The following is a 69307-nucleotide window of genomic DNA, read 5'->3' as shown; positions in this document are numbered from 1 at the left end:
AAGTCTAGATGATCCAGGACTGTGAACCCACTTGAGCAGTAGCCTGAGGGACTTCATTGTACTGCATGGGCCACAGCAAGTGAAAAACTTCAGTTTCACAAAGACAATGAAAATAGAAGTTTCCATCCAACACATTACTGGCATGAAATCCCCAATGGTGACAAAGTGGTGAGGCCATGGCTTATGTACTCAAAAACCCAGAATGCTGCATACTGTTTTTGTTGCAAACTCTTCCAGACTAATGTTCCAGCCATATTGGGTTCTACAGAAACAAAGAACTGGAAAAATCTGGCTAGAAATCTGCCATACCATGAGAAGGCAGCAAATCACCAGAGAGCATTCCATAGGTGGAAAGAGCTTGAGATGAGACTAAGGTTAAAGGCCACCATAGAACTCCATAATAGGGACAGGGAACCACTTGCAGGCAGCCGAGCTACCTGAGGTGAATGTCTCCCAGGCCACAGACCTCAAAAGGTTTATGAATGACACGTTGCCAAGTGCAGCCCCTGGGAGGGTCCCAGGAGCAGCAGGATGGAGCAACATTGCGGGGAGGGGCATGTGAATCTCTCCTGCCTGCTCCACTCTGCCCCCCGGCCTGCAGCCACAAGGGCTGGATGAAAGAACTTTTTTTAAAGTTTCCTCAGGCCGCAGATGGCCCGCGGCCGGGACTTTGAGACCTCTGCTTTAGATTGTAGATGCTGTTGGGCAAAGGACTTTCTTACTATATCTATGTGCCTAGTACAGCGGAGCTCTGAGCTTAATCATGGCCTTTAGGTGCTATAGTATTAGACAATTCATCAAAAAAGATACATTAAAATGAAGCAATAACCCAGCTTGATGATAGGGGGCATTATGCTGATGGAGCTGCCATTTCTCCAAGGAGATGTAAAAAAATCGAGGTCCTCATTACTTGTTATTGGCTAGCCCGTGGCCCTTTCTTCAGAAGTAGAGGGGATAGCTTGGAAAAATTCTGGCTTGGGAAATTGTATTCTGCTTGCCAATGTTCTCTGGGCTGTGTACGTCAGGCAAAGCATTCCCTTTGTCACAGCCCAGCAACAGTTACACAACAGTCTCCTGCCACAGATGCATTTGTGTGTCATTTCTATATTGTGATTTTTTTCTTAGAGAAACTACTGTGTGGTACATCAGTGAGTTCTAGTCCCCAGAGTTTCCACCAGCTCACACGGCAAGCATACTAGTGGAGTTCTCCTGAAGGAGAGAGGCCTCTTCAGCTCTAATGAAGGTTAGCATGTTTCCTGTGTCTCTCAAAAGTGGAGAAGTTAGTTGGAAAAAGAGTGGCATTTACCTTAGAGAGAAGATAAGTAAGGGGACATGATAAAGGTACATGGAGAAGGTATATTGGGATGAAATTTAATAGTGAAAAGTGCAAGGTCATGCATTTAGGGATTAATAAACAAAAATTTTGTTATAAGCTGGGGATGCATCACTTGGAAGTAACAGAGGAGGAGAAGGACCTCAGAGTATTGATTGATCACAGGGTGACTATGAACCGCCAATGTGATTTGTCCGTGAAAGAAGCTAATGCGGTCTTGAGATGCATCAGGCGAGATATTTCCAGTAAAGATAAGGAGGTGTTAGTACCATTATACAAGGCACTAGTGAGACCTCATCTGGAATATTGTGTGCAGTTCTGGTCTGCCATGTTTAAGAAGGACGAATTCAAACTGGAACAGGTACAGAGAAGAGCTACTAGGATGATCTGAGGAATGGAAAACCTGTCTTATGAAAGGAGACTCAAAGAGCTCGGCTTGTTTAGCCTAAGCAAAAGAAGGCTGAGGGGAGATATGATTGCTCTCTATAAATATATCAGAGTGATAAATACCAGGGAGGGAGAGGAATTATTTAAGCTCAGTACCAACGTGGACACAAGAATAAATGGACATAAACTGGCCACCAGGAAGTTTAGTCTCGAAATTAGACAAAGGTTTCTAACCATCAGAGGAGTGAAGTTCTGGAACAGCCTTCCAAGGGGAGCAGTGGGGGCAAAAGACATATCTGGCTTCAAGATTAAGCCTGATAAATTTATGGAGGCGATGGTATGATGGGATAGCCTTATTTTCGCAATCCATTGATCTTTGACTATTAGCAGTAAATATGCCCAGTGGCCTGTGATGGGATGTTAGATGTGGTGGGATCTGAGTTACTACAGAGAATTCTTTCCTGGGTGTCTGGCTGGTGAATCTTGCCCACATGCTCAGGGTTTAGCTGATCGCCATATTTGGGGTCAGGAAGGAATTTTCCTCCAGGGCAGATTGGCAGAGGCCCTGCGGGGTTTTCACCTTCCTCTGCAGCGTGAGGCACGGGTCACTTGCTGGAGGACTCTCTGCACCTTGAAGTCTTTAAACCATGATTTGAGGACTTCAATACTTCAGACAGAGGTGAGAGGTTTATTGCAGGAATGGGTGGGTGAGATTCTGTGGCCTGCATTGCGCAGGAGGTCAGACTAGACTACCACAAGGTCTCTTCTGACCTTAAAGTCTATGATTCTATTCCACCTTCAATGCATGAACAAGGGGACAGTCAATGGAATTAAAAGACAGCAAGTTTAAAGCTACGAGAAGGAAGTCACTCCACCTCCCTCCAAAAATGCAGTTGGCCTGTGGAACTCATTGCCACAAGATATTATGGAGGCCAGGAGCTTAGCAGGATTGTAAAGGGGACTGAACAAGAACATCCAGAGTTACAACAGCAGTTGCAAAGAAGATCAGACGTGTTTCGGAAAGGTTGTACACCCTCAGAACTTCAGTGGCATTCAGATCTACAACCCAGAAGTCTCTATTTGCCGACCCCTGCCCTAACCACTAGACAACCAGATAGCATGCTAAGCCCATATGCAATGCCCTTGGTCTCAGTGCACTATGAGAGAAGAAGGTCCTGAATTCAGGAATATCTAGGACCTCAGTGAATTAAAAGGATGGTTTTAGTCCTGTTAGACTTTGACATATTTCAGTAAAGTGCTGGCACCAGACCGTGGATGTCAGTGTCTCCCTCCCCTCCCATGCAGTTGTATGGTAGCTTGGCCCCAAAGCAGTCTCAACATTAACAGAGTCTCTTCCCACCCCCAGCCTTCCCCATGAGGCAGGAATCAAGAGGCGAAGGAGCAAGGGGGTGAAAGATTATATTTGTGGCCTTCCTCATGGGCAGATTAATCCAGGAGAGTGCATCTCAGGGCTCACTGAGCCATGAGCAGACTAACTAATGTCCCTATGAAATGGACAGAAAATCATTCTGTTCAATGGTCCCACCTCAGGACACTAACTTTAGTGCTGATTGATCCAGCAAGAGCATGATGGGAATGCAAGAGCCAGCAACAGCAGCAAAGGAGTTAGTAGCACAGAAGAAGGTGAATGAATCTCACAGATGAGAGTCTGATCCTCCCCCATCCCCCACACTTGATTCAAACTGCATTCTGGCAGTTTAGTTTGCAGTATCTGGAAAGCAGCCTGTGTAGTCAGCTTGCAAGATTTTATCATAGGTCACAGAACATGAAGTACCATGAAAAGCCCAGTTTCTGAAGTCAACCGGTTATGGGAGAATCCTGCTTTAAAAAAAAATGTAAATAATTAGGTTTCCTGCCCTCAGGGGTGTATGGAAACATGAGCCCTAAAGATGCAAAAGCGAGAAAGCAAATAAAAAGAACCCAACAATTATTGTTTTATGATCTTGTGATCGTTTAAGCCAGTCACATGATTTCTGATTACTGGAGGTGGCAATACTGATTAGGTTAAAAATGGACAGCTGAGCATGGCCCTTTTGAACTGCCCTAATAGAAATAGATCTGTCTTTTTCTGCAGTGTAAGGGTATGTTTACACTATGCAATTAGGTCGAATTTAAAGAAGTTGGTTTTTTAGAAATGGTTTTTATATAGTTGATTGTGTGTGTCCTCACACAAAATGCTCTAAGTGCATTAAGTGCATTAACTCGGCGGAATGCTTCCACAGTACCGAGGCAAGCGTCGACTTCTGGAGTATTGCACTGTGGGTAGCTATCCCACAGTTCCGGCAGTCTCCGCCACCCATTGGAATTCTGGGTTGAGCTCCCAATGCCTAATGGGGCAAAAACATTGTCGCGGGTGATTCTGGGTACATGTCATCAGGCCCTCCCTCTGTGAAAGCAACGGCAGACAATTGTTTTGCACCTTTTTTCCCGGGTTACCTGTGCTGACGCCATACCACGGCAAGCATGGAACCCGCTCAGCTCACTGTCACCGTATGTCTCCTGGGTGCTGACAGACGCGGTACTGCATTGCTACACAGCAGCAGTTCATTGCCTTGTGGCAGCAGATGGTGCAATAGGCCTGATAACCATCATCATCATGTCCTAGGTGCTCTTGGCCGCCTCGGTAAGGTCAGTCAGGAGCGCCTGGGCAGACATGGGTGCAGGGGCTGAAATAGGAGTGACTCAGCCAGGTCATTCTCTTAAGTCCTGCCGGCAGTCGTATTGCACCATCTTCTGGCGAGCAGCCAGGAGATGAGGTTGGCTAGTAGTCCTATTGCACCGTTTTCTGCCAAGCAGCCAGGAGATGAGGATGGCTAGCAGTCCTATTGCACCGTCTGCTGCCAGCCAAAGATGTAAAAGATAGATGAAGTGGATCAAAACAAGAAATAGACCAGATTTGTTTTGTATTCATTTGCTCCCCCCTCCCTCCCTCCATGAAATCAACAGCTGACAATCATTTCAGTGAGGTCTGTCAGGGGCACCTTGAAAAGTTTAATGGAGATTCAGTCCTGCCTGGAATACCAGGGGGAGGGATAGCTCAGTGGGTTGAGCATCAGCGTGCTAAACCCAGGTTTTTGAGTTCAATCCTTGAGGGGGCCATTCTGTATGACAGTTCTTTTTGTTTCTCCTTGATGTAAAGCCACCCCCTTTGGTTGATTTTAATTCCCTGTAAGCTATGTCATCAGTCGCCTCTCCCTCCCTCAGAGCAACGGCAGACATTCATTCCGCGCCTTTTTTCTGTGCAGACGCCATACCACGGCAAGCATGGAGCCCACTCAGATCACTTTGGCAATTAGGAGCACGTTAAACACCACACACGTTATCCAGCAGTATATGCAGCACCAGAACCTGCCAAAGCGAAACCGGGCGAGTAGGCGACGTCAGCGTGGTGACGAGAGTGATGAGGACACGGACACAGACTTCTCTCAAAGCACGGGCCCTGGCAATGTGGGCATCATGGTGCTAATGTGGCAGGTTCATGCTGGGGAATGCCGATTCTGGGCCTGGGAAACAAGGACAGACTGGTGGGACCGCATAGTGTTGCAGGTCTGGGATGATTCCCAGTGGCTGCGAAACTTTCGCATGCGTAAGGGCACTTTCATGGAACTTTGTGACTTGCTTTCCCCTGCCCTGAAGCACCAGAATACCAAGATGAGAGCAGCCCTCACAGTTGAGAAGCGAGCGGAAATAGCCCTGTGGAAACTTGCAACACCAGACAGCTACTGGTCAGTCGGGAATCAAATCTACTGTGGGGGCTGCTGTGATGCAAGTAGCCAATGCAATCAAAGATCTGCTGATATCAAGGGTAATGACCCTGGGAAATGTGCAGGTCATAGTGGATGGCTTTGCTGCAATGGGATTCCCTAACTGTGGTGGGGCGATAGACGGAATGCATATCCCTATCTTGGCACCGGAGCACCGAGCTGGCGAGTACATAAACCACAAGGGGTACTTTTCAATAGTGCTGCAAGCACTGGTGGATCACAAGGGACGTTTCACCAACATCAACGTGGGATGGCTGGGAACAGTACATGGCACTCGCATCTTCAGGAACTCGGCTCTGTTTCAAAAGCTGGAGGAAGGGACTTTATTCCCAGCCCAAAAAATAACTGTTGGGGATGTTGAAATGTTTATAGTTATCCTTGGGGACCCAGCCTACCCCTTAATGCCATGGCTCATGAAGCCATACACAGGCAGCCTGGACAGTAGTCAGGAGCTGTTCAACTACAGGCTGAGCAAGTGCAGAATGGTGGTAGAATGTGCATTTGGACATTTAAAAGCGCACTGGCGCAGTTTACTGACATGCTTAGACCTCAGCGAAACCAATATTCCCACTGTTATTACTGCTTGCTGTGCACTCCACAATATCTGTGAGAGTAAGGGGGAGATGTTTATGGTGGGGTGGGAGGTTGAGGCAAATCGCCTGGCCGCTGGTTACGCACAGCCAGACACCAGGGCGGTTAGAAGAGCACAGGAGGGCACTGTGCGCATCAGAGAAGCTTTGAAAACCAGTTTCATGACTGACCAGGCTACAGTGTGAAAGTTCTGTTTGTTTCCCCTTGGTTCACTCTACTTCCATGTAAGCTAACCACTCTCCCCTCCCACCTTCGATCACCGCTTACAGAGGCAATAAAGTAATTGTTGCTTCACATTCATGCATTCTTTATTAATTCATCACACAAATAGGGGGATAACTGCCAAGGTAGCCTGGGAGGGGTGGTGGAGGAGGGAAGGATAAGGCCACACAGCACTTTAAAACTTATTAAATGCCAGCCTTCTGTTCCTTGGGCAATCCTCTGGGGTGGAGTGGCAAGGAGGCCGGTGGCCCCCCCACCGCGTTTTGGGTGTCTGGGTGAGGAGGCTATGGAACTTGGGGAGGAGAGCGGTTGGTTACACAGGGGCTATAGCGGTGGTCTGTGCTCCAGCTGCCTTTCCTGCAGCTCAACCATATGTTGGAGCATATTAGTTTGATCCTCCAGCAGCCTCAGCACTGAATCCTGCCTCCTCTCGTCATGCTGCCGCCACCTATCGTGTTCAGCCCACCACTTCTCCTCGCGTTCATTTTGTGCTTTCCTGCACTCTGACATTGTCTGCCTCCATGCATTCATCTGTGCTCTGTCAGTGTGGGAGGACAGCATGAGGTCAGAGAACATTTCATCGCGAGTGCATTTTTTTTCACCTTCTAATCTTCGCTAGCCTCTGGGAAGGGGAAGATCCCGTGATCCTTGAAACACATGCAGCTGGTGGAGGAAAAAAAATGGACAGTGGTATTTAAAAAGACACATTTTATAGAACAATGGGTACACTCTTTCATGGTAAACCTTGCTGTTAACATTACATGAAAGCACATGTGCTATATATTACAAGGTCGCATTTTGCCTCCCCCCACCCCGTGGCTAACCCCTCCCGCCTCACACCTCCCCCCCCACCCCATGGCTAACAGCAGGGAACATTTCTGTTCAGCTACAGGCAAACAGCCCCAGCAGGAATGGGCACCTCTGAATGTCCCCTTAAGAAAAGCACCCTATTTCAACCAGGTGACCATGAATGATATCACTCTCCTGAGGATAACACAGAGAGATAAAGAACAGATGTTGTTTGAACGCCAGCAAACATACACTGCAATGCTTTGTTCTGCAATGATTCCCGACTACGTGCTACTGGCCTGGAGTGGTAAAGTGTCCTACCATGGTGGACGGAATGAGGTTGCCCTCCCCAGAAACCTTTTGCAAAGGCTTTGGGAGTACATCCAGGAGAGCTTCATGGAGATGTCCCTGGAGGATTTCCGCTCCATCCCCAGACAGGTTAACAGACTTTTCCAGTAGCTGTACTGGCCGCGAATGCCAGGGCAAATCAATCATTAAACACGCTTGCTTTTAAACCATGCCTACTATTTTAAAAAGGTACACTCACCAGAGGTCCCTTCTCCACCTGGCGGGTCCGGGAGGCAGCCTTGGGTGGGTTCGGGGGGTACTGGCTCCAGGTCCAGGGTGAGAAACAGTTCCTGGCTGTTGGGAAAACCGGTTTCTCCGCTTGCTTGCTGTGAGCTATCTACAACCTCCTCCTCAAAACCTTCTTCCATGTTGCCTCCCTCTCCATTGATGGAGTCAAAGCACACGGTTGGGGTAGTGGTGGCTGAACCCCCTAAAATGGCATGCAGCTCATCATAGAAGCAGCATGTTTGGGGCTCTGACCCGGAGCGGCCGTTTGCCTCTCTGGTTTTCTGGTAGGCTTGCCTCAGCTCCTTAAGTTTCACGTGGCACTGCTTCAGGTCCCTGTTATGGCCTCTGTCCTTCATGCCCTGGGAGATTTTGACAAATGTTTTGGCATTTCGAAAACTGGAACGGAGTTCTGATAGCACGGATTCCTCTCCCTATACAGCGATCAGATCCCGTACCTTCCGTTCGGTCCATGCTGGAGCTCTTTTGCGATTCTGGGACTCCATCATGGTCACCTCTGCTGATGAGCTCTGCACTCACCTGCCATGCTGGCCAAACAGGAAATGAGATTCAAAAGTTCGTGGGCCTTTTCCTGTCTACCTGGCCAGAGCATCTGAGTTGAGAGTGCTGTCCAGGGCGGTCACAATGGAGCACTCCGGGATAGCTCCTGGAGGCTAATACCGTTGAATTGCATCCACACTACCCCAAATTCGACCAGGCAAGGCCGATTTCAGCACTAGTCCCCTTGTCGGGGGTGGAGTAAAGAAATCGATTTTAAGAGCCCTTTAAGTCAAAAAAAAAAAAAAAAAGGGGGCTTTGTCGTGTGGACGGGTGCAGGGTTAAATCAATTTAACGCTGCTAAATTCAACCTCAACTCCTAGTCTAGACCAGGGCTAAGATCTCACTTGCTGCTGGTTTGGTTGCAGGTGTTTTGGACTTCGGGCCTGCAAGTAGAGTGGAAACTGACCAAGTCTGGAAGGTAACAATAAATAGGAGGAAACTAGAGACAAATGCAACTTTTCTGGCAGGCGTCCAGAGCACCTCAAGCTGTGGTCTTGTGTTTAGAGACAAAGCTGAATTAGTGTTAGTACGTTTTAGGCAGACCAAGAACTGAGCATTCAATAGCCAGATCCCAGAGTTCTCTTGTTTGTTAGTTTTATTACCCATGTGCACTAACCTGGTAGAGGAACTAAAACCCCCAAGAACACCCATTCTCATGTGGTTAGAACATAAAGGACTTTCTGTAACTAGCATTGCATTAAAATGCAAGGAACATTTTGAACCTAAGCTACTTGAGTTACTGTTTTGAGATGCATTTGACAAGAGCTCAAGCACATTGGTATGGATCCCCTGGCCTAACCGTCCTGAGACTACATTTAACTTCCTCCCATCACACAGTAACTTAGAGAGGGGAAAACAAGGTGTAAGCACAGAGCTGGGAGCCAGGAACTCAAATGATTATTTTTAATAGCTCCTAAAATCATATGTTATGAGCTGGGTGAAACCTTGTTATGAGTGGAGTTAAAAACCTCTTTGACCTGACACAGGGAATTGAGTATCACATTTAAGTCAGTTGTAGGAGACAATTAAGGGGCCACACTTAAACCAAAGTGTAATAGAGTCTGCCCAGAAACTAGCACCAGGTGAGCAGAGTTGGGTATTGTGACCAGGTGTGGTGGGAGAGAACATGCTGAAAAAGATAGCGGAAAAGAGAGAAACACAGACAACCTGAAGAAGCCGCTGAAAGCAGAGTGGCTGAGTGGAAGAAACCTGTGAAGAGGTTTTGGGTCAGAGATGCAGGCTGAAGAAAACACTCCTCGTGCTGAGAGCGAAAAAAGCTGTTTCCTGCTATTGATTCCTTCTGTTCTCAGAGACACAGGGCTTTGTACATTCTTATGGTAATATGGACAGAGAGTGTTCAGCTGGTGTAACCTGCACTGGATGTGCCATCTTTGTCTTTCTTCCACAGGACAGAAGTGATTTTGTCTGTACAAAGTGCAAGCTGGTCTCCATATTGGAAGAGAAGGTTCAAGGTCTGGAGAAACAAGTATTGACCCTGCGTTGCATAAGAGAAACTGAAGATTTCCTGGACAGATGTCAGGATATGCTTCTACGGGACACAACATTCTGAAGATTCAGAGCAGGCTGCGCAGCGGGGACAGAAGGATGGTGAAGAAATTTGGCAGCATGTGACCTCCAGAAGAAGAAAGGGGAGCGTCCATGTACCAGCAATGCAGGTACAGGGAAGCAGCCGTTTTCATGTTCTCTCCACAGGTACTAATGCGGAGAGTGGACTAGATGATACATCTGAGGGAAGGGAACAGAAGAAGACTCTGCCGATTGGAAGGCATGAGATGCACTGTCCTAGGGATGGGGGTTCCACGACCACCGCTCCCAAGAGAAAGAGGTGGGTGGTGGTGGTCGGGGACTCTCTCCTCAGGGGGACTGAGTCATCTATCTGCCGCCCCGACAGGGAAAACTGAGAAGTCTGCTGCTTTCCAGGAGCTAGGATTCACGATGTGACGAAGAGACTGCCGAGACTCATCAAGCCCTCGGATCGCTACCCCTTCCTGCTTCTCCACGTGGGCACCAATGATACTGCCAAGAATGACCTTGAGTGGATCGCTGCAGACGACGTGGCTCTGGGAAGAAGGATAAAGGAATTTGAGGCGCAAGTGTTGTTCTCGTTCATCCTCCCCATGGAAGGAAAAGGCCTGGGTAGAGACTGTTGAATCGTGGAAGTCAATGAATGGCTACACAGGTGGTGTCGGAGAGAAGGCTTTGGATTCTTTGACCATGGGATGGTGTTCCAAGAAGGAGGAGTGCTAGGCAGAGACGAGCTCCACCTAACGAAGAGAGGGAAGAGCACCTTCGCAAGCAGGCTGGCTAACCTAGTGAGGAGGGCTTTAAACTAGGTTCACTGGGGGAAGGAGACCAAAGCCCTGAGGTAAGTGAGGACGTGGGATACTGGGAGGAAGCACGAGCAGGAGAGGGCTCCTGCCTCATACTGAGAAAGAGGCAGGATCAGCAAGTTATCTCAAGTGCCTATACACAAATGCAAGAAGCCTGGGAAACAAGCAGGGAGAACTGGAAGTCCTGGCACAGTCAAGGAATTATGATGTGATTGGAATAACAGAGACTTGGTGGGATAACTCACATGACTGGAGTACTGTCATGGATGGATATAAACTGTTCAGGAAGGATAGGCAGGGCAGAAAAGATAGGGGAGTTGCATTGTATGTAAGGGAGCGTATGACGGCTAGGAGCTCCAGTATGAAACTGCAGAAAAACCTGAGTGTCTCTGCATTAAGTTTAGAAGCGTGAGCAACAAGGGTGATGTCGTGGTGGGAGTCTTCTATTGACCACCGGATCAGGGGGATGAGGCTTTCTTCCGGCAACTAACGGAAGTTACTAGATCGCAGGCCCTGGCTCTCATGGGAGACTTCAATCACCCTGATAGCTGCTGGGAGAGCAATACAGCGGTGCACAGACAATCCAAGAAGTTTTTGGAAAGTGTAGGGGACAATTTCCTGGTGCAAGTGCTGGAGGAACCAACTAGGGTCAGAGCTCTTTTTGACCTGCTGCTCACAAACCGGGAAGAATTAGTAGGGGAAGCAAAAGTGGATGGGAACCTGGGAGGCAGTGACCATGAGATGGTCGAGTTCAGGATCCTGACGCAACGAAGAAAGGAGAGCAGCAAAATACAGACCCTGGACTTCAGAAAAGCAGACTTTGACTCCCTCAGGGAACTGATGGGCAGAATCCCCTGGGAGAATAACATGAGGAGGAAAGGAGTCCAGGAGAGCTGGCTGTATTTTAAAGAATCCTTATTGAGGTTACAGGGACAAACCATCCCTATGTGTAGAAAGAATATGGCAGGCGACCAGCTTGGCTTAACAGTGAAATCCTTGCTGATCTTAAATACAAAAAAGAAGCTTACGAGAAATGGAAGATTGGACAAATGACCAGGGAAGAGTATAAAAATATTGCTCGGGCATGCAGGAGTGAAATCAGAAGGCCAAATCACACCTGGAGTTGCAGCTAGCAAGAGATGTTAAGAATAACAGGAAGGGTTTCTTCAGGTATGTTAGCAACAAGAAGAAAGTCAAGGAAAAGTGTGGGCCCCTTACTGAATGAGGGAGGCAACCTAGTAAGAGAGGATGTGCAAAAAGCTAATGTACTCAATGTTTTTTTGCCTCTGTCTTCACTAACAAGGTCAGCTCCCAGACTACTGCACTGGGCAGCACAGCATGGGGAGGAGGTGACCAGCCCTCTGTGGCGAAAGAAGTGGTTCGGGACTATTTAGAAAAGCTGGATGAGCACAAGTCCATGGGGCCAGATGTGCTGCATCCGAGTGCGCTAAAGGAGTTGGCAGATGTGATTGCAGAGCCATTGGCCATTATCTTTGAAAACTCATGGCAATCGGGGGAAGTCCTGGACGACTGGAAAAAGGCTAATGTAGTGCCCATCTTTAAAAAAGGGAAGAAGGAGGATCCTGGGAACTACAGGCCAGTCAGCCTCACCTCAGTCCCTGGAAAAATCATGGAGCAGATCCTCAAGGAATCAATTCTGAAGCACTTAGAGGAGAGGAAAGTGATCAGGAACAGTCAGCATGGATTCACCAAGGGCAAGTCATGCCTGACTAATCTAATTGCCTTCTATGATGATATAACTGGCTCTATGGATGAGGGGAAAGCAGTGGATTTTTTGTTCCTTGACTTGAGCATAGCTTTTGAGGGGCGATTTGATAGCTGCTTTCAACTACCTGAAAGGGGGTTCCAAAGAGGATGGATCTAGAGTGTTCTCAGTGGTACCAGATGACAGAACAAGGAGTAATGGTCTCAAGTTGCAGTGGGGGAGGTTAGGTTGGATATTAGGAAAAACTTCTTCACTAGGAGGGTGGTGAAGCACTGGAATGTGTTACCTAGGGAGGTGATGGAATCTCCTTCCTTTGAAGTTTTTAAGATCAGGCTTGACAAAGCCCTGACTGGGATGATTTAGTTGGGGATTGGTCCTGCTTTGAGCAGGGGGTTGGACTAGGTGACCTCCTGAGGTCCCTTCCAACCCTGATATTCTATGATTCTTTGTCAATAAAGAAGATTGCATCAAAGAAACATCTATCACCAATTTCTACTCCCAGTTGGCACATCCACAGGGCCCCAAACTTGGACTAGCTGCTCAGGTCAAAAAAGAGGAACAGTTACTGGGGAGGAAGAGTTCAACTTTTCCTGTTAAGTCAAGAAGAATAGCCGCCACTTATCGAGGGCCAAGTTTAACCTACGATACTTTATTGTAAAGAGAGGATTTGACAAAATGCAGCAGCATAAGTGTCACTAGCAAACTGAAAGCTTTGTAATATTTAAAACCTGTTTGCCAGTCATTCCACACAAACAGACCAGAGCTGAGAGATAATACAATCACCAACATCTCTTGCCAGAGTCCTTGCATCCAGGGAAAGCAAATGGGCCTTGCAGGGTGTCAGGACTGTCAATTAATTAGGCCTATTTCAAACTGGGGGTGGGGGTGGGGAAGAATTCCAAAGCTGAAGGGCCCTCTTTGAGAACACCCTGCCAGCTGCTCCCTTTTTCTGGTAGGAGCAGCTGTACTAATAAATCATCCTTCTCCTGTGAAACTTGGTGTGATCATCTGATCACTGGTGCTGCCTGGACATGGAAGAGGCCTGCCTGCTTGGCTAAGCAAATGACTCAATTTAGCTTCCTCCTATGAACTTATCCCCTGGCCACTGATTTAAATGCCAGCAGAACTGGGCTTGGTGAGGGGGACTTAGTGCCCTGTCCCACTGGGGTCATAGGAGACCCTCTGCCGTGTCTAATGGGGGACGTGCTCAGGAAGTGGGGCTTGTTTTGCAGCAGAGCTCCGATTGAGGAAATGGGGCTTGCTTTCAATGGGAGTTACGTGCCTAAATGCCTTCCAAGGATCTGGATCTCTATGTTTGGCCCAATAAATCCCATAGATTTCAATAGGAGTTGAGGGTGCTCAGCAGCTTTGTGCCTCTGTTTAGAAGTTGCTGAGGACTCCTATGCGTGGCTTTAGGAGAGATTACCCCCTCCCCCCCAGAGGAAAGGATTTTACAATGGATTTGTTTTCTTGTTTTTTTAAAAAAAAAGTCTTGGATTCTCTCTGAACTGTACCTGAGGCCTCCCAGAATTTGCTGCCCTATCAATGTTCTATAACTCCTCTGGGCGCACAGGCCCAGTGATCCCTGCCACTCACATTGCATGTTGAGTAGAGTCTAGGCTATATTTCAGCCTTTTGTGTTCAGTCCTAGCCCTGTAGTGATGCTCTATGGTGCAGCCCGTAAACCTAACTCCTTCTATTTCCATTACCTTTTGTGGAATGCTTCTCAAGCTCTTGATCCATGAAGATCATCATCTTCTTCTGATTTACCACTTAATTCCTCCTCCTGGCCATGCTGGATACCTAGATCTTTGCAGTGCTTTGCCTTCTGGGTAGGAGTGGGAAAACGTAGGGCCCCAAGAAGGTGGCAGGAGCTTCACACCTGAAGTGTCCATATCCTTGGTGACCTCCAGGAAAAGCTGCCGCTCTTTCATAGACATGAGTTGATAGGTCCATCAATGGCTATTAATCAAGCTGATCAGGGACACAACACCATGCTCTGGGTGCGTGTCCTTAAGCCTCTCTTACTGCTCAAAGCTGGGAGTGGACAACAGGGGATGGATCACCTGATAAATTGCCCTGTTCTGTTCATTCCCTCTGAAGCACCTGGCATTTGCCATTGTCAGAAGACAGGACACTGGGCTGGATGGACCATTGTTCTGAACCAGTATGGCCATTCTTACGATCTGGGGCTCAGTCTTCAGTGCTATTGATCCAGCCTTTTGCCATTGCTGAGCTCACAAAGTACACTTTAAACATTCAGGGCCTGATTTTCAGAAGTGCAGAACCTGCCCCACTCCAGTGCACAGGCGCCAACTTTCCTTGGTGCCGGTGGATGCTTGTGCCCCCCCCACTCCCAGCCCCGCCCCGACTCCGCCCCCTCCCTGCCCCTATTGGACCCCTCCCCAAATCCCCACCCCGGCCCCACCTCTTCCCCAAGGGCACCGCTTTCCTCCTCCAACCCCCTCTCTCCCAGTGCTTGCCACACGAAACAGCTGTTTCGCAGCGTAAGCGCTGGGAGGGAGGGGGGAGAAGTAGGACACGGCAGCATGCTCAGGGGAGAAGGCAGAGGCGGGGGGAGCAGGTCGGGGAGCTGCCGGTGGGTGCAGAGCACCCACCAATTTTTCCCTGTGGATGCTCCAGCCCCGGAGCACCCATGGAGTTGGCACCTATGCTCCAGTGGAAGTCAATGGGAGTTGTGGATTCTCAGCGCCTCTGGCCGGCCATTCATTCATGACCATCTGTAAGCAACATGTTTCCAGCCTGGGGGTTTCTGAAGATCAGGTATTTGGAGATTAGATGGAACTAAGCTATGTTTTAGTCAGAAAACTGACACAGAGACTGTGGCTGTGCTGGAATGAAGAGGAAGAGTTTTCACAAGTCATATAACCCTTAGGAGCAGCAGACACAGACCCCTATGACCACTTTGCACCTGACCTCCAAGAAGGGTCATGGGTCAGGACCTCCTGCTGTACTAAGTAATGAGATAGGACAAGAACCCTTTTCAGAGCTGAATGGCAGGGATATTCTCTCTCCTTTTCCAGAGAGAGGAAATCTGACATCTGGCCTTCCCCTGGCTGCTCTAAAGATTTCACCATCCTTTTTTGCTGTCACAGAATGAAATAGTTGAGTCTTTACAACTGCTCTCAGCAGTTGCAAAAGATACTGACACCTTCCCCCTCTGCCAAGACAAACATTCACAGAAGGCACTTGTTTGAACTGTATGAGGACAGAACCCAACTTTAAGGCATCTGATGCCCTAATCAAGTCTTTCTTTTCCATGTGTAAAAGTCTCTTCCACCTGAGACTTTTACCGACTGCATTAATTCCACTACCACTCCCCCATTTTATAAATAGGCTTGGAAAGATTTTATTTTTTTCTCAGTAAATGTCACTGTCAATTTCACCATACACACACAAACAGACAAAAATATTTCCATTGATAATCAAAATTTACAGCTGTGTGAAGTAAGAAAAATGCTGCTTGAGAACTTATTAGAGTTTGATTTAAGGATATTGAGTTTGTATATTTTGACATGAGATGTTGCCAATTTGGGTTTTAATGGTTACAAAGCTTTAACTTATGGAATCTCAGTGTCTCTTGTCATTATTATTGTCTGACCCTTCCCCATAGTTCCTGTAATTGTGAGTTTTTACATCTATAAAAATAATTAAAAATAAACATCAAATAAGAAAATAAAAGTCACATTCAGCCTAGTTAAAAACTACTGATATATTCATACCACATATATTTTAAGTGGGTGGTTTTTTTGCTGGGGGTAGGTTGTTTATATTGTGCAGTACCCCATGTGCCTCAGCAGGGGGCTCTGTAGAAAAACAATTCTCCATAGAGAGTACACAACATGAGGATGTCCCTCTGGGTAGTGGGAATTAATAGCTACAGTCTGAAGGACTTTTATCCTTTTTTGAGTTTGCTGGGCTCTGCTCTTCTAGTGCCGGTTATTGGAAAGCAGTGCAGTTTTCCCTCAGCTGCAGAGGTGAGATGCTTCAGAGCAGAGCCCTGAAAAGAGAGAGGAGAGTTGTGTATATTCCTGGCTAGTGGAAAGAGTCTTTTATTCCAAATGCAGCAATTTACCTCCTCCAAGCCCCACAGCTACCTGTAGAGAAGTTACTAGAACTGGGATTTCCTTCTCACAGAAAATTTTGCATGTCTGAAAAAGAAAAATTCATCCTGAATGGAAACAAAAAACTTGAACTGGAAAATTTTCTGTGGGAAGCAGCAGGGGAGGTGGGAAGTTGTTTGTCCAGGAAGCCTGCCCACCCACCTGATGGGCAACTTGGGGAACCCACCAGCTGGGAAAGCCAGCTGCCCAGCTATTCCAAAGAGCCTGCAGAACCCACTGCCCACGTTGGCTGGGGAGCCAGCAAGCCTGCCCGCATGCTTTCCATTGCCAGGTCTGACGGACTAGACACACTCCTGTGAATGTGTCAATTCCATTGAATTATTATTTTCTGATGATAAAATGTCAGAAAATCTTCCACCAACTCAAGAAATTTCATGGTTCAGGAATACAGCTAGTGCTCTGCCCAGCCATTATAAAAATCACACTCCTTTCAGAAGGAGAAATGGCCCCCTTCCTTTATATAATGTCATCGCCACAGCGGCCTCCAAGTCAAATGATAGTCTCCAGGCAAAGTGAGAGGGCACCTTTTGTTCCATGTTCCTCCAGCAATGCACCCCGAGGGTGATCATCACTGGAACTCAGCAGCACCAGGCCAGGCTCATTCTATCCTTGGGTGGGTGCCAGCAGATAAACAGATGTAGAAACAAGCAACCTAACACACACCAGATCTGGCTACAAACAACCCATTAGCCTTCAAGTACTGGACAAGAAGGACATGTCTATGGGCTACTGCTCACAGCAGAAGACTGGAGTCAGGACAGCTGTATATGATTAACAACTCTTTTCCCCACAGCAAGTGAGGGCCAGAGCAAGACATTCTCTCCTGCTGCCCACCTAGAAAATGGGTTTCCTGATATCTACTGTGACAAAGTTCCTGCTCTACCTTAGTGGGTCTTGCGCATGTTGGCAGATATGCTCGCCTTGGAGCTTCACAGCAGCCCTCAGTTTGGCCATTTTCATGAGCCCGCAGTCAGGGGCAACTCCTCCTGTGTCTGACCAGGAGTTGGGAGGTTTGGGGGGAACCCAGGCCTGCCCTCTACTCCGGGTTCCAGCCCAGGGCCCTGTGGAATGCAGCTGTTTAGAGTGCCTCCTGGAACAGCTACGCGACAGCTACAACTCCCTGGGCTACTTCCCCATGGCCTCCTCCCAACACCTTCTTTATCCTCACCATAGGACCTTCCTTCTGGTGTCTGATGATGCTTGTACTCCTCAGTCCTCCAACAGTCCGCATTCTCACTCTCAGCTCCTAGTGACTCTTGCTCGCAGCTCCTCACACGCACACCACAAACTGAAGTGAGCTCCTTTTTAAAACCCAGGTGCCCTGATTAGCCTGCCTTAATTGATTCTAGCAGCTTCTTGATTGGCTGCAGGTGTTCTAATCAGCCTGTCTTAATTGTCTCCAGAAGGCTCCTGATTGTTCTGGAACCTTCCATTACCTTATCTAGGGAAAAGGAACCTACTTAGCCTGGGGCTAAAATATCTGCCTTCTATTACTCTCCTATAGCCATCTGGCCCCACCCTGTCACACTACCTAAGAGCTCGGGCTGAGGTGGGGCTTCAAGATTACTGCAAACTAATTTTTAGAAAGTGCCTCTTCCTACTGCATGAAGCCCTGAAAGGTGGGGAGCTGTGCTTGTTCATAGGGGTTTGTCTAGATGAACAGTGAGGTGCAAATCTGCCACACACTAACTGTCTGTGTGGATCCCACTACTGCACACTAAAAGGTCCCCTCGTGTACACTGTCCTACTCCTATCTCTAAGCGGTGTAGATCAAAGTGTGGAAGGGAACTCCTAGTGCACAGCAGCAGGGGCACAGGGACAGTCAGTGCGTGGCAGGCTGGTGCGGGGTAGATTTATATCCCAGCTTGCTGCACTGTCCATATAGACAAGCCCTTATAAGCAGTAGCATGGTCAAGGATAAACTAGGGTAAACTGAGTTTACTTCTCATTTGGGGAGTATGTAGGTTAGTTTACCCACTTTAAAATAAAACAACACCACACCACACCACAGCCTTATATTAAAAATCCAGACGGGGGCCAGGCTAGAAGAGCATGACTGGAGGGCTACTACAAGAGAGACAGAATCCGCAAGGGAGGGAAACCTGACTGATTACAAGTCTCTTCCCTCTCAGACTGTTCAAACTCATTGGACCATTTCCTCAGCAGGTGGTGAGTTAATGGAGCTACATTGATTTACAGCACTTGAGGATCTGGGCCTTTGAATTTGTTTTTAACACCAATTTAAATTCAATGACATTTTGGATAAAGGAGGTCTTGAACTTGCATTTGTATCAATAAAATAAATGCACACCCCTCCAATGAGGCACTCTTAATACTAACCATGAAAGCTCCCAGTAAAACCAAGACATAACGGAGGGTAAAAAAAATAGGGATGCTCCCACAGCAGTTGCCATGCAAGCGTAAAGCATTCTAGCACATGTGGACAATCATGAAATTAGTGGCAGGTTACCAGAAGCTGCATTTCAGCATCCCACTCCAATAGTATAGCTTAGTGATTAGTTTACTCATGACTAATGGAGTAGCATAGTAGGTGTATAGCAGAGATAACCAGGTCAGGACTCAACAAGGTAGGAAGCTAGTCCCATTGACTGAAGTATTCATGGCTCCTACCAAATGCCAGCTACTGAAAAAACTCCATCTGCTGACTCAGACCAAACTGAAAATACAGGAAGTAGGCGGTTCACAATTAGATCAGTCACACCACATAGTACCCACAAAGCTGTCTCCTGATTTAAAATTAAAGCTATGTTTTAGTCACGGGTATTTTAAGTAAAAGTCATGGACAGGTCACAGGCAGTAAACAAAAATTCCCGGCCCATGATCTATTCATGACTTGTACTATATACCCCTAACTAAAACTTGGGCCGAGGGTGCTCTGGGGGTGCCACAGGGGTGGCCCGGACCCCCGCTGGTGCTGGCAAGAAGGCGGGGGGGTGGGGGGGTGGCGGCGCACAGCCTGGGACTCCTGCTGGTGCTTGTGGGGGAGGGTTGGTGGGGCTGGCAGGCTCCCTACCAGGCGCTGTGTGTTCCTACAGCTCCTAGCGGGAGGGAAGGCCAGAGGGGCTCCCCGTGCTGCCCCCACCATGAGCTACAGGGACATGCCAGCCACTTCCGGGGAGTCCCCACACCCCACAGTAAGCACTGCCCACACCCAAACTGCCTCAGCATGGCTGGTGCTGCAGGCCCAAGGGCAGCCCCGGAGCCAGCTGCACCAGAAGTCTTGGAGATCACAGAAAGTCACGGAACCTGTGACCTCTGTGACAGACACGCAGCCTTATTTATAATTCCTCCATTAGAGACATGCAGGCACAAACTCATTCTCTGTTTTGAGAGGCTCTTGGGCTCAAAGGACAGACTAAGCAAAGTCTTGAAAGCTTTTGGAGGATGCTTATTGTGATTCTCCCTCCCTGAAATGCCAAGGCACTCAGCATGTCAAAACCACATCCATGAGGAATTATTTTCAACAAAGTAGCTGCTGTAAATTCCTGACAATTCCTAATCAAAGTTTTTTGCAGGCAAGTGAGTACAAACTAAATGCTAGATCATGGAGCAGGATATTAATAAAACATCTCCTACTTCATACCAGAGTGCTATGTATAGTTCTTCTGAAAAACAGACTTCATGCCTCACTAACCTTGTGTTTATCCAATCACAAGATGATTTGCCTCTTTTAAGCTTTCACAGGATTGTTTCTATTGATCTATACTATGATGGCAAATGGATCTCTCTGTTAAATCCTGTTTTTACAGGAGTTACTGTAGTAATTGTCTGACATTATAAAGACCACCCAATGCTTTTATCATGTCGTTTTTAAAAAGAAAAACATCAAAGCTTAAACCCCATTAAAATTAGATTCTAAAGCTGTGCTAGAAAGTCACCAAAACCAGACTTTTCTTTATAAAATAAACAATGCCATATCTAAACCTGAGTGGCTCAGCACTGTGGTTCCAGTCCCAACGTGCTCCCACCATTGTGAGGTATGTCTATGCTGGGGAAAGTTCTAAAACCAATTCACCTAAGCCAAAATTGAAACTGGTTAGAACCACAATGCAGACTGATGCAGGCAGTTTATTTATAGCACAGTAATGCCTACAATGCCTAGCAGCTCCAGTCACGGATTCCTATTTCACTAGGCGTTGTACAAATAGAAAAAGGTGGCCTGGGCCATTTTGATTAAACTGGCACAAGTAAAAAGTCAGGCTGTCTTCAACTGGGTCTATGCTGCAGTTCTAACAAATTTTAAAGTCAACTTATTTGAACTGAATTTAAAATAGATTAGAAATTTTCCTCAGCATAGATATGTCCTATATGGCTTCAGCCTATTGCCACTAGAGCATTGTTCAAATGCATTAGCCTCACTAATTACAGCAGTTGCTTTTAATTGTAAGAATATCTTTAACCTGTTTTTTTTTAAACTGACTACAGTTTAATTAATGGGTTGCCCAAAGTGACAAGATAAGTTATAGGCACGCTATAGAGCAGTGGTTCTCAAAGCCTGTCCGCCACTTGTTCAGGGAAAGCCCCTGGCGGGCCGGACCGGTTTGTTTACCTGCCGCGTCCGCAGGTTCGGCTGATCGCGGCTCCCACTGGCTGCGGTTCGCTGCTCCAGGCCAATGGGGGCTGCGGGAAGCAGCGCAGGCCAAGGGACATGCTGGCCATCCTTCCGACAGCCCCCATTGCCCTAGAGCGGCGAACCGCAGCCAGTGGGAGCCGCGATCAGCCAAACCTGCAGACGCGGCAGGTAAACAAACCGGTCCGGCCCGCCAGGGGCTTTCCCTGAACAAGCGGCGGACCGGCTTTGAGAACCACTGCTATAGAGTGCATTGGAGCACCTTATGCGTCAGGAGGGCCCGAGCATTATGTGCAGTTTATGTTTTTTGAAATGTGAATACCACTTTTTCTGAGCAGCTAATGGTTTCAGTTTAAAAACCACAAATACAAGGAGTTTAAACAGAAAGCTTTTAAATATGCAGTTTGTCTCCAAATCACTCTGGGATACGCAAGAGCCCTTGATACAGGCTTCCCCCTCAGTAGTGGTAGATATTTATGTGGCTGGTGGCGGATGGTAAACCCTGCTTGAAAACCCACTAAGGAGGAAAACGCAAAGGGTAATTTAAAGTTGAAATTGAAAATAACTGCAAACTACTGCAAACAAACCTTTGCAATGGAGCTCAGGACACAAGAAGAAGTTTTCATTATCTGTCACAGCTACTCTCCCCCCACATACTCCTCTCTGTAAAACAATGTCACCCATCCAGTCCAGTTCAGCAGTGGGAAGCAGCTCAGTGACCAGTGTACAACTATAGTGAGAGATCCTAAAGGAAACAGGAAACAGAACACTCAAACTGCAGCACTCGCACTGTGTTTGGTGCAGCTTCCAACTCAATTCCACTCTCAAACTGCCCTCACTTTGGGTTTCTTTATTTGGTTTGAAATACAGGAGGCATAAACCTTAAGCCCCCGTTCATCTTGGCCACATCTACCCCCACCCTAGCACATGTGCAAGAGTAGGCAATCAGTAATCCAGAAAGTTACTGGACATCAAGCCACTACCTGTCAACTGGAGCTACCAAAAGGACGCAAAATTGGCAATGTCAATGGCATAGCACCACCTCCCTCCCCCTTCTCTGACCATGACTAGTGAGTTGCTTCATTTATTTGCTACAACAGAGAAGTCATGATCACTGTAGAAGTGCAGCTGTTACCCCATCCATGATCCTCTGGTTCCAGGCTCCCAGCAATATATATAAAAGGGAAAAAGATTTGTGTTGAATAACAGGGGAGAAGGGAACCAAATAAATGTACTAGGTATCCCCCTCCTAGAGCTATGCTCTCTTCCCAAGAGCATGCTGCTGAATCACCCTGGTTAGGGTGGTGCTGGATTGCTCCTTTGTGCATTCAGAGAGTGGACTTTTCACACAGGCAGCACAAGGCTTTCCATCTAGTTGGAGACAGATATGAGCCCTTGGTTGTCTTGTGGAAGTGTTTTTGGAGCTGTCACATGAAGCGAGATGAGAGGAACAACTAGCATCTTCAAAGAAAGGCAAGACAGGCTACACGTCAGCCACATGTCACTCTTGTCCAATCCTATTGACTACTTTTTTTTTTTTTTTTTTTTTTTAAAAGGGTCTGGGGTTGCCTCTTCACTCCAGGGCAGCTAGTTCTTCCATGAGCTCCTCTTTCTCTCGCTGCAGTTCCTGCACCCGCTGTTTGTTCTGCTCCAGTCTGTCCTCCAGCCACTGCAGGAGGGGACCACTGATAGCAGACATTTGGCTGCAGAGATTCTTGGTGAACACTGGAAAATACACAAAACAACATGTCAGCGCAGGAGGAAGAAACTCTCACCCAGCTGCAGAACTGCAAAACTTAAGCAGAAAGGTTTCACAACAGTATTTCATGAGACATCATTGATCCTCACAGATAAGGGTTAAACAACAGCTACCAGTCCAAGGGGGAGGCGGGGAGAATACTTATAAAAACTATTTAACCCTGAGTTTTCGATGCCCTTTGGGCACATACAATAAAAAATGACATACAAACAGGCTTAGTGTAGACTGATTATTTTTCATAGTTAAGGCTGAGTTTGTCACAGAGGTCATGGAAGTCACATATTCTGTGACTTCTGTAGTGGCCACCGGCCCTCCCACCCCTCAACAACAGCAGGAGTTTTGGTGTGGGGCTCAGGGGTGGGATGCAGGAGGGGGTGAGGGTTCCGGGTGGCGCTTACTTCAGGGGTGCTCCCTGGAAGTGGCAACACCCCTTGGCTCCTAGAGTGGAGGGGGCTCTGCCTGTAGGCACCACCCCCGCAGCTCCCATTGGCCGTGGTTCCTGGCCAGTAGGAGCTGTGGAGCGGTGCTTGGGGAGGAGGCAGCATGCAGAGCTGCCTGGCCTCACCTCTGCCAGAGCTGAGGGATGTCGCTGCTTCTGGGGAGGCACGGAGCTGGGTACGGAGCCTACCAGCCCTGTCAACCACCCTCCCAGCACCAGCAGGATCCTGCCCCCGCAGCATCCGCAGTGCCCCTCCCAGGCTGCCGCTTCCCTCCCCGACACATGTGGCTCCCCCGCCCAGGAACCCCTTCCCCCCCAGGCCAACCCCCTCCCCAAGATTTAGTCAGGAGTATATAGTACAAATCATGGACAGGTCACAGGCCATGAATTTTTGTTTACTGCCTGTGACCTGTCCATGACTTTTACTACAAATACCTGTGACTAAAACGTGGCCTTATTCAGTCAATAGGGGAAAGAGAATCTTATATAATGAAGACATATTTTACACTGAAAGTTAGGCATGGCATTGGCCATTCTTCTGGTAGACCACCACTCCATCCTATGGAAATCAGAGTTAAATGCTATGGAACTAATGAGACCTACTTCCATTCAGTGATGTATGACCACACAGAAGCCTACATTGGTGTAACTCACATGCAGAAGCACCAGGTGTCCGCAGAAGAATGGATTAGCCCCCTTTACCCTGATTTCAATTCCGGACCAATACAGCTCTAAGATTACTCCTGAGGGAATTCTGCACAAAAAAAATTAAAATTCTGCACCCAGTATTTGAAAATTCTGCAAGATTTGTCAATAAATAAATGTGGAGGCTCCCCACTGCCATCCTGGAGCACAGACCACTGGCTACACAGAGGTGGGAGATCTCCTTGCAGCCCCTTTCCCTCCCCCCGACCAAGGGGTATGGACTCAGTGGTGAGGCTGCACGCAACCCTGACATACTGCAAGGTCTGGGCCTGACCCAGAAACATCCCAAGGTCCTGCCCCTCCACACCAGGCACATCAGGTGTGGGTAGGCAGGCTCAGTCATGAAGGGGCTTAGTGTGGGGTGATCAGGTTCTGTGTGGGGTAATCTGGGTGCGGGCAACTCAGTGGGGGGACCGGATGTGGGGAGGATCTGGATGCAAAAGGGTCAATGGGGGCCTCCGTGTACAAGAGCAATGGGACTCTGCAGGGAAGTCCAGGTGAAGGTGATTGGGGCTCAGTGGAAGGTTGGGGGGGTAGAGGACGGGGCCTGCGGCTCGGCAGTGATTTACCTCTCCACCAGCTGCTCCGGGCCCCTGAAACAATGTACCTGCCCTGTTGGAGAGGGCCTCATGACCGCTCTTGCTGCTTCCCTTTGCTTCCCCTTTTTATGTTCCCTGTCAAAAAGTCATTTTTCTGAGGGGAAGCAAATATATCTGCAGGGAGCATGAATTCCCCCAGGAGTAATCTTTAAGATGCATCCATACTACAATACCCTGTGCTGTTGTAACACCAAATCAAATTCTATCATGGTTTAAAACCAAATGGATAAACTGAAGGAGGCCACCCGGTTCATTCCATTTGTGATTTAGCCCACTTTAGAAGTCAGTTGCCCTCACCCTTCCAAACACCAGAAATGTTAATGAATAATTTGATTCACTGCTGAACTTCCCTAGCCCCCAATATAAGAATGGACAAGTTTGAATGTCAGCCAAGCTGTGGAGCAAGACATGAACTACTTGGCAAGATCAAAACATAGTGCTAAACTTGGGTGAAGTAATCTGTTCACAGGCTGGCTCAATGCCGAACATCTCCAAGTGGACACATGGTTACAATCCACGGTGATACACATTGTCATCTACTGACCTCTATAGACAGACCCAAAATGACCATTTTTCAAGACCACAAGATGACTCATAATTCAACTCTCAGTCCAGCATCCTTATTCCCTGAAGAGGAACCCTTACCTGAGCCATTGTGAATCTTGGTTACAGAGTCTAGATGGGTGAGGCTAAGGGAAAGAACAAAACATAGCTGGTGACAAGACAGCAATGAACTGAGTATTAAGGGTGAACCTGAATTACTGAAGACAGCCACCTACAAGAGTCTAAAACCACAGGCACTTTGGAACTACTCACCCTTACTTAATGGGAATTCCACTGCATTGATTACGCCACGTCAAACCATGTATTACAATGAGTATCACGCATTCTCCATGCTGAACTCCATAGACAGAGGCTTATGACAGGAGGGCGGTAATCCTACTAGCATTTGGTCTTATTTCTCACATACCTTCCCTTCTGATCAGCCATTTTCACTCCTATTACACTTTGATAACCAAGATCATGAGAGGATCATGCAGTTGCCTTAGTATCAGCATCACTGTCATATTATGCAGGCTCCTTACCCTTTTCTATGCCAGTAGAAAAGCTGCTAGCTGTAGCCTCTCTATCTCTGGGAGTGGGGCCTGAGATACATTCCACTAAGCAAGGAGTTGCAGTCTTATCAGCCTTACAGATGAAAGCTTTGGAAGAACTTTTTGAATCTAGTGCCCCTGCAGAGGCACCTCAGGGAGCAGGAGTCATTAGCCAGACATACAAACGCATATGGTAAAGAGCAGGACTTTAGGACTGAGAGCTAGCTTCAAGGTCCCTCATGATACTAGGTATAGCTAACCCTTTATTTCTTTCTACACTTGTGCTCTGCTCAGGACAAAGGACTATGAGGGGCAAGTATATTAACCTTAAAAGCTACTGTCATCAACTAGACCCTCTGGTGCTGTGGGAGGGAAGTGACCCTGACTCCCCCTACCTGTGAATTCTCCTGTATGCATCTTGCTCCTCCTGGCACAAGATCTTGGGCAGCTCCACCGCCGATTCCAGGCACACTTTGCCAATGGTGTCATGGGGAACAACATGAATAGGAATTTCAATCCTCTCATACCTGCACGGTGATCATGTACAAGTTACTGCCCCTACCCTTGTGGTCTGCTGCTTTAGCCAGTCAGATATTCCATACAGCAGTAACGGCTTGCCCAACAGTGACATAACCATAACTTTGCTGCTGGGCAGGCTTGCTCATGCTGACTGACAGACGAGAAGCAGTTTTCAATAGTACTCATTCCCCACTTTAGGAATGGGGAAAAAAAAAAAAAGAGTAGCTAGGAAGTCAGCACTGGCGACAGCCTCTGATAGGTGTATGAACACTAAGGCTCCTATGGCTTAGATTCCCCTTTACAAATTTGTCCACTTTCAAGCAGGAAATGAGATCTCCTTTAGGCATCCATAATTACTGGGATTAACGCAACATTTAGTTCTACGTTCAGATGATCAAACAGTAATAGTACTACTTATTTAAGTTAACCGAGGAAAGCTGACAATTAAAAGGAGACAGAAGAGACTGATCATTTCTCTCCTGAGAGACGAATGTTAAGAATATTTTCAGACAGTGCTTACTCTGAGCTCTTCTGAGCCTGAATTGACTGGAAACAGGTGTAGAGTATCCGGCCTGTCTAAAAGAATCAGCAGAGGTAAACATCAGACTATGGGCAATGAGAGCTCACCTGAAATCCAAACTTTCAAATAATACTTTCACTGATAGTTCAAATGTACCACTTTTGAGTGAGGGAGGAGGAGAGAAAAATTCTTAATAAGCAAATACTGAGACACTCACTACAGCAATGGTTCTCAAACTTTTGTACTGGTGACCCCTTTCACATAGCAAGCCGCTGAGTGTGACCCCTCCTTATAAATTAAAAACACTTTTTTATATATTTAACACCATTATAAATGCTGGAGGCAAAGCGGGATTTAGGGTGGAGGCTGACAGCTCACGACCCCCCATGTAATAACTTCATGACTTTCTGAGGAGTCCCGACCCCCGGTTTGAGAACCCCTGCACTATAGACTATATTAACTATCATATGAAAACTCTTAAATCAGAACCATCTGATTAAACCAAAAAAACCTGGAAAACCTGGTTAAAGGCAACATTTCATTCCCAGTTCATCCCAACGGTTAGCCTCTCACAGGGGACAATGATGTTTGACAAAATACTCTGAACTAGTTAGACACAACAGGCCTGAAAAACAGGACAAAAAAAGTCTATACTGACTGGAATGTGTTATTGTGATGCAGTAAGTTACCTTTTTTTGATGCACACACAAGCACACCATAACCATTCTGTCTGGTCCCAGAGCTCAAACACCAGCAGAGCTATGAAACAATCTACAGGCTGCAGAATTCTACTGGGGAAATTTTAAAATGCAACAACCCTGAAAACACAAACCTATTAACCTATCATTTCCCATCAAGTTTTCTTGCTACATTTGCCAATTATAAATTGGAGCTAAACACAAGTTTGCTTCCTCCAGAGCATCTTCTCTAACCACATTCAACTGTAGCATTGAATATATTTGTGACCAAACTAGCCTGGAGATTAATTCACATCTGTGCTGCATTTACATTGATTACATGCCAGCAGGCCCCTGACCCAGCTCCAGAGCGAACCCTTATTTCAGATACCATTCAGAGTTAAACATAAGACTTCAGCTCTGCATCAAAGCTGAAGCTTCAAACTGGCATATGAAGGGTTTCTCTCCATTTGCAAGTTGCCTACCTTTGTGTTCTTGTCCTCAATGAAACAGGAGAAGATGAGCCCCACAAAGCCCTGGTCCATCATCTGATACATGGCTTGAGTGCGAACATCTGCAGGTGTGAATGAAAACAAAATAAACAGGCTGCTGCTAAGCAGTGAAGGACTGTGCCAGTCACCTGAAGCACCAGGCAAAGATTTGCCACCTTTCCAGCTACTGCTTTTTATTTTCATTCTAGTCAAATGGATTTTTGGGGGGGGTTTTTTGGTTTAAAAGAATACCTCTCCAGGTCCAAAAAACAGCCAACTTTAAAGAAAAGGAGGACTTGTAGCACCTTAGAGACTAACCAATTTATTTGAACATAAGCTTTCGTGAGCTATCTTCACCGGATGCATTCGGTGGAAAATACAGTGGGGAGATTTATATACACAGAGAACATGAAACAATGGGTGTTACCATACACACTGTAATGAGAGTGATCAGGTAAGGTGAGCTATTACCAGCAGGAGAGCGGGGGTGGGGGGGGGACGGGGGACACCTTTTGTAGTGATAATCAAGGTGGGCCATTTCCAGAAATTGACAAGAATGTCTGAGGAACAGCGCGGGGGGGGGGGAATCTTGGGTAGCAGATAGAATACCCCTGGTCGGGGTTCCAGGGGTGTGTCTGTGCGGATTTGTTCTTGTGCTTTTTCAGGGAGTTTCTTGAGCAAATGCTGTAGTTTCTTTTCGTAACCCTCAGTGGGATCAGAGGATAAAGGCTTGTAGAAAGTGGTGTTGGAGAGCTGCCTAGCAACCTCTTGTTCATATTCCGACCTATTCATGATGATGACAGCACCTCCTTTGTCAGTCTTTTTGATTATGATGTCAGAGTTGTTTCTGAGGCTGTGGATAGCATTGTGTTCTGCACTGCATCACTGAGTTCTCCAACGCATCATCAAGGATCTACAACCTATCCTGAAGGACGACCCATCACTCTCATAGATCTTAGGAGACAGGCCAGTCCTTGCTTACAGACAGCCCCCCAACCTAAAGCAAATACTCACCAGCAACCACACACCACACAACAGAACCACTAACCCAGGAACCTATCCTTGCAACAAAGCCCGTTGCCAACTGTGTCCACATATCTATTCGGGGAACACCATCATAGGGCCTAATCACATCAGCCACACTATCAGAGGCTCGTTCACCTGCACATCTACCAATGTGATATATGCCATCATGTGCCAGCAATGCCCTTCTGCCATGTACATTGGCCAAACTGAACAGTCTCTACGTAAAAGAATAAATGGTCACACATCAGACATCAAGAATTATAACATTCAAAAACCAGTCGGAAAACACTTCAATCTCTTTGGTCACTCGATTACAGACCTAAAAGTGGCAATTCTTCAACAAAAAAACTTCAAAAACAGACTCCAACGAGAGACTGCTGAATTGGAATTAATTTGCAAACTGGATACAATTAAAAAAAGAAAAGGAGTACTGGTGGCACCTTAGAGACTAACAAATTTATTTGAGCATAAGCTTTTGTGAGCTACAGCTCACTTCATCGGATGCATCCGATGAAAGCTTATGCTCAAATAAATTTGTTAGTCTCTAAGGTGCCACAAGTCCTCCTTTTCTTTTTGCGGATACAGACTAACACGGCTGCTACTCTAAAACCAACTTTAAAGGAATATTTAAAAGTTTCCAGTAACAATCTAACACAAAACAAGGCTAAAATCCTTTAAAATGCAACATGAAATAATGAAGTAAAAAGTCCTGGGGGAATTCTGCACCAAAAAATTAAAAACGCTGCAACATTAAAAATTAAAAGTTCTGCACAATTCTGCATATTTTGTCAAAATAACACAATATAATCACACCAGTTTCAATTATTTTGGGTCATTTATTTCAAAATACCTGTCAGCAAGTATTTCTATAACAATACAGACCACAAAAAAGATTCAGGAAATGGTTTTTGACAAATAGATTCCTTACTAGGCATATTACTCAGAATTCTGTATTAATAATTCATTTAAACTACAATACAGAACCATATTCCCGCACCCCTCAGAATCATAGAATATCAGGGTTGGAAGGGACCTCAGGAGGTCATTTAGTCCAACCCCCTGCTCAAAGCAGGACCAATCCCCAACTAAATCATCCCACTCAGGGCTTTGTCAAGCCTGATCTTAAAAACTTCAAAGGAAGGAGATTCCACCACCTCCCTAGGTAACCCATTCCAGTGCTTCACCACTCTCCTAGTGAAAAAGTTTTTCCTAATATCCAACCTACACCTCCCCCACTGCAACTTGAGACTATTACTCCTCATTCTGTCATCTGCTAGCACTGAGAACAGTCTAGATCCATCCTCTTTGGAACCCCCTTTCAGGTAGTTGAAAGCAGCTATCAAATCCCCCCTCATTCTTCTCTTCCGCAGACTAAACAATCCCAGTTCCCTCAGCCTCTCCTCATAAGTCGTGTTCCAGTCCCCTAATCGGACACTTTCCAATTTTTTCACATTCTTTTTGTAGTGTGGGGCCCAAAACTGGACACAGTACTCCAGATGAGGCCTCACCAATGTCGAATAGAGCGGAACGATCACGTCCCTCGATCTGCTGGCAATGCTCCTATTTATACATAAGCAATGCAAAGGCCTGTGGGAGTCAGGGGTAATGGAGGAGCTGAGGGAGAGGGAAGTAAATTGCTGGGAAGGAGCCTGGGTGTGAACTTGGAGGGTTGTTGGGTATGGGTGGGAAAAGTATGAAACATGTTTTTTTTGCAGGGGCAGGGAGGGATTGTTAGGGAGCTTCCCCCATGCAGACTCTGGCTGACCACTAGCCTCTCCCATTGAGTCAGGCACATCTGCCCCTGTTCCCAGGGGTTCCTGCACCCCTATGTATCCTTGCACCCTGTCCACGAGTCCCTCCACCCCCACTCAGACACCCACTCCCCCACATCCTCATGTGGCCCTGCACCCCCTCCCTCTTCCCCATGTCTCTGTGCCCCCTCCCAACAACTCCCCTGTCCCCATGTGTCTGTGCCCCCACTCAGCCACTCCCTGTCCCTATGTGTCCCTGCACCCCCCCCATCCCCATGTGTCTCTGTGCCCCCACTAAGCCATCCCTGTCCCTATGTGGCTCTTCACCCCCTCCCCCATCACCATGTGGCTCTGCATCCCCTCCCCCCTTGTGCCTCCACTCCCATTCAGCCTCTGCCCCAGTCTGTCCTTCCCAACTACCCCTTATGAGCCCCTGCCTGACCCCTCCAGCACCCCATGCTGTCTGTCTCCCCCTGTCTCCTGACCTGGCCCGACAGGTGCTGTGAAGAAGGCAGCACCTTTCTCTTTCCAAGATGGACAGGAGCTGCTGCTGTGTTCTATCACCACAGCGCCCTCTGGTGGGCAAAAGATGGAACTGCAGCAACATTTTTGTGCAGAAAAAAGCTTCTGTCAAAAATTAAAAATATGTGCGGCTCATTAATTATGCACACGCGCAGTAGCACAGTATTCCCCCAGGAGTATAACATGTATACAGACAAGCAGATCAAAGCTGTGACCAGACACCCAAGCAGATTTCAACAACTCTTTTGAAGAAGTATTGTTCCATTGTTGTTATAGCATACACATCTATGTACAGTAGAACCTTAGAGTTAGGAACACCAGAGTTACAAACTGACCAGTCAACTACACACCTCATTTGGAACTGGAAGTAAGCAATCAGGCAGCAGCAGAGACCCTCCCCTCTCCACCCAAATAAAAAAGCAAATACAGTACAGTATTGTGTTAAACGTAAACTACTGAAAAAAAAAGGGAAAGCAGCATATTTCTTCTGCACAGTACTGTTTCAAAGCTGTATTAAGTCAATGTTCAATTGTAAACTTTTGAAAGAACCGTAAACATTTGTTCAGGGTCATGAACATTTCAGAGTTACGAACAACCTTCATTCCTGAGGCGTTCATAACTCTGATGTTCTACTGTACAACTAGAAAAAATAAAGACATCCAAAGAGCTTTGAGTATCTCCTTCGGTTCCTTGTGTTTCTGATTGCAGATCTGATCTTCCTGTCTTGAAGAACACCTATCAACAGTCTTTGCCTACCTTAGGAATCCAGAGGACTTCCCATTTTAGATAATTTGAATGTAGGGAAAAATGTGGGATTAAAAACTTCAACAGCATCACTTTAACAAAAAAAATTGGACAAAGTGGTATTGTTCACAATGAAACACATATCCATATGAAGCTCTGGGCTGAGACACTCCTTACCCACATGAGACGGCCAGACAGTTATGTGTGGATGAGAATGATACCAGCCCACAACCCTCATGGAACGTCCTGTAATCTCAGCCAATCTGTGTGTCAGTCAAGGTACTTTCAAAACAGTGAGAGAGCAGAAGAGACTGTATGTCCCTTGTGCAAGTTAAATAATAACCACGGGGCAGAATCCAAACATGGTCCTCAAGGGATTATTTGATTTTAGTACATTAAAGGGAAGAATGACAGGTGATGGTGTGTGCTGGAACAGTCTTCCTCGTAGTCATCAATGGACAACCTCATCTTCACAGATGTAACACTTCCTTGAACAGAAGCAATGTGCACTTGTACATAGAAATAAATGACAACAAATGCTAGTAAGCGACCCAAAGAATTGGACTCTTGCCACTACAAAGATTACATGTAAAAAGGGCTTTTCTACTGGGGGAGTTTTCAAATACACCAAACCTGAAAACACAAGCCTATTAACCTTTCATTTTCCATGAAGTTTTCTTGCTGCATTCGCCAATTCTAAAAGTGAAAGGTGAACTTTCTTCAAAATACAAAGGCAATCTTAAACTAAAACTCCAGGGATTAATTAGAATGCTTTGGGTGTTAGTCTAAACATTAAGAACATAAGAATACCCACTCAATAGATACTGGGCTGGATGGACCTTTGGTCTGCCGATAGTGGCCAATGCCAGGTGCCCCAGAGGGAGTGAACCAAACAGGTAATGACCAAGTGATCTCTCTCCTGCCATCCATCTCCACCCTCTGACAAACAGAGGCTAGGGATACCATTCCTTACCCATCCTGGCTAACAGCCATTAATGGACTTAACCTCCATGAATTTATCTAGTTCTCCTCTCTATTTGGCACTGGTGAGGCCTCATCTGGAGTACTGTGTCCAGTTTTGGGCCCCCCACTACAGAAAGGATGTGGACAAATTGGAGAGAGTCCAGGGGAGGGCAACAAAAATGATTAGGGTGCTGGGACACATGGTTTATGAGGAGAGGCTGAGGGATCTGGGCTTATTTAGTCTGCAGAAGAGAAGAGTGAGGGGGGATTTGATAGCAGCCTTCAACTACCTGAAGGGGGGTTCCAAAGAGATTGGAGCTCGGCTTTTCTCAGTGTTGGCAGATGACAGAACAAGTTGCAGTGGGGGAGGTCTAGGTTGGATATTAGGAAAAACTATTTCATTAGGAAGGTGGTGAAGCAGTGAAATGGGTTACCTAGGGAGGTGGTGGAATTTCCATCCTTAGAGGTTTTTAAGGCCCAGCTTGACAAAGCCCTGGCTGGGATGATTTAGTTGGGATTGGTCCTGCTTTGAGCAGGGGGTTGGACCAGACGACCTCCTGAGGTCTCTTCCAACCCTTATCTTCTATGATTCTATGATCTTCTCTACCCATATTAAAAACTGTAGCATTGAATATATTTGTGACAAAACCAAGTGATCAAGAACAACGGGTAATTACAATATGGTTCCATCACATAGTTCAAAAAGTTTTGAAAGAGACTGCAGCAGTGGAGAGCTGTAGGACAGCCTCTCAGGCACAGTGTATGTGAAAAGGTGGTAGGCATTTTATATTAACTACAGTAAATCAAGGGTGGTACTAAAACCAAACAGGTTTGAGGTCTAGAAACCTTGTTGACAAGCTTCCTACTGAACATGGCCCTTTCTGGCTACAGTCTCTGTAAAAGGATATCTCTGCTTCAGTAGAAGCAGCTGAAAGCTGCTCCGGAGAAATCTCGACTCGATCCTTCCTCTTATCTGAACGTCGCAGGATGATCACAGAATGAATATGAACAATTCTGCTGGTATCAACCTAATAATAAATGAGGGAGGAAGCGTCACTCATCTCTCTCAGTGAATCAACTTCTCAAAGAAGGTGCTGCAATCATGTCTTTATTAAAAAAGCATGCTTTCCATCTTAGATCTCTTAAAACATAGGGATAGATTTTTCAATGGGTTACTTATTCTAGGTTTTCACTTCTGAAAACATGAATTTAAAATTCTTGAAGCTATGAGTTTAGGGTGTCTGTCACACCAGTCTCACAGCTGAATTGGCACAAGTTGCTAACTACTGAAAAGATGGCCAAGACAAGAGTAGCCAGATGTAGGCTCCGGAGCAAGAGTGAGGCACATATTACCAGAGCTGTGCAAGAAATGCTTACACAGAACATGTCTATGCTATGCCAGCTTTGGTCATTGCTATTATTTCTTCAATTCCCTGAGGATCAGGTTCACCCATGAAGACAGAATTTAACAAGTTTACTTTTGTGTAAAGATGTAACTTAATTACATGCTTTTTTGCATATTTCACTTTTAGGGTCAATCAGGGCATGAAAAGCCTATCCAATACCCACTTGCTCAAAAACTAAACCTACTTATCAAGTCAAAACACACAGGTGCCCCAAACCATGCTCTTTTCTGCAGGCCAGACACTCACCTGCTGCTTTGACTTGGAACATACAGAAATGGTCTCTTATTGGCTAGACTCTGCACATCCCCCATCCCCCAATTAATGCTGGTGCTCTCAAGCAAACACTAGTCAATGCTGCACCCAGAAAATACACACCTTATCAGTTGGGTCATCCCCCACTAACAAGTCCGTGTTGTCCCCCAACCAATAAATTACAGCCCACCCCCACAATAGATAAAGAGCCAATGTTTACCTCAGGTAAACATTGGCTCTTTATCTGTATATATATCCCCACTCCCCTTGTCCCTAAATCTCAGAGTCCTACGCTGGGGGAGCATGACCTCCTTACACATACACAGATCCTTTTCTTGGGGTGGCACGGTACTACTAACAAGCACCCCATACACATACAGAGCTTTCTACTGGAGAGGCGGGTGCGGTTGGGCCACCACCCGAGCAGGGCGCATTAGTTCTAATGGCAGTGGCTGCCCTTCTCCCGAGCAAGAGCAGAGACACTGGAACTGTCCCACCGGGTGGGGGACACACCCAGCCCCTAATCTATACTGGGGGGCAGGCTGGCATCCCCGGGGTGGGGGACACGCCCAGCCCCTCGCCTATGGGGAGCAGAGGCGGCCAGGCACCCGGGGGGAGGGGCACCCCTGCGTACCCAGCGCCCCGGCTCTGGGAGCCCGCCTGCCCGCGGCCCAGCCGGTACCTCCCCGATGCACAGCCCCATGACCTCCTCCTTCTCGGTACTCAGCGCGTGGTTGAGGCAGACCAGGAAGGCGTCCGCCTCCAGGTGCACAGCCTGCACCGCCATCTTGGCAGCGCCACTCCACCCACCCACGCCGGAAGCGCGGGACACACCGCACGCAAGGGCTGACGCTTCGCTGCCAATCCCAGCGCAGCCTGAAAAGTCAACAGCCAATCGCTGTCTCTAGGGGCAGTTCAACTTCCGGGCAGAACGTCGGAAGTACCCGGCCACCTCCCTGAGCTGAGGTACTTCGGTTCCGGCGCTTCGAACCAGGCGCTGTTGGCTGCGGAGGGCAGAGTCCGCGGGCGGGGGCAGCGTGCACTGGCCGCTGGGTCTCCGAACCGCCCGGGGCCCAGGAGGTACAGAGGGAGGGCGGACAGGGGAAGGGGTTTGAGTGGCGCACACGGTGATGGCCGTTACCTGCCTGGGGGCTGCAAGTAGATCACTAGGAGATGAGGTGGGTGGGGCAGGGCGTCTCCTCAGCTGTATGCGCCCCGCTGGGGGGCTCCAGCCCCCTGGGGCCGGGCTGGCTACTCCACCCAGGCTGGGCCATTTCTAGGAAGGAGGCAGCCGATGTCTCAGTGAGACACAGGAAGTCGGGGGCGAATATGGGGCCCCCGCCCTCCAGTGTGCAGAGGGATGGGATTCCCCACTCCCACGCAGGGAGGGAGGCTAAGGAGAGGCCTGGCAGGCCCCTGGGGTCAGTGAGGACTGCATCCCCCAATTAACTTCTGCCTGGGGCAGAGGGGTACGAGGGGGCAGCGTGCCCTGACAGGGCACAGGCTACCTCGCTCAGAACAGGGTGGTCAAAGGCTGGGCAGCTGGTTTGCATCTGACACGCCTGGAATGCAGTGCCCCCATAGGCCTGGCTCATTCACTTGGGAAGGGAAGTGGGGGGGAGGGGGGCGATGACTCTAATTTGGCAGGGGTTTCAAGGTAGATTTTAAAGTCTCACGTGAAGGGGTTGCACTGCCTATGGGCATCAGTGAGCTATACCCTGAGAGGGTCTGTCCCCCACTGGATCCCCTTGTGAAGCCTTTTTGCACCTGAATTGCATGCTCACTGTGACTTCAGCTTCATGTCCTCCAGTAGTCTGGTGGCCAAGGGTTGGTAAATGGCTGCACAGTGATCAGAAAGCATTGATAGGGATGGTTCTGAATGGGGGGAGGCCGGTAATGCCAAGTGGATCTGCAACACATTTTGCCTTCAAATGCCATAATTTCTCTCACCTCCCCTTTTATAACTGCCTGTGCTCATCCTCTCCTGCTTCTTGGCTATCTTACCCTATTTCTGCTTTGCTCTTTCCTTGCTGTGCTCCATTTGCCTTCCTCTCATCTGATCCCATCAAACCTAGATCTTCCATTCCTAACTTCTGGTCAACTCTCTGATTGGTGAATCTCTTCTACCCCTGAATAATTTGAGCAGAGTGGAAAGCTGAGTGTCTGTCAGAGGCCTCTGCTCTATGCAAGTACTCCAGGTAGAGTTGAGAGTGGTTAAATTAGTGGTTAAATGTGTTCTTTTAATACTGGATGGCACATCTGACTCATGGATCTTGCAAGATACAGGCTGATTTAGGGTTGATGGGCTATATTTTCAGATGAGCTCAGTTCTCATATAGGCGCCTAAATTAAATGGCCAGATTTTAAAATCAGAACCAAACAAATTCCCGCGAAAACAATAGGAGGTGCTGGATGCTGCAAGCTTTTGGAAAAACTGACCACTTACTAAAGTGCCTAAATGGTAGCTGAACTCTTCTGAAAATCTGACCTGACCCCTTCTTGAAATACAATTTAGTACAATTAACAACTACAAAATGTTTCACATGGGCACTGACTGTTTAGTACTCCATGAACTGTAGCTCTGGCAATTGTCTGAGATGCAGCTAGAACAATTTCTTCATCTTTTCTTGTAAGTTATTTATTGTATTAATCTTAAAAGCTAATAAACTATGTTTATCACATGATCTAGCCCTCCTACCAACCATTTTCATGCCTATACATGAAAGCCACTGGTGTCCTAGGACTCCTTTAAACTTCAACGGCCTGATACTGAGATGGGCTGAACATCTGCATTCCTTTTTGAAAATACATTGATTAGGTCACAGGATCAATGTTGAAAGATTGATTCTTTAATTATGAAAATTTCAGGCTGAATAATTATTCCGTGTAGAGTGTGGAACAATATGGAGCCAAACCACATTGTGTAGAAAATAAGGAACAGTTTTTATATTGTAAAATAAATAGGAAGCAATCTTATGTCTCCTTTCTGCTGCTGCTTCCTGTAAGCTGTTTGATTGCCTTCTCTGTATAATCAAGAATAGGAGTTTTGTATGTTTTCTCCCTTCAAGTTATTCTCAAGGTTTTTGGTATGAATCTCCCTGCTCTTTACTTTTTCAGATCACATCCATGTTTCTCTTCTGTGTTAGCTTTTTTGTTTTTAAAGAAAGATATTTCTTACTCCAGTTCCATGTCCTCAAGACCAAGCTGTCACTAACTGGGCATCTTGTTGGCAGTCTCACACAAGAGGGACAGGACTGAGTGGGCCATGGGGACTGAATTCACCTGTGGAATTCAGGGCAGAGTTGGAGCACATGTCTGGGTTAGTAAATAGTCTGGAAGCATGTGCAATTCTGTGGGCAAGTTAATGATAGAAAGGTAAGGGAGGTGTCATTTGATTCACAAAAACCTACAGGATCAAAATTCCAGTGGTGTCACCCTCTGAAGCATGGCAGGGGGGACTCAATCCCTCTCTCCTCTCCACACTCCCCCCAGCTCCAGGTCCTCCAGTTGGTGGAATTTTTTGATAATACATTGTCATCGGAAATGGGTCAAGTTGGATATCATTTGAAAGCCCTTTCTCTCACAAACAAGGGTACCCAACATGACAAACCTAGAACAATTGTGTAGATATACATTAGAGAAAATGTTTAAAAATCAACTTTTAAAAATTATACTTTAACACAAGCATGTCAAACATGCAGCCTTCACAAAGCTAAATCATGGCCCTTGACTGACTGTGCTGTGTCATCAGTTAATGCCAGAACTGGATACCTAATTAATTTTTTTGATGTTACAGATTACTGTAAATGGAAGGAGTACTTCGAGTTGATTTGCCATCATTGGCAAAAAAGAAGCAGTTCAGTTCTTTGATTATCGGCTTTGGTTTTTATGCCAAAAGAGTTATAATGAGGCACTGGTTAAGACGTCAGCATCAAGTCAGAAATTACTGGAATCCATCTGCAAATGGTATGCACGTCGTTACATAACATACATTATATAATTTAATTAATTAAAATCCCAAAGTAATTTATTACAAAATCTTTGTTTTTACTTTGGTCTTGATCGTTTTTAGGCATTAGTGTGGAGATAAAGAGTACCATCTAGTAGCTGCATCTTTGGAGAATACCACCGTGGAGGACTGGGTTAAACACAATGCTTCAGTGGCACCTCAAATGCTTATAAGACGTGCGCCTATAAACTGAATTTGGAAAGGCTGGAGAGAAAGTACATCAAGCACCCAGGAAAATGTTGAAGATGCCAGGATCAGTGCCATCTGTGGGCGAGTCTTTGCTGCTCTTTATTTGATCTGTCAGGACTGCTAATTGGCATTTGTATCTCGTAGCACTGGAAGACTTTGTTAAATACTACTTTGCTTTAGATTTAACCAGCTATACTGTGATGATTGCCTGGTACCTCCCTGAAATAAGAGGTGTAGAAAAATTGGGTTGTTAAAAGATTGCCAGCTCCCTTCTGTGCACTTGGTTCAGATGATGCCCTAGAACATAAAAACAGAGCAACGAAAGTGAAAGGGGATAGAGTTGGATACTGTGTTATGCCCAAGGCTCTTTCACAGTTTTTCCTGACAAATCCAGCACTCCATCAAGTTTTGAATGAAACATTAAGTATGGCTGGGATGACTTCCCCAGAAAAAACGAAGCACCATCTAAATTCATTAGGTGCAGTTAAATGCCAAGAAGGGTCAATTTTAAAGCTACAGGATGAGCTTATTTGCACTGGCAACCGGAGCTCATTAATATTATGATAAAAGCAGTCTTCAGTGATGAGATAGCTGATGATGTCAATCAAATGCATACTTTTGGTCATGATTTGTATGAAACCTTTAAACCCCAAAGAATTATCCCAGGCTCTTTCAATCTACGGGCTCCAGTCAAGAAGAACTTGTGCTCTTATATAAGAGATAAAGTCAGATTGAAGGTGGCAGGAACGATTACTGAGCTAACCACACATAGGACATTATTTGCTCTTTTCCTGGTTGTGTCCAGATCTCAAAATGATGTTGATATGTGAGACTTTGAAAAAGTACAAGTTCTCTGCGGTACCACAATTGTTCCATCACATTCAAACATCAATGTATTGTACCAGGCGAAAAGCAAACTAATGCACATCTTCCATTATGTTCCTAAGCCACCACCAATTAACAATGTGACCTGTACCTTATATCAGCAGAGGCCTTTCAGCATAGCAATCATAGATGCTATGGCTGAGGTACATGCTCTCAACAAACCAGAAATGGTTAATACCTGCCAAGATTTGGCTGAACACTTCATTATGAGGCTACAGAGAAAATATTGGATGTATGATGAAGTCCACCTTGCATTTGACATGTATGCAGAGAAAACAATGAAAAATATTACCATGAAGAAGAGACTCCATGGTATTACACCTGTCCAATACAAAATAATTGACTCCACAAACTTCTCTAATGTCACAATGGAAGGTTGACTGGAAAGACCAAATTATCTTACTGGAAGGCACTTGATTCAGCCTCCAAAGACTCTTTCCTCGCTCTTAAGGTACTCAGAACGGCTGAGACAGTCACTGATGAGGTCATAAATGCACTGGAGGCATTCGTATGCTGAGTTTATCATTTTAAGACCAACATGACAACACTCGCAGAGCTACATAGATTGTTTTCCAAGAAGCAGACAAATGGAGAAAAATTGCCACGGACAAGGGGTGCATTTATACCTGCTAACCCAAGGGCAAATTATTGAGCAATGGAATCACTCCAGGATGATTGAACACATCCAAAACTATTCTCTCTATTGGACATGGATGAGTCTTATGTGTGAAATACCATATACTCCTGAATTAATCCTTCAGCTAATCAAATGCTCGTGTGCAAAGACCAAATGCTTACCCGGTAAATGTTTGGCCATCAGCCTGTCCTGTACGGAGATGTGCGAGTGCGGCATGGACGAGGATCGGTGCGACAGCGTCTAGCCGTGGTGCCCTAGATAGAGATGACATGGATGGCGATTTTGCTGAATAAATGTTTTCAGTCCTACAAGTCAAAGTTAACTTCCCTAGGATTACCAAAGATCAGTCTTTTTTTTTTTTATGCAAGCAATGCATTCCTGCGTTGAAGTATAATTAAATAAAATTGATTTTTAAGCATTTTCTCAAATATAATTGTTCTAGGTTTGTCATGTTGGATACCATTATGTTCGTGGGAGAAAGAGCTTTTGCGTGATACCCATTTCCAACAATACTCTATTGTCAAAATTTCCACTGACCGGAGGACCTGGAGCTGGGGGGAGGAGGATGCGAGTTCCCGCCTGTCGCAGAGGATAATACCATTGAAATTATGATTCTGTAGATTTTTATGAATCAACTGGCACTTTGCTGTCACTGTCTGGCCCCTCTCTGTCATTAACTTGCCCACAGAATGAGATTTTACTACATTACACTCCCAGACTAAAATGGAAACTTGCACAGCTGCTGCCCATGCTGCATCTTTCACTAGCACCACATTCATACCAAATAAATATACATCTGTATTTTTCTAATCCAAGCATAATCTAATAGTATTTGTAGACTTTATGGCAGATGTCACAGTCACACCACCCTGTGCTGTGATCCTGTTAAGATTTAGCTAAACAAGATCAAATTGGGTCAGTACTTGGATGATAGACCACCAAGGAAAACTAAGGTGCTGTAGGATGTAGAGTTGGTGATCCAATAGGTGTCAGTTAGAATGGAACTGAACTGATGCCCCAATGTGGTGTTGGGGGGAACTGTGCTATTGGAAGTTCTGTCTTTTGACTGACACATTAAAATCAAGATCTTGAGCATTCGTGATCATTATGGAGCCCATGGAGTAGGGCAGTATCCTGGCCAAATTCCAACTTGGGTAATTACATTCTGCTGACTTAAGGTGTACAGTGATGGTTTCCACATATCGGTGTTGGATAAAGTGACTCCTATGCATAGTTTGTGAATCAATTCAAGTCTGTAAAGCACTTTGGGATCTTCCAGAATGAATGGTGCAATAGAAATGTCACCTTATCCTTTACAGATCGTTCCAGAAAGCCTCTTGTTGAATGACTTCAGCTCTGATTTCCTTGAAGTGCCAATTCATTATTCGGTATGTCCAAGGTGTATGGGATAGCAAGGGAGTGTATTTTCCCTGTGTAGGTTGCACTGAGGCAGTTGTTAATTTTTTTCTCTTTCTGAACTCTCCTCCTGTTTTTGTACCCAGATTTGATTACTTACATGCAATGTTTGCCTTGTACATGCACAAGTTTTCTGGATGAGATCACTGTATTTCATTGAGATATTGCTTCTGGTCTATAGCAGGAAGACCTTACACTGATTAGTTCTTAATTCTTTTACTCCACGTTAAAGATAGAACCAAGAAAAAGCGGTTACTCACCTTCTCGTAACTGTTCTTCAAGATGTGTTGTTCATGTCCATTCCAATCAGGTGTGTGTGTGTGTGTGTGCACACGTGCACGGTAGCCAGAAGATTTTCCCATAGCAGTATCTGTCAGGTCGGTCTGGGGGCCCCCTGGAGTTGCTCTTTCATGGCGCTCAATATAGAGCCCTGCCAACCCGTCGCCCCTTCAGTTCCTTCTTGCTGGCTACTCTGACTGAGGGGTAGGAGGGTGGGTATTGGAATGAACATAAACAACACATCTTGAAGAACAACAGTTACAAGAAGGTGAGTAAACGTTTTTTCTTCTTTGAGTGCGTGTTCATGTCCATTCCAATCAGGTGATTCATAAACCCAGATTCAAGAGGTGAGGTCAGAGTCGTCCACTGATTGGAGCACCACTCTTCCAAAGGCCACATCATCTCTGGCCTGCTGGGTGATTGCATAGTGTGTGGTGAAAGTGTAAATGGGGGACCACATTGCCGCTCTGCAGATTTCCTGGGTGGGAACCTGCACAAGGAATGCTGTTGAAGAGGCCTGAGCCCTGGTGGAATGCACAGTGATTGAAGGAGCAGGTACCCCTGCTAGGTTGTCACACTCCCGGATGCAGGACGTGATCCACAACGAAATCTGTTAAGAGACAGGAAGACCTTTCATTCTGTCTGCCACGGCCACAAATAACTGCACCGAGTTTCGGAATGGTTTCATTCTCTCGCTGTAGATGGCTAGCACTCTGTGGACATCCAATGAGTGAAGTCTTTGCTCCCTGCCGCTCGAGTGCAACTTAGGATAGAATACCGGGGGGAAGATGTCCTGGTTGATGTGAAACTGGGAAACAACCTTTGGGAGGAAAGCCAGGTGAGGTCTGAGCTGGACCTTGTCCTTATGGAACACAGCGTACGGGGGCTCTGAAGTCAGGGCATTGAGCTCAGACACCCTCCTGGCTGAGGTTATCACTACCAGAAACGCTACCTTGTATGAAAGATGGAGCATGTTGCCAAAGGTTCAAAGGGCGGTCCCATGAGTCTGGAAAGGACCAGATCGAGGTCCCAAGCCAGGACAGGCTGCCAGACATGCGGGTATAGCCTGTCGAGCCCTTTAAGGAAACGGCTGACCATAGATTTGGCAAAGACTGTGTGGCCCTCTGTACCTGGATGAAGGGCAGAGGTGATGACCAAGTGAACCCTTATTGATGACATGGACAGCCCCTGGATGGAGATGGAGGAGATAGTCTAATATAAGTGGCACAGAGGCAAGCATTGGGTGAATGATGCTGCACCAACCAGATTGAAAATCTCTTCCACTTAGCAAAGTAGGTAGCCCTGGTGGAGGGCTTGCCTAACTGAGTCTGAGCAGGAGAGCTCCATTGCGTTCAGCCATGGAGCTTCCACACCATGAAGTGCAGCGACTCTAGGTTTGGATGTTGGAGACAGCCATGATCCTGAGTTAGTAAGTCTGGGAGGAGTGGCAAGGTGACTGGAGCTTCGACAGACATTTCCAGGGGTGATGTGTACCAGTCTTGGCGGGGCCAGACTGGAGCTATCACAATCACCAAAGCTTCTTCCCTCCATATCTTGAGGAGCACCTTGTGAACGAGAGGGATGGGCAGGAACGCGTATAGGAGATGGCCTCCCCATAGGAGGAGGAACATGTCCACGATGGATCCCAGGCTGTGATTCAGGAAGGAGCAAAACTGCTGACACTTCCTGTTGTGTCGCGTGGCGAACAGGTCTATCTGGAGAAAACCCCACTGATGGAAGTTTGAGTTCACAATGTCTGGGCGAAGGGACCACTCATGGTCGTGGAACGACTTGCTGAGATGGTCCACCAATTCATTCTGTACTCCAGGGAGGTACGATGCTTGCAGGTGTATCGAGTGTTCTACACAGAAGTCCCATAGTATGAAAGCTTCCTGGCACAGGGGAGAGGAGCATGCACCCCCATTTGTTGATATAAAACATAGCCGTGGTGTTGTCTGTCATGAATGATACACATCTCCCTGCTAGATGTGCTCAGAAAGTCTGGTATGCCAGGTGTACAGCTCTCTGACATTGATGTGGAGAGTGAGATCTGCCTGAGACCAGAGGCCTTGTGTTCTGAGGTTTCCCAAATGTGCCCCCCAGCCCAAGTCTGATGTGTCCGTCACTAGCAAGAGGGATGGCCGAGGGCCGGAGAAAGGGACCCCTGCACGTACTACCTGTGGATCGAGCCATCACAGGAGGGAATCGAGTACCAGGTGAGGCAGGGTTACAATCCTGTCTAAACTGTCCCGGGCTGGCCGGTACACTGATGCCAGCCATGACTCAAGAGGTCGAAGTCTGGCATGCTGTAGTAAGTAGGTACAAGCTGCCATGTGTCCTAGAAATTTCAGGCAGTTCTGTGCTGTGGTGGGAACTGTCTGAGACCTTGAGTAATGTCACCTAGGGCTTGAAATCTCGCTTCTGGAAGGAATGCCCTGGTGTGTGTTAAGTCCAGTAGCATCCCTACAAATTCTATCCTCTGAACCGGGGACAGCTTTGATTTCCCCTCGTTCAGTAGCAGGCCCAGTTCGTCGAAAGAAGCTCTTATGAAGGCGAACTGCGTTTCTACTTTGGTCCTGGATCAGGCCTTGATCAGCCAGTCGTCGAGGTACGGGAACACCTGTACCTGTCGCCTGCGGAGAAACACGGACACGACTGCCATGCACTCGGTGAATCCTTGAGGTGCGGCTGAAAGACCAAATGGGAGGACTGTGAACTGGTAGTGGGTGTTGTTGTTCACCACAAACCTGAGGTATTTTCTGTTGGACGGAGTTGTTATTATGTGAAAGTATGCATCCTTCAAGTCGAGGGCGACATACCAGTTTCCTGGATCTAATGAGGGGATGATGGAGGCCAAAGAGACCATGTGGAACTCAAGCTTCTTCACGAACTTTTTGAGTTCTCACAGGTCTAGGATGGGCCTGAGCCTGCCTTTGGCTTTCAGTATTAGGAAATACCGAGAATAGAAACCATTGCCCTTCTGCTCCTGAGGAACCTCTTCCACTGCCCCCAGCAAAAGGAGCGAGTGCACCTCCTGTATAAGGAGTTGCTTGTGAGAGGGATCCCCGAAGAGGGACAGTGAAGGATGGTGGGAAGGCACAGAATTGGATGAAGTATCCCCTCTCTACCATACGGTGCACCCAGCAGTCTGAAGTGTTACGGGACCAAGCACAGTAGAAAGGGGACAGTTGGGACGAAAAGGTAAGGCGGGGTAGATCCAGTTTTTGTCTGGTGCGCTGTCCTTGACTGCACCTTCAAAAGGCCTGTTTCAGACCGGAAGGTGGCTTGGATTGGACAGAGCCCTGGCCTGATGATGGGTGTGGCCTTTTCCTGCCACTCCTGTTCCTCCTCTGGGAACCGTCCTGATGGTTCCGCTGGCAGAAGCGTGGGGGAGGTTGTGGTCTAAAATGCTTCTGCTGCATAGTTGGAGTATGGAGGGCCAATGATTTGAGAGCGGTTCTCGAGTCCTTTAGGCTATGCAGCCTTTTGTCTGTTTTCTGGAAAAAGAGAGCCAAACCCTCGAATGGGAGGTCCTGAACAGTCTGTTGGACCTCACATGGCAGGCCCGAGACCTGGAACCCCTGAATCATGGCTATGTCCATAGCTATCACGCAGGTAGCCGCATCCGCTCCATCCAGCGTGGCTTGCAGCAAAGCTTGTGAAATGAGTTTCTCCTCTTCCCACCAGAGCCAAAAACTCGGTGCAGGAGTCCTTCAGCTCTGCAAATTTTGCCATTGTCCCGCATGTGTTGTAGCAGTACCTGCTGACAATGGCCTGCTGATTAGAGATGTGGAGCTGCAATCTGCCAGTGGAATAGACCTCTCTCCCATAAAAGTAGAATCATTTTGCCTCACGATTCTTCGGGGAGGGTCCCTGGAAGCCCTGGCGTTCACGTTGGTTGGCAGCATCAACAGCAAGAGAGTCAGGTGGGGGATGGGCATACAAATGCTCATAGCTCCTGGACGGCAGAAAGTAGCACCTTTCGTTGTGCTTAGTTGTAGGGGGCAATGAGGCTCGGGTCTGCCACAAAGTTTTTTGTGGTGTCAGAGATGCTCTTTGTAAGAGGCAGGGCGATACGTGCAGGTCTGGAGGGGTTAAGGATGTCTACCATTGGATCTGCGTCCTCCACTACCTCCTTCACCTGAATGCCCAGGCCCTGGGCAACCGTCGCAGCAATTGCTGTAGAACCCTGCTGTCCTCCAGGGCTGGGGCTGTAGCCAGGCCCACCAGTGCCTCGTCTGGTGAGGACGAGGAAGAGACCCACGTAAGGGGTGGCTGCTCCCTTCCTTCTGCACCCAAAGGGTTCTGCGGCACCTGGATTTCTTGGGCCGGTGCCCACTCAGATGGCGTTGTGCCCCTCGGTGTCAGGACTCAGCACCGGTGTCAGTGTATGCAAAGTGTAATCGGTGCCAAGACTGTCGCTGGTGCCGGAGCCATTGTCAGTGTTGGAGACGTCGGAGCCAAAACAACTGGGGCTGGTGCAGGCCATGCCGGTGCCACGGTGCCAGAGGCGATGGGATGGTGACATTGGGTAGCAATGCAGCTACCCGTGATCCTACTGATGCCAATGGTGCTGGCAGGGGTACAAACATGGCTGAGGCCACTAACATTGCCCTGGGATATGACCCTTGGCTTTGATGAAAAGCCCAGGGAGGCCAAAAGGGCCATTGCGCCAGGGGCTGCCATTGTGCGGGCCATGGTGCCAGGTAAGGGTGCTGGTCCTGTGTTGACATGGACCATCTGCTCCTACTCGACCGATAGGAGTCTGACTCTGAGGTGTCTGAAAAAGAGGACCACAGAGGAGCAGTATTTCTGGGTGCCGACCATTCGTACCGAGGGCTCAGGGACCATCGCAGCTGCTGAATCTGTTCCAGTGCCCCGGAGTGGCGCGCTGGAGTTGGAGATCAGCAGGGCATCATGGCGGGCTTTCCCCCTTGAAGGCGCTCTGCGAGCGACCAGTGTTGGTGACCTGTCCCGTCTAGGAGGGGAGAACGGTGCCATGAGATGGAGCAATTCTTGGGCTGCCTCGAATGCCTCCGGAGTTGAAGGGAGGTGCAGCTCCCAGGTTGGCCTCGGCAAATGAGGAGGGTCTGAACTCAACCGTCCTTCCGCGTGGGCAGGAGTCTACACGACTGTCACCGGTGGTGGAGCGGAAGTAGTGTGGCCCAACTTGGGTCTCACGATGGCTAGCTCCTTAGGCCTAATGGGGAGAGCGACCCCTCTCCGGCCTCTTCTTTTGCGGTACCGGTGACTCCATGTGGCATGTGAGCCATGAATGGAGCCGGTGCCATGAGTACTTGTCCTTACTCAGCACCGGTGCTTGTGCTGATGGTGCTGGAGCGCTCTGCATCGAGGAAGAGGAACGCGGTGCAGGTCAGTCGACCCGGGGTCAGACTTGGGGTGGAGTGCAGCCTCCATTAACAGGACCTTCAGGCACTGATTTCTGTCCTTTTAATGTCCTGAGCCGAAAGGTCTTGCAGATGGTACAACGATCCTTCTGATGGTTCTCTCCTAAACACTTCAAACATGAAGTGTGAGGATCGCTTCTGGGCATACGCTTGCTGCAGACTTCACAGGCTTTGAAGCTCGGAGACCCTGGCATGCCCTGGCGTCAAGAGAGTGAGGAGGGGACCCCCCCCCTCCCCAAGAAAATTTAATCTAACACTAAGGGCTCCTAACTATTTAATTAACACTACAGAGCTAATGAAAACTATGTATATAGACTGCTAAATGCACTTGCCAAGACAAGAGCACAGGGAAGTTCCAGCAAATCGTCACTGGTGGTAAGAAGGAACTGAGGGGGTGGTGGGTCGGCAGGGCTCTATAGTGAGCGCCATAAAGGTGCAACTCCAGGGGACACCCAGACCGACCCGACGGATGCTGCTATGGGAAAATCTTCTGGTTACTGTGCATGTGTGTGGACATGAACAAGCACTCGAAAAAGAATACACTGTTGCCTTATGGTAGTTTTCTTGACCTTCGTTATGCTAACAGGTCAGCTTATGCCAGTCTTAAGAGCGCTGATAAACTTGCTGTTAAACAAGAATCCCAATAGAAAAAGCCACCTCAGTGACTAATATTCTGTTGCCCTCACTGGTATCCGTGACCCTTCAATTAGCAGCTAAGATCTGAAATGCACAAAGTAGTAATGGCTATTGACAAGAAGTTTGTAAATGAATGAGCAGTTCTCCCAGCCTTTCAAAGAGATCTGATGATTCAGAGTGGCAGCACTGCAAGTGCCAAGTATGAGATAATCAGACCTGCAGAGCCGTATGCTGCATAGGCAGGATTGTTTCTGGAATGACTTTGGTTCTTTCTAAGCTACTTTCACCTATTGTTGGTTGCCAGTCCTGCCTTTGGGAGTATGAGCATCATTGGCTCTGGACTCTTGTTTAAAGGCACTTTATAAAATAAGGTATTGTTGCACAAAGCCTGTTTCTTAATTAGAACTGTTAATGGAATAAGTAACACCGATTGTAAAGGGTTGTAATGATGGTTATGTAGAGCTTTCATCCCAAAGGATCCCAAAATGCCTTACAAGCTATATACAGCCACATATGCTCCAAACTATGAGCATCTCATGACATTTGGGTATCTTGTTAGTTTCCTGAATTGACTTTTGGGTATATTGCTAGTAACTCTTTTTGTGAGCACACGATGGCACCATTGAAACCAGGTAGTTTTCAGGCCTAACAGTTTGCTCCATGAATTTGTTCAGAGCTGAGGGGAAACATGCGTGTGTCCTGTGTGTTGATGCTGCATGCCTAGTGGGAGTGTCATAACAAATGGTTGAGGGAATGGCAGAAGGAGGGGACGCCGGTGCTCCGCCCATCCATCTCTGGGTGCGACGGGTAGGCGTCTACTGTGATGAACGCCGTAAAACATGGCTCGTGGCTGTGGAAGAGGCAAGTGACTTTCAAGCTTCTCAGTGATCATAGTTCTGATATTGTGGATGTCTTTACTGCATTGCTAATAACTGACTTATTCTTCTCTTGTGTACTTTCCCCTAGGAGGCAGGTACCCTGAGGGCCCGGATTCAACGAGTTCGGGTCCCCCTGGGTGAGGCACTGCGACCCAGCCAACTTCCCCCATCACAACTGCCTCACATGTGGCAGCTTTCCGAGGGCGAGCAGTACAGGGATAGTAACTCTCGCATTTGGGAGATACAGCACCATCTAATGGTAAGACTGGTGGCAAACCTGAGTCATTCATGTTTGTGAAGTGATTTGAGATCCTTGAGGAAAGGTGCTGTAGTAGGGCAAAGAAATATTATTATTGACGTATATTAGCTCTTTGCCACAGTGGTCTAGGTGTACTGAACTTTTCCTTGTCATATACAGATCAGGGGAGTTGAGGAGCTGCTGCTTAGACTCATGCCCGGTGATTAACCTGGTAAGTGTTGCCATTTCCTCTCTTTCTTACTCTTCTTTAACTATTTGTAGTGGTCCTTTAATATGAATTTTTGTCTTTCAGGAGCGGTGCCTCTAGGAAGATGTCCCTGTTTGTTTTGTACAATATATGATTCTCTCACCTCAGAGGTGGGAGGTGGCAGCTGTTTAACAGCACACAGCAGCACCACACAAGAGTTTAGGACAGGCAGTGAAGAAGAGTATCATGTCCAATTGAAACTACAAGGGGCAGTTTTAGGTAGGCAGAATGTAATTTCCCTGACTGGAGTTTGGCCAGGATACTGGGGCTAATGCCCCATCTGTTTTGAAAAGTGCCATGGGATTGTTAATGACCATGAATGGTCAGAATGTCTTTCATATCCTATCCACAAGACAGTACGTCAGCATCTCCTAGCACTGTGTGTGGGGACTTTGGCTTAATGGTGGCTCAGAGGGAAGAGTGATGCCCCAACACCACTTCCTGCAGCATCTACATTTTCTTTGGAGTCTTCCATCCAACTACTAATCCCATCCACCTCTGCTTTCCTTTTGATCTCAAAGTGTCATGATGATAGGTCAAACTGGGTGTCAAAAACCCTATCTTAAAGGTTTGAGTCTGATAAGGTCATCTGCTGCATTTTTTGCTAGGTTGTTTTAATCTACTGATCGCCAAGACATTTTCTTTAAAAAAGTAATCCTTTTTTAGGACCACAAAAATGATGCTTTTATTTATAAATTCCTTCTCCAGAGGCAGTTCTATGACAAATGCTGTTTCCCTAGAAGCGCCGCTCCCCCCCAGCAATGTTAGTACATCAAAAGATATTTGAGCATAATAAGCTCTGAGTTGAGCTCTTAAACTAAAACAACCATGTTCATTTAAGCATCCTTCAGATTCAACGTGGGTGAGAGTTCACTAATTGCCAAGTGGAAAAAGAACTAGATTTGACCAGGAAGAGATTTTCAGGTTTTACAAGATGAACCCTTCAAGATACCCATCATCCACTTTTCATTCCTTGCCTAACTCTAGCAGTCCCCAGTGATATCCTAGGGTGTTTAAAGCATTGTTGCTCCCTGGGCCAGTGGAGGACAGGAAAGTGGGGAAGGCTCTGTGGTCGGCTTGTGGGGATAAGGAATTCTTTGTGTGTCTCACAGTAACCCTAAAGCAACGTGAGACTGGCTTTGAATGGGGACCCATCCAATTGTCCATTGTGAGGAGGGTGTATGAGCAGGGAAAATGTGAGCTCCATAGGGTCTAAGTCTTAGGCAGTGCCTTGCCCAGCCCCAAGAGAAAACCCACACCCCACTGTTTGTATAGTAACATTTTCCTATCATTCTAGTTCTGTGGATATGCCCCAGAAGGATCCCTGCCAGAAACAAGCCTGTGAAATACAGAAATGCTTGCAAGGTACCATGTGCAATCTTTTCTTTTTGGTGTCTTTTTTTTTGTTTTGTTTGTTTGTTTTTAAATTTAACCCCATCCTCCTTTCTCCCTAGCAAGAGGAATAAGGGAAGGACAAAAAATAACTTAGTTGCAAATGTAATGTAGTTGTAAAATCAGATTTTAATATCACCACATTGCATTTGATGTGATGTAACTAAACTCCACTACTGTACGACAAAGAGTTTGTCACAATAAAGGATAGTACTTATTTGTGTGTCTGGAGATAGATATATAGGAGAGGCAGTGGTGTTGTAGTATGGGGTAAAGTTTGCATTAACCTGAATTTGGGATGGTCACGTTACTCACACATGGTAAAAGAGCCACAGGTCACTCATCTTGGAAAATCCCGGGTGGGTGTGCGGGTTCTCTCCCATAAGTTGTTCTTGCCAAGGCCCAGGGTTTCAGTCTGTCATCCCTCCCCTGTTCCATATATGTCTGCAGCCAGTAGGGGAAACCACAAGAGGCTCTCTGCGGAGAGATGATGCTGAGCTGTAGATGTCCTCCTCATTAAGCCTAGATTCATCAGCCTCCTTGCTTTCCCAGTGGCTGAGAGAAGCTGGGATGTGAATGAGAGCTAACTGGCCAGGGCTCATTCCAGCTAACCTGAAAGGGATGCTCATTGGTCAGGGAAAGCACCAGAGCAATGTACCCTCCTTTGGTCTCTTCAGCTCCTGTTTGCGCACAGCGAGATGTACAGGGGAGATGACAGGAGGCCTGTGTTGCTCCTAGGCTAGATCACTGCTGTGGGCTCTAGTTGGGGTTACCCTGGAAGGATGTAAGCCAGACAGAGTTACTCTTCTCTTGGAAAGATTCTAATGCTTGTTCTGGAATCCCCAAGTTGCTCTTTATTAGTCTCTCATTGAGTCACTGTTTCCTCCCTCTTAGTCTTCAAAAAGCTTGGGAGAATGATTATAGCAGTGCCTGTTTGGGCAGTGCAATCTCCATCTCTCTTAACTAGGCTTGGCAGAATTAGAGTTTGCTCTTTTGATAAAAAGGAGTACTTGTGGCACCTTAGAGACTAACAAATTTATTTGAGCATAAGCCCACAAAAGCTTATACTCAAATTTGTTAGTCTCTAAGGGGCCACAAGTTCTTTTTGTGGATACAGACTAACACGGCTGCTACTCTGAAACCTGTCACTGTTTGTTTTTTATAATTTCAATGAATAATTTTCATTTTTTTTCAGTTTGTAACTATTTTCAAAATTGCACAATTATGGGGTTTAAACATTTTTTATTTTTATCCATTTAAATTTTCACAATTACAGGAAATCGGGGTTGGGGGATCAGTGATTGACTGTCATTAAATGTTGAAATTCAAAAAGATAAATATCCTTAAATCAAACTCTAATAAGTTCTCAAGCAGCATTTTTCTTCCTTTGCCGATCTGGAAATTTTGATGATTATTGATGGATGCCTCAGTTTGTGTGTGTAGGGTGAAAGTGACATTTACCAATAAAAATCTAGTCCTTTCAAGCCTACTTTATAGGGGGAGGTAGGTAACCCTCTGGCCAGGAAAGCTTCCTGCAGACAGAGACTTTATTAGCTAGCACCACTGTTCCACCTGCAGCAATAGCTGCTCAGTCATGCTAGGGGCTACCTCCCTCAAAATTCTCACGTTCTTTGAAGATGGTGAACCTGTAAAACATTCTGGGACATTACAGGATCGAACAAGCTGTGCTGCCAAGCTGAGTGTCAGTTTCAGAATGTAAAGATTAAGGGTGGTGTTGGACAAGTAACCTATGTTCTGCAGTGTTTGAGAACGCTTAGCACCCTGAGGCACTATAGCCTCAACGAGTGCCACAGCTATCACTGCTTCTTAGAACCTGGGGTACGGTAGACACTGGGAAGGGAAGGAGAGAGCTGTGTGCATATGTGAGTTGACATCCACTAGAAAGTTGCTCGTTCCTAGTCTCAGCACTTTTGAGCTAATTGATGGCTCTGTGAGAAGAGGTATTTCACACAGGAAAGGGTGCAGGGGGCCTCACACTGCTCTGCGGAGCTCTCTGCCTGCCCCCCAGGAATGATTCTTCTTGCTGGTTGCAACCCATCTCTGGCCCCTCTTATGGTGCCCAAAGGCCTCTTTGACTAACTTGAGTGAAAAAAACCAAACCATGCATCTCTCTGCATTTGTACTGTGTTCTTCATTTGGTGTAAGGTTTAAATTGAACTGTAATCATTTATGGGTGATCTCAGAATTGGATGGGGAATAAATCTGTGGGAGAACAGAACCAAAGTCCAAACCCAGCTAGAGAGAGCAGGGGTTGCAGGGCAGGGAATCAGTGAAGATTTGTTAATAAATGTGAAGTTTTCCACCTAACAGTGGTAGATACACAATTGGGAGGTGGGTCATGCACCCCCTTAGCTGTACTCCCTCCATTAAAGCAAGTTGTTTGCACCTCATTTCAACACCATTTCCCCAGAACTAAGCAGCATAGCTATTGCAGAGCAGGGATCTGGATGGGATGGGGAAGTGGCCACAAGAGGATCAAGCTCAATCCACAATGTGAAAGAACTTAACTGGGTTAGATGAACCCCCTTTTTCATGCAATTTGCTCACTAGTGCAGGATTAGCATCTCCATTCTTTTATTTTACAGCCAACAACTATCTGGAGGCTAGATGTGAGGCTGTGCTCCAAGACATGAGAAGATGCTGCGCCCTGTACCCCAAGGGCAGATCCATCTGTTGTTCGGGGTTTGAGAAAGAGGAAAAAGAGAGGGAGAAGCTTAAGGCAGCTTCAAATGGGATTCATGCAGCACCACAGTAACAGGCTGCAGCTCCAGCTCCAGGAGGTTATGGAGCGTGGGCCTCTCCTACAGACAAAGTAGCATGCAAGTGGCAAATAAGAATAAACCGGTTAAAATAATGCATTATCCACACTGATAAGGAAGCCAGAGAAGAATCCATCATAGAATAAAACGTCCTGTGCACCAAATGTAAAATGCAATACAACAGATGGGCTGTTCAAAGGATTATGTTTTCTATCCCAAACTATTGTGACTTACAGTGCATTACATCTCTCTAAATACAGTTTGTTTCTGATGCTTAATTACTCAGTAATCCATTCTCAGAATAAGAATTTGAGGGTGAAATATAAAACTTTTTCAGCCTTCTGGCAAAGGACGTACAGGAAATAAGTTCAAGGAGAGTCTATTGAATGTGATGCATTAAGCAAGACCATCTCTGAGTAGCAGAAATATTCCTATCATTGAGCCATAGTTTCCCAAAGACGTGATCTGCTTTTCTAGTGCTTAAAGCAAGAATGGGATTCAGCTCTGGGGTTTATTCCCAGCTCTGCCACAGTTCATCTGTGCCCATAAGTCACTTCACCGAGGTGCCTGTTTCCTCAGTTGTGCAATGGGGTATTGGATTAATGAATAGTTGGACCACATTGCACAATAGTATTTGTATGATCTTAAAGACGTTGAAGTATTTTATTTCAGGGACTGTTAAAGGAATAGATTCTTTTAAAGTAATATTTATGGAAAACTGAGGTGTTGGTATAAAATGGATTTTTATGATGTTGAGAGCAGCAGTCATCTTGTATGACTGAACATCTCTAAGCAATATGACATGCAATGAATTTGTGAGACGACAATGCCCCTTTACACATAGTTCTGTCATACAAAGCCTAAGCAACTTTGTGCACTTCAGGGTGATCATTACACTATCAAGCACAACTTAGTTAAGAAATATAGGTTTTTATGAACAATAACAGACCACTTCAGTTACTGGACATAATAGGCAGATACATCAAAGCACAGATGATAGATCCATTTATGTTTTGTATTCTAAATACCATGATACAAAATAAATGACTGGAAGAATCTGAGTTCTCACTAGGGGTATTTATTCTGTTGTCTGGTTAGAGCATAACTTCTTCTCTCATGTGGTCAGGCAGCTTAGCTGATTTCATGATTCAGGCCCCCACCCACAAATTTTTGGAAGCTGTGTGGTGTTTTTATATCCTGAGCCTGTAATAATAAATTAACAATTTGTCACAGGAGTAACCTAGCATCTTGTTTTGATTTAGAGCTAGGAAAGTAAGCTCTTTACAGCAAGTTCATATTTACCTCATTTCCCATTCAAAGAGAAGCTGCAGCAATGCACGAAGGGCTGGCTCAAAGCTTTTTTACAGCCATGACTTTGCCTTAAGGACATAAAACTTCCTGACGGCATCAGACTGTAGTCCTTCTTACCCAATATCCTGTCTCTTGACAGTGGCTGGTACCAGAACTTTTGGGGGAGTGGGTGTACAACAGGTCAGTAATGGAGTGTCTTCCGCTCCCAGCTTTGTTCCAAGCATGGAGTTCTGGCTCTGACCATTTTGGCTAATAGCCATTGATAGACTTATCCAGTTCTTTTGTGAACCAAGTTATACTTTTGGCCATCAAAACATCCTATAGTGATGAGTTCTACAGATTAACTGTGCACTGTGTGAAAAAGTACTTCCTCTAGTCTGTATTAAATCTACTGCATGTTAATTTTGTCAGCTGACCCCAGGTCTTTGTATTCTGTGTAAGGGTAAGCAACACTTATCTGTTCACTTTTTTGCATAGCCCTCTATCATATCTACCCTTAGGCATCTCTAAGCTAAACATTTTAGTCTCTCCTCCTATGGAAGCCGTTCTATATCTTTGATCATCATTGTTGCCCTTCTCTGAACCCTTTCCATTCTCCTATATTTTTGCAATAGGGCAACCAGAACTGGACACAGTACAGAGGGTGTGGATGCACCATGGATTTACATAGTGGCATTGTGACATTTTCTGTCTTTTCTAGCCCTTTCCTAATGCTGCCTAATTTTTTGACTGCTGCTGCACATAGAGTAAATATTTTCAGAGAACTATTAATGATGACACCTAGATCTCTTTTTTGGATGGGAATAGCTAATTTAGAACCCATTGTGTATCCACAGGTGGGATTATTTTTTCCCCACTGTGCATTACTTTGTACTAACATAGAAATTCATCAGCCAGTTTTGTGAGATTCCTTTGTAACTCCTTGCCATCTGCTTTGGCCTTAGCTATCCTGAGTAATTTTGTATCATCTGCAAACCCTGCCACCTCATTGTTTGCTCCCCTTTCTAGATCATCAGTGAATATGTTGAACAGCACAGATTGTTGGTGAATCCTGCTGTTCACCTCTCCCTTGTAAAAACTGACCATTTCTATCATTCAAGCAGTTAATGATCCACCAGAGGACCTTCTCTCTTATCCCATGACTGCTTAGTTTCCTTTCATTGTGTCCAATGCAGAAGCCTTAGGACAAGAGTTACTTTTGTGTTCCCTTCTGTTTGCTTGACTGGATGGAGTTTGACATTTGTTTAGTAGGGAGACTCTTGTAGCATGAGCTTGCAGAGGTGTCACTGATTTCTTACCCTGGAGGGCAAAATAGCAAGGGAAACCTAAGACCCCTTAGGCATATGCTGAATGAGATTGCACCAACTGCCCCATTGGGGAAAGGATCAACACCAACATAGATAAGCCAGGGTTAGTTAAGGGAACAATTACCTTTGAGGTCCACATTTACCCACCCTGAGAAATGCATGAATTCACATGACTGCCCCCAACATGCTCACATAAGACACTGCACAAAAGGCAGCTTATTAGAGCTTGTTAGCAGCCCAGAAATAGAGGAGGAGATGTTTGGAAAAATTTCCTTTCACAACCAATGTGAATTAAAAGCTCTCAGGTAGGGCCCAGTTCACCCACACATCTGCCTTGTGACTGGCACCTGCACAATAGGCTAGTATCCTATGCAAGATCTGACTGAAGTATGGTTACATGGAGCACACAGCTGAGAGACTCCCACTTAACCCCTCTCATGGATATCAAGGCCCAGCTCCCCACAGGTATTTAGGAGCATGTTCATTGATTTCAACAGGAGATAGGCTCCTAAATACCTCTAATGATCTTGGTCTTATTCCCAGTTGTGCCGTCCCCAGAATTACAGGGACTGCTCCTTCAGTTACAGTACTGGATACTGCTCCTACTTTAACTCCTCTAGGCTATACAGACAGTGTGTTTGCAGTGCAGGGAGTAGCAAAGCGATGCTTGTTCCCAAAACAGACCTCCAAAAGATGCAACTAGAGCAACAGTTTAATAATATATCACTTCAACAAGCATCTACATAGATAGTACAAAAATATCTTAAAAGCCTAGTGTATTTTTAAAACCACAACTTCTTGGCATGGGTGCTAGAGATTGTTGAAACAAAACAGAAGGGGGATTAAGATTTCATCTTGGCACCCATGACATGACCAAAAATTGTATTTGATTTCCATGCTATGTACAAAAATCACATTTGCCATGACAAACTATCTTAGCTGCATACAGAATTTCATGAGAGGTACTAAGGAAGCTCCAGTTTGGCAGTTTTACACTTTTGGTGGTAATAACACATGGATGCCCCATGCTTTCCCTCTATGTCTTCATATCAGAAACTACTGTGGCTGTACTTAAACTGCTTGTTTGATCACGATCACCCTTCCAGCAACAGCTTTGAGAAGTAAAGTTTTAGCTCCTTGCAGTTGCTTAGCTCCATGGCACCCATTTATAATATTCCAAATAGCAGCTATTTTTAAATATCTCAGGGTCAGAGTGGACTCCCAATATATTCCTTGTTAGACTAATGAGCCTTATGCCCAGGATTTGGGCTGATTAACTGGCATTGGTTAGCAGGAAGTTGTAGGAACAACCCTGAGGTCTGGTGGCAAGTTGCTTGCTTCTCAGGGTACAGCAAGATAGCACCAGCAGTGCCTTTGCATGTACAGTAGTCTCTCCGTGCATCAAAAGGAATATAACGGCAGCTGGAAAGGAGGACACTGAAGTCAAGAGACCGTGGCAAGTTTTTATACCCACATGAGCAGAACTCACTGCTAAATTTCCAGCAGATTATCAGGCTAATGGGAGAGAGAGGTACCAGGCGAAAGTTGGTCAAGTTACAGCTGTTATCCCAAAACTGTCGCTCCCAAGGGAAAAGCAGGAGGACCATTTCCACTCAGCATTGTCTTTGGAGGGAGGCTGGAAGAGTGAAGTCTGAATAAAAAGCTTTGTTAGCTAGTACACCAGGCAGAGGTGTAGGTACACTATTTTCCTATTGGAACAGGAGAGTTCCAGCAAGATATGTTCTTATAAAATCAAGATCATTCCACTGTACAGAATTTCTTCCTACACAGCAGCTAGCCGCCCCACTCCCTAACCAACAGTTATCATGCACCTACATCACTGCACAATTCCTGTAGGACTTGACTGTATATCATTAGACAAGCTATAAGCCCAATTTCTCCTGCCCTGCTGTAGACAGCCAGAGAATGCAAGACAGCAAAGATTCTGACTGTGTAAAGGCGTATTCTACTGTCTACCTATGGGATCAGAGAGAAAAGAAAAGCTGAAGTGATGTGACCAACTTTCTAAACTCTGTATGTTAGGGGACAGACTAAGGACAAAATAAAGTTAACACAGATGAAATGTCAGGGGCTCTCCTGAAAACAGCTGCAGTTGCCAAGCTGCCACAGCTCTAACAGGACCAGTACTCAGGGCTCCTTGCATTCTTTTGGGGACATCCCTTGCTTCCAGTCAGGTCAAGCGCGAAATACTGTAAACATGGAATTACTGTAGCACAATAAAATGCATCCTTGTGCCATGGACACTACATTTGAACAGTGTTCAGCCATGCACACAACTAGCTCCTGGAGTTCAACACAATTCTAGGGCATGATTTCAGAAGGGAACAGAACCAACCTTCAGCAAGAATGTGCTTATCACCAGCTAGAGCTCCTTCCTCTCCAAACTACATCTGAGCAGGGAGATCAGCAAAGCCCAGTACTAGGCAATACTGAATTGATCTCGGTTATTTTTACATTTTTCTTGAAGGATTGGGTAACAGTTAACCTGCCTTTCCAAGCTAAGCAAAACCCATCTCCATGTTATAGCCCAGTGATGGGTATGCAGGTGCAGGAATTAAATAAACTTCAGGACAACTGGACACACATGCTTGTTTTTGCATGAATCGGAGAAGTCAATGGAGCTGAGGAAGGGGAAAGAGTTAACCCAGATTGACAGCAGCATAGAGCGTGCTCTTCCATTTCCCATCACCCACTGTCTAGCTTCCAAAGAGATAAGATGGTAAGCATGCTATCATTTTTTGCAGGGAGGGGCAGGCAGACTGAGCTGTTCTGGGATGCCTGCTCCTTTGTCTATGGCACTAAAGTGCCAGTTTCTGTTTGGAGAAGGAATTGCATGAGAATGGCTCCCCTTACATGCCCAGTAGCTCTTTAAACACAGGATCTCATGATTATAAGAGCATGTGTCACCTACTGCCCAGTAAAGGCTCATATGACAGACAGGAAGGTAATCACCAGAGTTTTTAAGGTGCAGCTGGATGGGGGATTGCCTGGAAGATTCAGCCTTTCGCTGAGGACAGATGGAATCTGCTCTGCAAAGGGAGAGAAATGGCTTTCAGGATTCAAAGTAAACTGTGAATCCCGAACAGCTGCTGTCTGCACTCAAACTGGAATCCTGCTCCAGGATACCATATTCCAGGTTGTACTACACAGAGAAGAAACCCACCCACTTCCATCTGCCCAGGGCACTACTTTCCAGAAAGCCTGCCCCATGTGCACCAGATACCTACAGGTAGCTGCAAATTCCATACTAGCCAGAGAAAGGCTTTGGTATCAGAAATGCTGGTACGATGCCAGGGATAAGTTACAGTTATTGTCACTATGGAAATGCATCCCGGACTGGATGGGCTGGTAGTGCAGGTTTCAGTCATATGCACAGACATTTCAGGCACCCTTTCTGCCACACATACAGCCTCAGTGCATTTTAAAGTTCACTGGCTGAGACACCAGCTAGAGAGTGAGAGAGGAGAATACCTTCTAAATGGTGGGATGCCCAATGACTTTCAAAACGTATGATAAGAAAGGATCTGGGATAGTGACATGCAACACTCACAATTTCTATTACCAGTGCCAATGCTACAATTCCATTAAGGGGATATATAAATAACACGGATAAGTGATCATCTGCGTGTAACATAATGGCAAGAGTCTAGGGAGGAGTGAAGGCAGAAGAACAGATCTACAACAGTATTTCTGCCATGTACTCACTCTGCCACCACCCACTGCAGAATTAGTTGTTTCCCCAAACACCTGTGTCCATTTCTGAGCATGTTCTAAGACAGCCTCTGACAGTTCTGCCTCCATCCATTGATAGCCATGAAAATACCATTTTCCTGGAGGAAGTATGGGCTTTCCTATTACCGGAGAAGAGAGAATACAAGTCAACTAGGAGCTTGACGAACCTTGTGTGCACTGGAAGAGGAGAGTTTATATCGGTCAGTCTTGTGCAGCACAGCAGTGGGCCTGTTCTCAGATCTCTCTCTTGCAGGCTGTTCATGGGGTTGCAACTGATCCTGAAAACTGCAGTGAGGCATTTTGAGTGGGATAGGGAGTCAGATCGACAAGCAGACACTGAGGGTCACGACCCTCTAGATTGATTCCAGCACCAACAGAACTCAGGCACAGAGAAAGGAAAGGGAGGAAAGTTAACGGCAGTGTTGCAGGGAGCGGGGGGCTTGAACCCAGGAGGACCTGAGGAAGCAGAGTCTGTCAGCACAACCCACTGTTTACTAAGTGGGAGGGGGTGAGAAAGGACAGAGTAGTCAGTTCTGTGTAGTTTCTATGAAGACATTCCAAGCAGGAATCCCCCAGCAAACCCTCCAGTCAGGATAACGTTCTTCTTCAGAAATGTTATCACCTGGGCAGGGGGGAGAGGACAGTCAAAACACTCTAGAACCAGTCACTCAGGTCAGATGAGCACTGAGCCCTCCCACCCACTGCACCCAGCTTGCTGCTATCCCTACCTAATTCAACTAATGGCCAAAATTAATAGAGGAGAGCTAGTGCTATTCTGCCCCCCTTCCACAGGAGGGGAGGCAAAGACGTGGCCCTCCCTACTTCATTCATTGCTTGCACACTATGGCATCACAACATGCTGCAGACATTCTGACCAGCTGCTGAACGTGCATTAGGGACTTCAAACATTTATAGCTGTACCACAATTAACAGTCAAGGATCTAGAAGACAGGAGAGATGGGGACAAATGCCCCCTGCACACACTGACCCAGAGTGTAGAGGGAATCTAGAGTGACTGATCCACTCTTATACTGTGTTATATGCTTAGCTGTCTTAATTGCTCTGAGGAGGTCCTTCTCTGGATTCCAAGGGATTTCCCACAGGGCACTGTATGGTGAAACACCATCTGGAAGCCATCTTGGTGATCTCACAGGACATCTAACAGATTTGCCCACTACCCTATCTTGCTACTGTGTAGCTATCCTTAAAGAGCCACAGAAGTAGTTCCCAACCCTTCTCTCCAGCATCTGGATACATCCAGGCAAAGATCTGAGAAGAAGTGGTCTCACCTCATCAACCCTGCTTTTAACTTCGGGGGTCAGTTTGCTGCCACTGCTGTGAAATTTCAGCTGCTCCTTGGCTTTGCTCACATCCTGCTCTACTAGCTTCCAGTCCACTTTGATGTATCCGGTGTGGTTCGCAATCTACATTTGAGGGGTGGTAAGAAATATGAAGTGAATCCTGCACAACCTTTAGCTAGCAAGACCTTCCTTTCCCTCCTGCCACATTGCTAACCCAAATAACACACTCAACTCTAAAGTTGCAGGATGCATCCTAAGAGTCTCACAGGACATCTAACACCTCTCTCTAGTAAGAGAACTAGTCTACTAACTAAATTAATGGAAAGGGAATATAAATGGGCTAGAGGCATGGAGAAATTAACTCAGTAGTTCAGTTACATAGGACCCCTCAGCTTACCTCTATCTGTAGGATCCTCCAATGGAAGTTCATATGCAGAGATTTTTACATATTGTTTAACATTAACCTATGTCAGCCTCTCTGCTTTGCAATACAGAGCTGGCACCAACTGCATTTATTAACCCCCAAGTTTGTTATATTGGTATCATTCAAAGCCTACACGCAGCTGTCACATTCCAGCTCTCCTGCTGCTATAGGAAGGCATGGTTTATTCATAGCTTGTCTCCGTATAAGTATTTTGTCTTGTCATGGTGGGCCAACAGTGAAACGCTGCCTGAGCAATGCTTTAAAGAGACATCCACCTTTAACAGAACAAGGAGAACTAGTGGGGTGAGGGAAAGCAGTTATACACGATTTAAGTGCTGGAACAAACAAAGAAGGGGATCACTAGGTAGGGTCCAGTGGTTGCATTCTGTCTCACATACAACAGTGAAATCTAGATTTCAGTTTCCTGCCCTCCTGGCCCAGAAAGCCAGCACAGGAAACTCTGCCCTGCTCCAGGAGGGTAGGATTTTTAAAGCCAAAGAAAATATAGTTGAGAAAATGAGTAATTTCTATTGCTGCACTGCCCCCAAAGAATACATTAACAGGGGGCTTCTTGTCCCTAACCAGGCTCTGGAGGGTGGTGCCCTCTGAGGCCTTCCAGTAAAGCTAAACTCAGCCTGGCTGAACAGACATGGATAGTGCCCTGTGAAGTTCAGTGCTGCCCCTTGCCTTGGCCAGTAGTCGCTACTGAGCACATGGCTTCCCTCCAATGCTCAGTCAAGAGCACACAGTTTCTGCGGTGCTGCTAGTCCAGAGAGGAAGAGGCCCAGTCTGGGATTTGAAAACAGGCCTTAACTTCAAAAAATCAGCAGCTTCAGACAATGCAAATCTGACTCAGTTGCAGCTATTAAAAGTGAAGAAGCCCCACCCACTGTGATGCTGCATGCCTGTATAAAGGTACTAATGTAACTCCACTACCATAGTATATGAGCACCTCACAATTTGCAATGTATTTACCCTCGCAGCACCTCAGAGGCAGGGCAGTGCTATTATCCCCATTTCACGGAGAGGGACCTGAGGCCCAGAAAAGTACAGTCTATACTGCAATCCCAGGTGTGATGGCAGCTTGGGCAGCCACATACCCACATTAGCTCTAGTCACAGTAGCACAGCTAAAAATAGCACTGTAGATGCAGTGGTGAAGCCTTTGCCACTACATCTATACTGCTATTTTTAGCCATGCTAGTGCAGGTATGTCTGCCCGAGCTGCAGACCTGGACTACAGAACAGACATATCTAAAGTGACTTGCCCACAGTCACACAGGAAATCTCTAGCAGAGCAAGAAATTGAATGTAGGTCTCCTGATACCCAGGCTAGTGCCCTAACCACTGGACCAGCCTACCTCTCTGTGCAGCTCAGAACTATCCCCAGGAGCAGTCTTCACAAAGCCTAGACTAACCATACGCACCTGAAGTAGGAAAAAGCCACCACCAACTGCTGTTGCTGCCACCTTTCCAACCTTCTGAAAGATGAAGCCAGTACACCTACAATCAAAGGAGGACAGGCCAGAAAGTGAGTTCAACCAAATACCACACACACACTTTGGCTTTCTATAGATACTCCATCTTTCTGCAAACACCACTCAGACTCCAGAAACAGCCTCACTGACCAAGAAAGATAGATGAATAAGGAGAGCCAATTTGGGATTAGGGAAAGGAAGGGCAAAGCAGCCATCTCTGTGGGACCCCACAACAGACTGTAAAACTGAGTCCCTTTAAATTTTCACATGCATATCCTCATTCCATCTATAGATTTGTATCCCTTTACCACTGATTTTCTGCCAAGTTTTCAAATGACATTAACATGGGATTTTTTTTTTGATGGTCATTTCTGACCAAGAATCTTGGATAACATCCTCTCAGCTGAGAGAATAAAACTGTAACTGGACTGGTATTTTTTTCTGGCCGCTTCTGGAGCAGAGCGCTTCACATGTGAAGCAGATCCTGCACATTCCAGGGCAGTTGTTTTAGTTTCTCAAAAAGGGAGAAGATAGTTTGTAAAGATAAAAGTTTAAAGACTGATAGTCTTGAGTAGATGTAGGTCTAGACTATTTGGACTGTGCCCCTTTATGCTTCCACCTGGGTGTTGTGGAATTTTTCCCCTCTACCCACATGAACATCCCCGCCATCTAGACATAGATGAACACAGCTCTCACTACTTGGTTAAGCAGTAAGGAGACATATAATTAGGGCCCTACCAAATTCATGGTCCATTTTGATCAATTTCACAGCTAGAGCCGAGCCCCAGAGAGGTCTGATCTGCCCCCAAGAGAGGCAGTGCAGGGAAAGGACAAGTCCTGTCCCTCCCCAGCCCAGCCAGGATTTGCAGCTAGGAGCCCCCCAGCTGGGGCGCTTCCAGCATGGGAGAGATCAGATTTCACAAGGAAGGGCTTATTTCACGGTCTGGGAAACGTTTTTCACAGCCATGAAATTGGTAGGGCCCTGTATATATTGTCTGACATCACCCACATCAAGTATTATTTCAGGTGATACAGATGCACTACTCAGGTTATAAAACAGAAGAGCAATCCTTTTCCAAACAGGTGCAAACGGCCAGGACACAAGACAGAAGTTACAGGCTCATACTGCGAATAGATACATATCGTAGGGGTACATCTTATGCTTTAAGTGGCTTATCTTTGGAGTAGAATGGGGAGAACTATGGCAAAAAGCAAAAATGTGCTGGAAAAGCAGTCCTGATTGTACTTCCTGATTTATACTATATCTTAATTAGAAGAGAGAACACCCCAGTGGCACTGTGGATAGCGGAATATTCAAACAGGAAGATCTAGAAGTGGCCTCAGAGTCACAAGCAAGCCAATTCTTCCTCTCAACAGCAGAAGATTTGCTTCTGAGTACACTGAACCCTTTAGGTCAAACTCTTCTCAGAAGATGAGACAAGAAAGTTCTGTGGGAAAATACTGTAGCCTGACTCCCAAGAGACAATGCATAGGCCCAGTGCATAACCCCAAGGTTTTGGTCATCCTAGAAGACTCACAAGCATCTGTCCGAAAAGATAATTAACAACTGGAACAGCTGACCTATGGATGTGGTGGATCCTCCACAACTTAAGAGCCTTTAAAATCAAGACTGGATATCTTTCTAAAAATATACACTTTACTTCAATTACAGGCTATTAGAACTTCATGCAGTGATTCCTGCACCAAATCCATGGCCTGTATTATGTAGGTGGTCAGACTGGATGACCATAATTCTGTAGTAAGAGGCGTTTCATATGTAAGACACGGGAAGTAACTGTCCTGCTCTACTCAACACTGGTGAGGGTCTCAGCTGAAGTACTGTGGTCAGTTCTGGGCAACACACATTTTAAGAAAAATGGACAAATTGGAGAGCATCCAGAGGACAGCAACAAAAATGCTTAAAAGGTTTATAAAACCTGACCTACAAGGAAAGGTTAAAAAACTGTACATATTTAGTCTTGAGAAAAGAAGATGGGGAGGGGGCAGGCTGCAAAGGAACATTCAGGAAGTGGGCAGCAGGGCCTGGGCCAGCCCCCAGGCAGGGCAAGGAGGGAGCTCTGCCCTGCCACTGGCCACAGCTCTGCCCCAGTTCCGCCTTCAGCACTGTGCAGTAATGGGAGGGAGGGGGCACAGCACAGACAGATTCCATTACTGGTAAGGGGGTGGGGGGGCGCGACAGGAAAAAATTTGGCACCACTCTGTTAAGGGCTGTTATAAAGAGCATATTGATCAATTGTTCTCCATGTCCACTGAAGATAGGACAAGAAGTAATGGCCTTAATCTACGGCAAGGGAGACTTAAGTTAGATATTAGGAAAACATTTCTAACTTTAAGGATAGTTAAGCTCTGGAATAGGCTTTCAAGGGAGGTTGTGGAATCCCCAACATTGGCAGCACTGGACAAATACCTGTCAGGGATGGTCTAGGTTTACTTGGTCCTGCCTCCGTGCTGAGGGATGGACTAGATGACCTGTTGAGGTCCCTTCCAAACCCACATTTCTATGATTCTATAATGGTCCTTTCTGGCCTTAAATTCTATGAAAAGCTCATGTGACTGAACAGGATATGCCTGAAGACACAAAGCTCAGTCTAATCTCCCTTCACCTCTGAAATGCTGTTTGCCACCCACATGCATATGCTTCATGGGATCTCTCACCAAACAGATGCGATCTTTTGATGTCTAGCACTCCATCCCCATTCATACATTAAAGAAACCCTATGCCTGCCAATGGGAGCAAAAAAACAACCACCCCACCATGACTTATTACCATCCAGTGACTCCTCCAATCACCAGCTGAGTTGCTACATTGTATTTTTCAGCACTTGAGCCAGAGCTCCGCCCAAAGAGCTTGCGCCACCAGGGCTGATTTTTGGTGTACTCTGCCAGGTCCAGCACCTCGCAGGAGTCCTCCTTCTTTGCTGTGAATATGAAAATACACATGAGCATAGGTGTATCTAGTGTGGCAATATGATACTGAAGGGCAGAGACTAGGTTTATTCTCTAGTCAAGCGTACTTCAACCCACTGTTCTTAGCCAGTAGCATTCAGATGAGGAGCCTTTGAGCACGGTAAATGGTACTGTCCTGATGAAATTTAAGAAGCAGGAACAGAACCTCCTTAAAGAGAACAGGGGTGGCTTTAGTCACCCGTTCTCAGCTCAAATACAGTCTTACAAATTCCTAATATAACATTTTATACTTACATAATGTCTGCCTCAGATCTCAAAGCACTGGGCAAACATTCATAAACAAAATTTCATATCCCTCTCTGTGGGGTTAAGCAAATTTCCCATTCCATCTTCCCAGACAGGGAAAAAGAAATAGAGAGGTAAGCGACTTGCCAAAGACCACTCAGTATATCAATGGCAGAAACAGAACACACGTCTTCTAATTCCCAGTTTGTAGCTAAAATGCTGAAACCATCCTTCCCATCTCTGAATTATTTAAATTAAATTTTATTGGGAAGAGAAAAGCTATGGGTCTTTCATAAATTGCTACCAAGAAAAAAACCTCCCCCCATCCCATGTAAAAAAACCCAACAAAAAATCCAAAGAATTCAGCCTCAGCCATCACTTTCCATTGTTCCTGGGAGTTGCACTCAGTGCACTGCTGTAATGCCTAGCTGTGATATAGTCAAAATAGACGTTCATCCCACGCTTACTAGTTTTTCCATAGCTTTCATTTTCTGGCTCTCTGAATGTTTACGTGGCTTGGTTTTTAAACAATTGTACTTCTGATTTTTCATATACGACAGCCTCCCAAGAATAAGAGGCCCAAAAATGCCAGTTGCACCATTTCTAGAGATCCTATTTTTGTCCTTCTTGTCCTTCTCCAGCAGAGATGGTCTACTGCACATCTTAGCACTGCAACATACAGTCAACATAACCCTGCGTCCCTGGGTATTCTGGAGATGTTAACAGATGGCTCGTTTGCAGGATGCATCCTAAGAGTTCAAATATGCTAGTTCAAAAGCCTAGAGACAGGGACCAAAAGATGCCAAACTTTTAAAAATAAAATCTATTGGCAGATGGACATACACCAAGTTTTAGCCTGAAGCAAAAAACTTTTACAGCTGAGGGGATTTATAATGAAAATGTTGACTCCTTAACTGTTAACTGAAAGCACTGGAAACCATATGATTACAATATAACATGCTGAGTCAGACAAACAGTCTCAGATTAGCAAACTCTGTGTGTATCTATAACATGGAGATGAAATACTACACACAAGAGGCAAAAGCTGAAAAGATCACAGTGGACTCGTGTCTTTGGCAACTGGGGAATACACGCCCTGCGGAAGTAGTTACTTGGTGAGTTCAGATGCCAGGTATGCTATGTTAGATCAGTATCTCAGATGTCCAGGCAGCTGTAACAGTTGCTTTTTAAAAAAAAAAAAAAGGGGAGGGGGGGGAGAGGGAACTGCTATCACCATGATGTCCACTAATTTTCCCATTCCCTCCCCCTAAATATTCCTCATTACAGGACTTGGAATGATGATAAAAATGGGTAAAAGGAAGACTGCACAGAAGTCCAATTCTCTGTGGATGACATTATACTACAAGTAAGGATGTACAGATAAGACAGAAGGACATCTGCTCATATACTGCCAGAACATGGAATCTCCTATAAGAAACATTTACTCTGAATGGACCCAGACTAGAAATTTGAGTCTGATTTAATATTAAAGATACCATACTACCTAATCAACATTAAAAATTCACAATCAAGCAGTGATCAAGAGCCAATTAAAATGATGCTTTAAAACATTCTAAAACTTACAAACTAAGGTAACTTTAGCTGTTTTGAAACCACACTCCGAGTTTACTATTCTCACTGATGGGGAAATGTTTTCATATAGGTAAGGATGGTCCATTGACACCAACCATTTGTCTGAAAAAAAGGATTTCACTAAATGTACAAGGCTATATTTGCCATTGTCAAAGCAGCACAATCTACATTACCAGGTTTTAAAAAATGAAAACCACAGAAACCAGGCTAACAGCAGCAGAATTAGCCCCAGTTAACCTTAGCGACTACCACGTTTATTTTTAAACGCCATTATCTTTCACTGGGAGAGAGATCCTGTCTGACAGTTTACACAACACGTTTTGTTGTTTACAAGCTGTTTTACACCAGGCTGTGGGCGGGACGGGCGGGGCAGAGAGGGGCTGACAGCGGCAGTCCCCGTAAAAAGGGACGCTCGGACACACCGAAGGCTGCATACGTGCCCCCATGCCGAGCAGGCCCAGGCAGAGGATTGTGGCCTGACCCCCGCGCCGGGAGCCCCAGTCGCGGACCAGGCCCTGCACAGACCCAGAACAGAGAGCGCTCGCCCGCTAGGAGCGGCGCTGGCCTCGGGCTGCGAGCGCCTAACACCCACGGTTGCGGGCCGAGAGGGTGCTGAGCCCAGTCAGGCACTAGGACGGGGCCGAGGGACCCGAGCCCGGCCCAGTGTGGTGGGGAGCAGCGGCCTCCAGCAGAGCCCCCCCGGTCAGGCCCGCGAGCTGCGCGCAGGCCGCAAGCGCGAGACCCCAGCAGGGCTCTCACCTCCGCCCGCCGCCATCCCGCGCGCTCGCTGCCGCGCCCACCGCCGGCGCTTCGCCTCCTGCTGCTGCCGGATGAGCGAGGCGCAGGAGCGGAGCTGGACACGTGACACAAGCTCCTCCTCCTCCTCCTCCTCCCCCATCTCACCCGTGGCGGACTCCGCCAGGCCCCCGCCACGTGACACCTGAGCTGAGACACGTCACACACATACCCTGGTCATGTGACCTTGATTCCCCACCGACGTACCCTCGGCGTGTATTCGTGATCCCGCCCGTCAGCCTCCTGTGTCACGTGATCATGATTCCTTCCCGCCGATGTACACCCAACTCGTGGTCATAACCACCCCCCCACAGACACAGCTACAGCGCGGCATGTAACCCAGGCTCTGTGGGAGGCCCCACCTCAGTGGGTTCTAACGGGAATCCCCCGCGTTCTTGCCTTTGCCCAGCCTTGGAGGGTGACCTTGGCCTCTGCCCAGCCCTTGTGGGTGGGGGGTAGGCTCAGTGATGAGCTGCCAAAATCTTAACAACCGGTTCCCTCCTCACCCCATGAGGGGGTCCTGCCCCGCACCCCGGGACTCCTGCCCCATCCAACCCCCTGTGTTCCTTGACCCCCCCTCCCCCCCCCGGGACCGCT

General features: G+C 46.5%; 4 protein-coding genes across 27 annotated transcripts; 2 read left to right on the top strand and 2 right to left on the bottom strand.

The window, feature by feature from the left end:
* Positions 1 to 15813: 15813 nt before the first annotated feature.
* Positions 15814 to 35372, bottom strand: BRCC3 (BRCA1/BRCA2-containing complex subunit 3). Of its 6 annotated transcripts, none has more exons than XM_007056238.4 (8): positions 35204 to 35363; positions 33772 to 33891; positions 32078 to 32165; positions 27852 to 27940; positions 26690 to 26745; positions 26046 to 26177; positions 25202 to 25245; positions 21885 to 22779 (listed from the first exon to the last, which is right to left on the bottom strand). In XM_007056238.4, the coding sequence occupies exons 1-8, from the start codon at positions 35306 to 35308 to the stop codon at positions 22628 to 22630; spliced, it is 786 nt and encodes a 261-aa protein (XP_007056300.1). In that variant the 5' UTR covers positions 35309 to 35363; the 3' UTR covers positions 21885 to 22627. The 6 variants fall into 6 exon arrangements, with proteins under 6 accessions (XP_037764319.1, XP_037764321.1, XP_043378814.1 ...); XM_027818602.3 differs by having other exon boundaries at positions 35156 to 35353; XM_037908391.2 differs by lacking the exons at positions 21885 to 22779; positions 25202 to 25245; positions 26046 to 26177 and adding exons at positions 15814 to 19140; positions 21642 to 21799 and having other exon boundaries at positions 35156 to 35370.
* A 62-nt stretch (positions 35373 to 35434) lies between these two features.
* CMC4 (C-X9-C motif containing 4) lies at positions 35435 to 54597 on the top strand. Of its 8 annotated transcripts, XM_027818605.3 has the most exons (4): positions 35476 to 35601; positions 41561 to 41629; positions 50662 to 50729; positions 53363 to 54597. In XM_027818605.3, the coding sequence occupies exons 2-4, from the start codon at positions 41586 to 41588 to the stop codon at positions 53530 to 53532; spliced, it is 282 nt and encodes a 93-aa protein (XP_027674406.1). In that variant the 5' UTR covers positions 35476 to 35601; positions 41561 to 41585; the 3' UTR covers positions 53533 to 54597. The 8 variants fall into 8 exon arrangements, with proteins under 8 accessions (XP_043378818.1, XP_007056298.1, XP_027674406.1 ...); XM_043522883.1 differs by lacking the exon at positions 41561 to 41629 and having other exon boundaries at positions 35435 to 35487; XM_007056236.4 differs by lacking the exon at positions 41561 to 41629 and having other exon boundaries at positions 35468 to 35601.
* On the bottom strand, positions 37349 to 68930 carry FUNDC2 (FUN14 domain containing 2). Of its 11 annotated transcripts, none has more exons than XR_005226690.2 (8): positions 68675 to 68845; positions 67907 to 68017; positions 65898 to 66048; positions 63059 to 63134; positions 61197 to 61331; positions 60075 to 60529; positions 40403 to 40495; positions 37349 to 39016 (listed from the first exon to the last, which is right to left on the bottom strand). XR_005226690.2 is itself a non-coding variant. In XM_037908403.2 (6 exons), the coding sequence occupies exons 1-5, from the start codon at positions 68811 to 68813 to the stop codon at positions 40421 to 40423; spliced, it is 552 nt and encodes a 183-aa protein (XP_037764331.1). In that variant the 5' UTR covers positions 68814 to 68890; the 3' UTR covers positions 37349 to 39016; positions 40403 to 40420. The 11 variants fall into 11 exon arrangements, 7 of the variants coding, with proteins under 7 accessions (XP_037764331.1, XP_037764332.1, XP_037764328.1 ...); XR_005226692.2 differs by having other exon boundaries at positions 37349 to 38938; XR_005226689.2 differs by having other exon boundaries at positions 37349 to 40495.
* Positions 42943 to 50729, top strand: MTCP1 (mature T cell proliferation 1). Of its 2 annotated transcripts, none has more exons than XM_037908406.2 (4): positions 42943 to 48841; positions 48947 to 49117; positions 49277 to 49328; positions 50662 to 50729. In XM_037908406.2, the coding sequence occupies exons 1-3, from the start codon at positions 48722 to 48724 to the stop codon at positions 49322 to 49324; spliced, it is 339 nt and encodes a 112-aa protein (XP_037764334.1). In that variant the 5' UTR covers positions 42943 to 48721; the 3' UTR covers positions 49325 to 49328; positions 50662 to 50729. The 2 variants fall into 2 exon arrangements, with proteins under 2 accessions (XP_037764334.1, XP_037764333.1); XM_037908405.2 differs by lacking the exon at positions 50662 to 50729 and adding an exon at positions 49410 to 49552 and having other exon boundaries at positions 48661 to 48841.
* Positions 68931 to 69307: the final 377 nt, after the last annotated feature.

Source organism: Chelonia mydas, chromosome 9, assembly GCF_015237465.2.
Source record: "Chelonia mydas isolate rCheMyd1 chromosome 9, rCheMyd1.pri.v2, whole genome shotgun sequence".
Classification (NCBI taxonomy): Eukaryota; Metazoa; Chordata; order Testudines; family Cheloniidae; genus Chelonia; species Chelonia mydas.
Note: the sequence above shows the minus strand (reverse complement) of the source record. Positions and strands in the feature narration are given on the sequence as shown.

What these genes read in the sequence shown, in the direction of transcription:
- MTCP1 (XM_037908406.2), top strand. Translation starts at nt 48,722, where the DNA reads ATGGTTGAGGGAATGGCAGAAGGAGGGGACGCCGGTGCTCCGCCCATC. An exon ending in GGCTCGTGGCTGTGGAAGAG is followed by an intron (nt 48,842 to 48,946) that starts GCAAGTGACTTT and finishes ACTTTCCCCTAG; the next exon opens with GAGGCAGGTACCCTGAGGGC. An exon ending in AGATACAGCACCATCTAATG is followed by an intron (nt 49,118 to 49,276) that starts GTAAGACTGGTG and finishes TGTCATATACAG; the next exon opens with ATCAGGGGAGTTGAGGAGCT.
- BRCC3 (XM_027818602.3), bottom strand. Translation starts at nt 35,308, where the DNA reads ATGGCGGTGCAGGCTGTGCACCTGGAGGCGGACGCCTTCCTGGTCTGC. An exon ending in TCCCAGAGCCGGGGCGCTGG is followed by an intron (nt 33,892 to 35,155) that starts GTACGCAGGGGT and finishes ATTTATTATTAG; the next exon opens with GTTGATACCAGCAGAATTGT. An exon ending in CAAGATTCACAATGGCTCAG is followed by an intron (nt 22,780 to 25,201) that starts GTAAGGGTTCCT and finishes TGTATTTTCCAG; the next exon opens with TGTTCACCAAGAATCTCTGC.
- FUNDC2 (XM_037908395.2), bottom strand. Translation starts at nt 68,813, where the DNA reads ATGGGGGAGGAGGAGGAGGAGGAGGAGCTTGTGTCACGTGTCCAGCTC. An exon ending in AGCTAAAGTTACCTTAGTTT is followed by an intron (nt 66,049 to 67,906) that starts GTAAGTTTTAGA and finishes TCATATTCACAG; the next exon opens with CAAAGAAGGAGGACTCCTGC. An exon ending in ATTGGAGGAGTCACTGGATG is followed by an intron (nt 63,135 to 65,897) that starts GTAATAAGTCAT and finishes CTTTGATTGTAG; the next exon opens with GTGTACTGGCTTCATCTTTC.
- CMC4 (XM_027818605.3), top strand. Translation starts at nt 41,586, where the DNA reads ATGACTTCAGCTCTGATTTCCTTGAAGTGCCAATTCATTATTCG. An exon ending in AAGTGCCAATTCATTATTCG is followed by an intron (nt 41,630 to 50,661) that starts GTATGTCCAAGG and finishes CTATCATTCTAG; the next exon opens with TTCTGTGGATATGCCCCAGA. An exon ending in AATACAGAAATGCTTGCAAG is followed by an intron (nt 50,730 to 53,362) that starts GTACCATGTGCA and finishes TTTATTTTACAG; the next exon opens with CCAACAACTATCTGGAGGCT.